Source organism: Prosopis cineraria, unplaced genomic scaffold, assembly GCF_029017545.1.
Source record: "Prosopis cineraria cultivar Desert tree isolate PC_DT_omini unplaced genomic scaffold, ASM2901754v1 PC9, whole genome shotgun sequence".
Classification (NCBI taxonomy): domain Eukaryota; kingdom Viridiplantae; phylum Streptophyta; class Magnoliopsida; order Fabales; family Fabaceae; genus Prosopis; species Prosopis cineraria.
The window spans coordinates 23,873,334-23,932,522 of NW_026555340.1; the positions used below are offsets into that span (position 1 = coordinate 23,873,334).

General features: G+C 30.3%; 5 protein-coding genes across 10 annotated transcripts in view; 2 read left to right on the plus strand and 3 right to left on the minus strand.

Moving 5' to 3' along the window:
• LOC129320515 (putative inactive cadmium/zinc-transporting ATPase HMA3) overlaps positions 1–4,312 on the minus strand; it is a 13,363-nt gene extending 9,051 nt beyond the window's left edge. For both annotated transcript variants that reach the window (XM_054966008.1, XM_054966007.1), the window contains exons 1-3: positions 4,209–4,312; positions 3,728–3,998; positions 2,011–2,271 (exon numbers count right to left, since the gene is read on the minus strand). In XM_054966008.1, the coding sequence (XP_054821983.1) occupies positions 2,011–2,271; positions 3,728–3,932 (466 nt within the window). In that variant the 5' untranslated portion in view covers positions 3,933–3,998; positions 4,209–4,312. The remainder of the gene's footprint in view (positions 1–2,010; positions 2,272–3,727; positions 3,999–4,208) is intronic.
• A 23,844-nt stretch (positions 4,313–28,156) lies between these two features.
• On the plus strand, positions 28,157–31,728 carry LOC129319989 (protein ALTERED PHOSPHATE STARVATION RESPONSE 1-like). Its single transcript, XM_054965112.1, has 4 exons — positions 28,157–29,132; positions 29,219–29,442; positions 29,919–30,142; positions 31,020–31,728. Exons 1-4 carry the CDS (start codon positions 28,157–28,159, stop codon positions 31,696–31,698), a joined length of 2,103 nt encoding a protein of 700 aa, XP_054821087.1. The 3' UTR covers positions 31,699–31,728.
• LOC129319990 (mitochondrial outer membrane import complex protein METAXIN) lies at positions 28,158–38,740 on the minus strand. 5 transcript variants are annotated; one of them, XR_008595588.1, is made up of 9 exons: positions 38,425–38,740; positions 37,896–38,080; positions 37,448–37,524; positions 37,240–37,300; positions 35,366–35,528; positions 33,779–34,021; positions 33,284–33,480; positions 30,974–31,717; positions 28,158–29,094 (listed from the first exon to the last, which is right to left on the minus strand). XR_008595588.1 is itself a non-coding variant. In XM_054965113.1 (6 exons), exons 1-6 carry the CDS (start codon positions 38,582–38,584, stop codon positions 33,831–33,833), a joined length of 984 nt encoding a protein of 327 aa, XP_054821088.1. In that variant the 5' UTR covers positions 38,585–38,740; the 3' UTR covers positions 33,733–33,830. The 5 variants fall into 5 exon arrangements, 2 of the variants coding, with proteins under 2 accessions (XP_054821088.1, XP_054821089.1); XR_008595586.1 differs by having other exon boundaries at positions 37,749–38,080; XR_008595587.1 differs by lacking the exons at positions 28,158–29,094; positions 30,974–31,717 and having other exon boundaries at positions 33,132–33,480; positions 37,749–38,080.
• A 1,520-nt stretch (positions 38,741–40,260) lies between these two features.
• On the plus strand, positions 40,261–49,268 carry LOC129320892 (pumilio homolog 6, chloroplastic-like). The gene is made up of 11 exons (XM_054966560.1): positions 40,261–40,461; positions 41,404–41,752; positions 41,917–42,104; positions 42,366–43,729; positions 43,821–43,962; positions 44,047–44,154; positions 45,437–45,649; positions 45,745–45,855; positions 46,960–47,154; positions 48,041–48,212; positions 48,872–49,268. The coding sequence occupies exons 2-11, from the start codon at positions 41,464–41,466 to the stop codon at positions 48,892–48,894; spliced, it is 2,805 nt and encodes a 934-aa protein (XP_054822535.1). The 5' UTR covers positions 40,261–40,461; positions 41,404–41,463; the 3' UTR covers positions 48,895–49,268.
• Positions 49,269–49,994: 726 nt separating this feature from the next.
• On the minus strand, positions 49,995–54,434 carry LOC129320893 (18S rRNA (guanine-N(7))-methyltransferase RID2). The gene is made up of 9 exons (XM_054966561.1): positions 54,145–54,434; positions 53,915–53,990; positions 53,242–53,325; positions 53,078–53,133; positions 52,764–52,820; positions 52,182–52,231; positions 51,841–51,993; positions 50,981–51,113; positions 49,995–50,505 (listed from the first exon to the last, which is right to left on the minus strand). Exons 1-9 carry the CDS (start codon positions 54,241–54,243, stop codon positions 50,341–50,343), a joined length of 873 nt encoding a protein of 290 aa, XP_054822536.1. The 5' UTR covers positions 54,244–54,434; the 3' UTR covers positions 49,995–50,340.
• Between the last annotated feature and the right edge of the window lie 4,755 nt (positions 54,435–59,189).

The window sequence follows — 59,189 nt, forward strand, 5'->3', positions numbered from 1 at the left end:
AACTTCTAATTGAATAGTCATTTTTGCCCCTCAATTCAAACATTCTATAATAAAAAATATTTAAAAATATAATTTTGGGCCTATTAACTATCAACTAATAGTGAGAAAATAACATGATAATAATGAAAGAAATATTTAAAGTTGAGGAATAGAATTGACCTATAATTGAATTTAAAGGTGTTTGTGACTTTTCGTATACTGTTTAGCGACAAAAATGACCCTTAATAATATAGCTTTAATTTTCCAAATTAAATCTGAACATATGGATTTTAAATTTAAAACTAAGTGAATTATATTATAAGAATTAGTTCTAGAATAAACAAATCGTCAAAAAATTTACTTGTTGTTAAAATAAAGTATTCTGAGGATTAGAACAATTTTTTAAGAAATAATAAATTTAATTTAACTACTTTCATTTTATATAATAAAAATAAAATTTTAAATTGAAAGTAACAAAAAAGTTATGATTTTTTTTTAAAAAAAACATCCATATAGCCACCCACAACATTTTTTTTAAAAATGAATTTTTTCCCACATTTTTATAATGATTTTTTTTGTTGGCAAAATTTTTATAATGAAATTTAAGTATTATAGAATAGCAAATAATTAAATGCCAAATGGAGCCTAAAAACGTAATATAAGAGATTAGTTAACGACATCACCTCTTGAAGAGCATGAATAATAAACATATATAGTCGATGACTTACGCGACCTGTTCATGTCATATAATGATATACTCTCTCGTTTAAAAATATAAAGTATTTTTAATCAAATTTTACACCTCAATAAATAGTTATCTACTTTCAAATTAATCCTATCTTTTCACATTCACTCTTATTAAATACTCTATAATAAATATAAAATCATTATCAATAGGGATATTTTTGAAAAAAAAATGATTACACCTCGAAAGATTAAAAATACCTTACATTTTTGAACATCAAACTTCTTAAAAAATACCTTATATTTTTTAACAGAGAGAGTATTATTAATTTATAATTATGTTATTTTTCCATGTATTATAGAAAGAGAGACCCAAAATTCACTTTAATCTTTTTACGGGTAAAATTGTAAATTTATCCAAAGACTCATTGAAGTGTGGAGGAAGCACCACTTATTGCCTCCCATATATTCGTCTTGTTTTTATTAAATTGGATAGGACAAAAGGGGGAAAGGATTTATATTTTATACCTATTTAGTTTTCAAAAAACTTCCTCCATTTTAAATTATAAAGCACTTTTGAGAGAGATCTAATGTCTCAAAATACAAAATACTTTAATAAAAATAAAGTTTTATTAATGGTATTTTTTTAATATTACATTTTTCATTATATTCTCTATTTAATATTCTTTCATAAATGGAGTATTAAAATAAGAAAATTTTTAAAGGTTTATATTTTTATTTTAAAAAAATAAAATTATAAAGTGTATCTAATACATTTTATTAGTATGTATAATTTTATCTAAAAATATCATATAATTTGAAAAAAGGGGTAGTAATGACTTTTTCACCACACATAGCATTCTCTAAGTGCCAACTTTTAAAAAGACTGAAAGAAGGAAAAATCACAGACATACTATACAAGAATTTTAATTACAAAAAATCCCTCAAAATGCATAAATAACCATGAAGTTCTAGCCAGGCTTAAATTGTGAAAAAGCTTTGGAGTGCATTTACCAAAACGCGCTTATTTATTTATTTATTTTTAAAATAAACTCTTCCCATGGTTACTGCACTAGTTGGCCAGCAACTGAAGGCAGCGTTGGCTGACTTGCAGTGGTGGCACTGCCAGTGAGTGGCATCGCCATCTGTGGGAAGAGTTTTTGATTTTTAAAATGAGGACAATTTGGTAAATACACACTAAAACATATTTACAATTAAAACTTACGAGATTTTAGAGTTGTTTTTACATCTTATGGATTTGGTTGTGGAATAGAATTCTTCTATGGGACCTCTATGCGTTTTTTTTTTTCATGAAAGAATGCGTAAGTAAATAAATAAATAAATTACCTGCAATGAGCATGAGAATATTTATGTCAAGCCTAAGGTTGCGAATGGAGGCCAGGGCTTTCAAAATAATACGGTAAGCACCAGCAGCTACAGCACCGAGGGCGAGGTATTCCAAAGGACGGTACACAAACTTTAACAAGGCAAGCAAAAGCAACACCCCACAAACCATTGCATTTGGGCTTGGCATTCTCCTTCGCAGCTTCTCTGTCCCATTAGCTGTTCTCACATTTGCTTCAAATCTTGCTTGATTCAGTGCCTTAACTGTCACCCCCAACAAATTCCTCATCATTAGCCACCAAGTTAAGCAAATCTCTCTCTCTCTCTCTCTCTCTCTCTCTAGAAAAAGTTTAAGGAATCCAATCCAAATGTGCTCAATGGGTCTTAAAGCAAACAGAAAGATAGTCAAACCTCCATCCTTATTGGTACTTTTCAGAAATGAAATAACAAAATGGGGGCACTTTAATTAAGTTTCATTTAATTAAAGTTGTGGAGAAGGCTGGGAAACCACTAAACGAGAACGCCAAAAGGTTGACTCCTTACTTCTCTTTCTTTCTTTTCCTTTTCTTTTTGGGCACCATACTATATATTAGTGTTTCTCTTTCTTTTCATAGCATTAAGTTTTCAAGTTTCTAAGGAGCTATCCCCATGCATTTAATTTGCATGGAATTTAAGATGAAGCGGCCTCCCTCCTTAAGACTTGCATGTGTCCTACGGCATGACTCTTTACACTTTTATAATTTATGTTGACATCAAAATTATTAAAAGAAAATTTAGCTTCCAATAGTGGCAATATTCTAAATGATCATACAATTAAGGGAAAGTTAATATGCAATCCCTACAGTTATTTTTTTTTAATCAAAATCTAATAGTTTGATTAATGAAATATGTTAATCCCTAAGGGTTAAAGTCTCTAATTTTTATTTTAAAAATGATATTTTTATTAAAAGATTATATAACTTTAAAATTAATTACATAATTTGTATAACTCAAGATTTATCTAATTAAGTTATGTTTTCTAAATAATTTTTATATATATATATAATTTTCATTCAAAAATTAATAAAAATATGAACAGTGTATTAAATCAAATTTTGTTTTGACCTTTTCAGTTAAAAGTATTAAATCAATTTTCTATAAATTTTAAAATTTTTTTTTGAAAAGCTAATCATTTATTAATAATTTTAACTTTTAAGAACTAACATATTTAATTAATTAAAGTATAAGAATTTGATATTATAAAAAAAGTATAAAAGTTTGATTAAAAAAATAAATTATACAAACATAATTTAAAATCGATGAAAGCTAAAAGGATGTGGTCGAAGATTAATTTTCCCTACAACTAATAATAACAACAAGGACGGCAACAATAACCGATCACCTATTATCTAAATCTTGAAAAATATTAAACGTTGTCAATTTAAATTTTAAAAATAAAGCAATATAATTATTTAACAATGCTAAAAAAATTAATACAATTCTATTGTGAATTCCTCTAGTCATAAATTCCTTTGGACCTTATCCTAAGCTAGATATTATATGTATATGATAAAAATGTTTAATAATAAAACAATAAAAGCAATGGAGTATTGAATTGCGTTTCTCACCCAATTTGTTTAGTTTGAGAGATACACGGAAGATGTAATTAACATACAATCCAGTATTGAAGAATAACTTATTGTTAATTAAAAAAGCTCCATGGAGAATTTGGAAATCTTACCGATCTGAGCTTGTGAGATTACAAGACTATCATGGACGACAATGACGGTTCTGGAAGGCACGATGACGGAAAACTCCTTGATTCCGTCGAGAGCTTTCAGGATGCTCTGGATAAGAGGCACCTCCGACGAGCAGCACAATCCAAGCACGTCGAAGTAGGTCTTCTGCAACTTCTTGACCATCTTCTCCTTTCTCTCGGCAGCCATTATTAGAACCTGCAGCTTCGCGAATCTCAAAATCGAAATGATCTCCGATTCCGATCGATCGACAACCTGCTATAGCAGAACACAAATATATATAACCACATACCAGACGCAAAACTAAATTTCATTTCGAATCCGAAATACAACGACTTTAAAAAAATATTAAGATGAGAAGATATTAAGAGAGACTGTAAGAAGAGGAGAGGAAGAAAGAGAGGAGACGAGTGTGGAAAGTTTGAAGCAATAAAGAAGAAAAGATGTGAAAGAGAGGAACAACACCTTTGTGGTGAGTATAACGAGATAAGAAAAGCGGGAAGAGCTGTTGGTGAAGCAGCTTCAAGAGCGTTGATGGCTTTAAGTAGGGAATGAGAGGGAGCTTGGCTAGCGAGGCGGTTGAGAGATTGATTTGTCAGATTGACAGAGATTTTAAATTAGAAAAAAGGAAAAAGGAAAATGGCACCTGTGGCCTCCGAATGAGAAAAAATTACACTTGAGATGATGATCTTTTTAGCAAATATGTTCTAAGGAAAAAGAAATAATTAAATCTATCATCAATGAATAATTACTTATTAATATATAAATATAAAATTATAAATTTATCAACATTTAATTGTAAAAAATATGAGTTTACTATCGTAATGAACTACAATTATGAGTATACAGAGTCATAAATTCTGAATTTTGACTATGTTTATAAATATTTAAATTTTAAGTTGTAAATTTATGAAATTGTTCAAGATGAACGAATTTCACTACCAACAAACAATTAATTGTTAACATGTAAATCTTAAATTGTAAATTTATGAAAATATATTTATAAAAATCTAAACTTGCTGTCACAATTAATCTTAGTTATGAATATGTAAGGTCATAAATTTTGGATCTTGACTTATGAAGAAATGAACTTATATTTATAAATATTCAAATTTTAAGTTATAAATTTGTAAACTTAGCCAATACGAACTCATCAACTCTAAACAAAAAATTTATTATTAATTAATAAATATTTATTAATATATGTCCTAAATTTATAAATATGTGAACGTCTTGTCATGAAACTTTTATTTGCCATAATATTTTTTTCTAAGAATAATTGTATTTTTTACTCATAAAACATACTTCCTTCATTCAAAAATGTAAGGGTTTTTTGAGAAATTAGATGTTAAAAAATATAAAATATTTTTAATTTTTTGAGGTATAATTATTATCTTTTTTTAAAAGTGCCCGTATTAATAATAATTTTATATTTATTATGAGGTGTTTAATAGGAGTAAATATAAAAAAATAGAGTTAGTTTAAAAGTAGGTAACTATTTTATTGAGAGGTGAGATTTAATTAAAAATATCTTATATTTTTTAAAATATTTGTTAAAAAAGATCCTAAAACATGCAAAATAATTTTAGAATGTGTTAGATCCTGAATGCAATTTTTTCTCTTGGGGAGCCCCTGTTGCGATTTCCAAAAAAATAATACTCCATGTTTAATTGAAAAGCATAATTGGACAATGCAAGTTCCGCTCATCATTTTCCCCCCGGGGGGGGGGGGGGGGGGAACAGTTCCTTTGTCCATTCGTGCGAACAAGGGAACAACACGTCACTTTTTTTATTACGTCAAATTAATTCCACTTAGCACATATTGGATTTTGTAATTTTGATTCAATTAAAACTTAATGCTATCAATCCTTCTTTTTTTTTTTGTAATAATGCTTTCAATTAAACGTTGATAAAAAAATCTTTTAATTGAATCATTTTAAATGTTAGTCTTTAAATTTTCAAAAATAAAATTATAAGATTAAAGTTATATCTTGAATATTAAGAACTAACTTTTTTAAATGGTTCAAAATGCAAAGAATGAGTTGCATTAAATTAAAATTTAGGCCCGAGTTAAAATTATAGAGATTAAGGGTTTGTTTGATTTTATTTTTATTTTTTATTTTTAAAAACTATTTTGAAAATAATTTTAAAAAATTATTTAAAAAAAATAAAATGAAAATTAATTTATATGTTAATTTAGAAAAAATTTTGAATTTAAAAAACTGTCAACAATGGTAGTCAAATAGTCATCAGTGATCAATGACAACAGCTTACGGTAGTAGTTAACCACAATTAAAAATAATTTATAATAGTCAAATGTTTTATGCTTTAAAAATAAAAAAATAAAGAAAACAAAAACATATCTAAGTTGTTTCTATTTTAAACAAAATAAAAAATGAGAATAATTTTGAAAATATTTAAATTCAAAATATTTACCCCCAACACACACATATTTAAAAACAGAAATTAAATAGATCCTAAATTACAACAAATCAAAGTTTAAAAATAGAGTTTTAAATAAGTTTAAATTATATACAAATCAAATAATTAATTTTTTCTTTTTGTTATTTATAAATTATGTAATTAAAAATCATAAAAAGTAATTTATTTTTATTATTTTTTTGATCACGCACCAGTGTTGGGGCAATCCTGTTCAATATAGGGTTAGTTACTAAATATGATCACCATTTTTATAGAAATTTAAACTTTAATTCACTATGTTGTAAGGAATTAGCTTCTATTCTACTTAACCCAACCCCTGTTAGTAAAATAATTTATTTTTATTAATAGTTGATGGGTCAATTAGAAGGGATATATTCGCCTTAAGTATGCTCGAATATTTAAATGTTGTGAATGAAACAAATGGATTTCCTAAAGTCCTAACCAATATTCAGGGACATGAAATAATATTTGAGCATCAATGAATTTAATTTAGGTATTCTTTTCCTGTTTAATAGTTTCCATATGCAATATTTGAGCTCTTAATTGACAAAGATAATAGAATTTCTTCTGCTTAATCTTATTTTTAAGGTAGAAAATATTTATTAATAATTAAAACAACAATTACGTAAAAAATAAAAATAAAAATAAAAGAGATCCCATAGGTAATCCCAGATTGTACTGCAGAAAAGATAGATGGAAAGAGAATAAACAAGAAAATGAAACAAGAGAGAAATTGCGACCAGCCTCAATAATGTCACTGAACAGGATGTCATAAGCTGAAGGAGTGTTTGTCCGGTCGGAAAAATCTATTGTTATATAACTATCTAACAACGTATATTTTTATCAAATTTAATAATTTTCTTATTCATTTTTAATCTTTCATTTTTTTAATTTTAAAATAATTTAATAACAACAATTTAAAAAATTCATTTTTTTACTTTTATATTATTTTTATTTACTTCACAGCAGTTGCTAAAAAGTTGTATTAAAAAAAGTTCATATTGTCTTTTTAAATTTAGAAGTAGTTTATAATGTTTTTATTATACGATTGTTTATTAATAAAATTTATCACCATCGTACGTGTACCTTGTCAAACAATATAATTACATTATTATGCTAAGCATTAAATTTTATATATTATGTACTTGTTATACTATTATTTAAAAAATATAATTATTATATTTTCCTTTTTGTTCAAGAAAGTTTTGGTGAGTTACGTCCTGAAAATTTATCAGGACCAAGGAATATAATTATTATGTTTTGATTACAGTACATGGTTCTAAAAATGTGGATCAATTTTTGGAGTCATATTATTAAAAGATTCAAACAATACAAAATTGAAGCTAAATAAAAGGATTTTTAATAATTAGGTGTTTGGATCAACGGATTAGAAATTGATCCCTCTTAAGTAAAGTTTTGGAGTTCAAGTCCTGAGCATAATTATATTTATAATTAATTTTAAAAATTAAATTTATTATCAAATTATAAAGAAGAATTAAAAAACGAGTTTTAAGAAAATGGTGTAAAACTATTTGTTTATTATCGTAGTTTTCAGAAAATTTGGCAATCTATGTTTTAAAACTTAGAAATTAACTTTGAAAAATTGTTACAATAATTTTTTATATGAAAATATTATTTTAGTATTTGGGTCTTCAAATATATATTTTAAATAATAAAATTTTACTATAGGAAAAAAAGAAAGAAAGAAAGAGGCACCCATATACACTGGAGGGAGATTAAGGGTCTGTTTGTTTTTTATTTTTAAAAATAGTTTTTATTTTTAAAAATAAAAAATTTTAAAAATTTGTTTGAATAAGTGTTTTTCATTTAGTTGTTTTTAAAAACTGTTTTCATTTTTTATTTTTAAAAAATCAAAAAATAGAAACAACTTTAAATTTTTTTATTTTTTTATTTTTAATATACACTAGATTTAATTATTAAAAATTATAATTATCTTACCAATTTCTATTATCAATTATCATTATTAACTGTCTATAATTATTACTATCAGTCCATTTTTTAATTCTAAAATTATTTTTAAATTGGTATAATTAAAAAAATTTTATTTTATTTTCTTTTAAAAACAATTAACCGTTTTATAAAACAATTTTAAAAAATAAAAATGTGAACAAAAATCAAACAAATCCTAAATTTCTTCTTCACGTAGATAATTCTTTTGATCCCACAAGGCCCAAAAAAAAAAAAAAAAACCCCACAGGGATCTGGAATCATCGCGTGGTCTTTTTTTTTTAAAAAAATGTCAAATAATAAATGGTTTTGTAAATGGAAATCAAATCTTTGCTAATTTCTTTGTATTTTTGTACGCACTAGGGTTTCTAAAAGGCTGGGTTTTTTCCCCCCTCTGTGACATAAATATTAAAACTAATTTTTTTATGTATACAATAAATATAGTTTAGTTAGAATTAGTTTACATTTTGTTTTTTTTTTTTTGGTTAACCCTAAGAGATACTAGTCTTCTTGCAAGCGAGGAATACTTTTCGAAACAAAATTGAAAATTCATTTTAGCAAATGAAATTTTGCCAATTAAGCTCTTTATTAATCACACACACACAAGTAAAAGAAGTTTTTAGCCATTCAATAAGATAGTACTATGTAACAATGGATCGAAAACTTTTTAAGGTGAGACTTAAGTATTTAACATTACATGCTTATATTACTTTTATTCAATCAAATTAAGAATGGTTGACTTTGACATGTTAATTGTATTAATAATAATAAGTTATTATAGAATAAATAATAAATAAAAGATTCACACATTTTAATTTAATTAATTAGAAACAACAAGTTACGTATATAAGGCTAGATGCATACGTTTTTCCCAACTTTTTATTTTTAGACACATGCTTTTTAACATTTATGTTATTCAATTTTATTATTAAATTATACCATGTGAAAATTTGAAAAACATTTGATTTATGATACTAAATGTTAAAATATTTCTTATCTATCACTAAAAATAAAAATTATTGATTTATATTAATATTTGATTTGCTATTCTAAAACATGGAGATTCATGTGAAAAACTATCTAATTTATGTTGATATTCAAGCCAGCTAAGAATAGTGGGATTGAGTATGTGTAGAAGTCAAGAGAATGTATATATATTAAAAAAAAATCACAAATCAGAGGTAATTTAATTAGAATTCATGAATAAGAACGAGGGAGAACAATAGATGAACATTTGTTTCTCACATACATCCTTCTACTAGAGGTAATCATATTTGAGACACTGTCAGATACTAAATATGGACACATCTCTTAATAAGAATTTAAACATTTATTTGTCGTATTATAAAAAAATTAATTCATTCTGTTAGACCTAATTCTATTGGTGGAAGAATAGATGAACTCGATTGTTTCAATCAAGAATCAAAATGAACAAGTTGTGAAGAGAATTTTGACAGCTGATCTGAAATTTTACTTTCAAAAATGTCAAATAAAAATATGCTTATTAATCAGAATATATTGTTAGGCAAGAATTGTCGTTTCATGTTATTCTTTAGGTTTTAGGTTCTTGCCCCTGTGAGCATCAACGTGAGACTGAGAATGTATATATCCCCAACCTATAGAATTAAGAATAAAACAAGGACATTGTTAGGAATATGTTTATTCATCAAATCTTGCTTGTATTTCAAAATTCTGCCTTAGAGAACTTTTAGGTAATTTATTTTATTTAATTCCAAAAAGAAGATTATAATGAATTAATTCAAAAAGACTCACAGATTAAAGAATTGATGGTGTTGATAATTGACAACATGCGAGTTTCACATGCATCATATTTTGATTATATTAGTTATTAAATATTTCTACTCTCATATATATGAACTTTTATAAATAAATTTTGTCAGAACCAGAAGATCAAGGATGGCATGATCGCTTGCTTGAAGAATAATTCCACTGTAAAGCACTGAATTACATTAATAAGGCACTTTTGTTTGAGTTTTTAATAAAAAATAAAAAATTAGGATGTTTAAAAATATATTTTTGATCATTTTGAGAAACTATAATTTTTACATAGATTTTAATTATTTCGAGAAATAGTTTCAAGCAGTAAAAAGTTTTTCTAAAAAATAATTTTAACTATCTTACCCAAAAAAATTTATAAATATAATATTTTTCTTAAAATCTTTAAGTAATGAATATTTTTCAGACAATCTAAAAATAAATTATTGTCAAAATTCACATAAATAAACCAAAGACATTTTTAGCTTTCAAAATAATAAAAAAATATTTTCACCATATTTATTTAACATGAATGTATATTACAAGACCCAAACTTCAAACTCTAAGATAAATTAATTTAACTTTTCAATTAGTTAACTAAATACCTCTTAGCATTTTGAATTTTACTAACAATTTGATAATTCATAAGCTCACACTTAAAGTCAGTAATTTGGACAAACTTGACTTATTCGAATCAGGCTTAACTTGGGCTAGATTTATTGGAATTGGGCTTAAAATGTTCCACCATTATAAAAAACCTTTATAGCTAAACCTGACCCTAATATTGTTGAACTTCAAGCTTATTCGGGTTAGATTGAATACTTGAAACTTTTAAAAAATATTTTTTTCTTTATTTTTTGAATTAATTTTAATTTTTAAATAATTTTATTAAGTATAAAATATTATTTTAACTTTAAAAGAATAAAATAAAAAAAAGAACTTATCGATTTTATACTTAAGTAGCTCTGTTACTGTTTTATTATATTATGTATAATTTATTTCATGAATGTTTTCTTTACTTGTAAATTATTGTCTTAGTTGTTTGAATGTTGCTCTTATCATGGTCATATATAAATATTTTATATATTTTAATTAAATTATATTATTTAAGTATGATTAAGTTATATAGACCACTAAATTAAAATCATTATCTCAATTAGTTCAAAATTTTTAATAATTTTTGGATAAACTGTTCTTTTTATTTTTAAAAATATGAAAAAAAAATACTCATCATTATATTGTATAAAACAAAATCATTTAATTATGACTAAAATATTATTTTTTATTTTTTTAACTTTTTATATTATTTAACCTTTATATATAATGAGTATTTACTCTAGTTTATTTTTAATTTTTAAGTAAGTTTAATATGAACGATAACCAAATAATTTTTTAAGAATATTATTTTATATATTATATTTATCTAATAGTAGAGTCAAGAATTCGTATATGCCCGAATTTTATTTTTAAAATTATTTTTAATTTATTTTTACTTTAAAATTAATTATCTTATTTTATAAAAAATATAAATATATTTTTTGAATATGCAAACGATGTAGAGGAATCAACTTTTAAAAAAATTTCTTAAAATATAAAAATTAATATTAGAATATATTTTAAATATTATTTCAGATATTTTATTGATTAAAAATAATACAAGTATGAAAATATAAAATATTTTAATTTTTTTAAAAAATAACTATAGTAATGTATTCAAATATATGATATTGTAGTATAAAATAACATAAAATTTAAAAATTAGTTAATATTTATTATATTTTATATATTATAAAAAATTTATTTTTTTATTCAAGTATTCGGGTGAAGTTCAATCAAGTTTGGGCTTGGCCCAAATTTTCTCAAGCTTATTCTAGCCGGCATTAAAAAATTATATTTTTTAAGTTTGATCTTAAATTTTGAATAGGTTCGACTAGCTCATTTAGTTTGACTCAAATTATAATTTCTACTCACAATTTTTTTTTTTTTTGACCGACGGTCCTACTCACACTTCACCAAAGCAAAATGTGCGCGCGTGTCTGTGAGATGGAAAATTTTTTTAATCACCGCAAATATGTCGTAATTTTTTTTAAATGAAATTTTTGCAGATGTCACATAAAGTATATCACAGAAATTTTCGTGACTCCTTATTTAATATTGAATATTCCGTTGTAAAATTAATTTGTGACTATTTTGTAATTTTCATTGGGTTTTTTTATTTGGTAATAAGCTGCCTTGCCAAATTCAACAGCGATCGATTTTAAGCACCACCTTATAAATAATGCAATAGGCAAGTGTAGACATATATAATAATTGATGATTTATGATTTAAAAAAGAATTTAATTTATAATTTTATGTGCCGGCCCTCGCCATCGAAAGTAGCATCTCATAATTGAAGGAGCATTAGTGGTTCATAGGTTAATTTCAAACTCTTATCATCTAAAATCAACGATAATAAGTAAGGATAAAATAATCCACATCGTTGGTTTAAAAAAAAGGAAAGGATAAAATAATTCATATCATTTTATCAAAAATAAATAATGCATATCAATTATCAAGTTCAGTTCTAATTTGGATTGGAGCTTTTTAGTTTTCTTGTTTCGAATACTTAACAATAGTTAAGGAGATTTTATTACGATATGTGCGTAATTTTTGCCCAAGACATATTTATTTCATGTGGTTAAAATATTGTGTTAAATGATAATTTTACTCTTAAATGATAAATTCAAGAGTGTTTAAGATTATAAGCTCATTTTTTATGTAATGTTATCTTTCAACATTTTAAAAAGATATAAAGTCATTCGTTAATAAAAGTTAACTTTTAATGTTAGTTGACTAAAAAATTATAAAAAGAAACCTCAAAAATAATAAAAAAAATTTACAAATAAGTACCATATAAAAAATATAATTTTTATTTTTTGTATAATTTTTGAATTCTTTTTTTAAATTTTCTAATTAACCAACTATTAATGTTAACATTTGTTAACTTTAATGATGATAGAGTATTCTTTTTAAATATTGAAGGAGAATATTACATTAAAAATAAGTTTAAAATTTTAGATATTGAGCAAAATTGCTATTTAATCCTAAAATATTTGTCAAGAAATTAGCTAGTTAATCATCATGTAGCATTAAAACTTGAAAGTAATTTTAACAAGTCTTATACTACTATAAATGTTAAAATAATATATAGATCTGATTGAAAGTATATATTCATTCATATATATTTTGAACTTCTTTACAATATTAGACTGCTATTGTAAAATTCAGTTAATTTTTATTATTAAATTTATCAATGCACTAACTTAGATGGGTTTAAATGGTAGGGCCCGTTGTGGGAAAAGGAAAAGAAAAAAGTGGCAGAGGCTTTTGTTATCCACGAAAGTGATTGGAGCCCGATTCTTAATCTTTTATATGTAATAAATTTGATTGGTTGAAGCCAACATTTACTTTCAATGCCGGGAAGAGATTAGTTTCTTTTATTAATGACATATACTCCTTACTTCTCATCAAAAAATTCTCAATAACTATTCTACTATGTATTAGTAGTATGACTCATTCTCTCCTCCAATATTTTAAAAATTGGATTGGGCAAGTAAAAAATTGACCAGAGCTACTAACGATTTGGTTTGGATTTAAAAAATTACCTCCTTTATTTCAAATTATATGACACTTTTAGAGAGGATTTAATGTCCCAAAATATAAGACATTTTAATAAAAATAAGGTTTCATTAATGATATATTTTTAATATTATCCTTTTTATATATTCTTTCTTTTTAATATTCTTTCATTAATGGATTATTAAATGAAGAGTATTTTTAAAAGTTTATATTTTTATCTTGAAAAAGTAAAGTTGTAAAGTGTATTTAATAAATTTTATTGATATGCGAGATTTTACTTAAAAGTGTCATATAATTTAAGATAAAAGAGTTATTTTCATAATTGATCATGTAAGATTGAAGTTGAGCCATTGTTGAGTAGGAACTTGAAGTTGAGTTAGAAACCATAATGATTTTAAAAAAATCGGATGGATTTGAACCTAATATGTAAAAGGCTTAAAAACTTAAAAAAACCATAAAAATCCAAAAATTAGACTTTCTAAAAGGCAACTAAATTTGTAAACCCTTCACATATATCTAATATTATTTGAGACCATTTTTCTAGAAGGATATTGACCACTATCAATATAAATGTATATATTATTAAGTCTATACTCATACTTGATTTAATTAAGATTCATCATGTTGGACAAGTTATAAAATTATAATTTATAATATATTATTGATTTATGATCATATTGTGTTATTTTATTAATAATAATTAGACATATTGTGGATTATTATATATATATATGCATGAAATATTATTTTTATTTAATTATTATGTCACTAATTCAATCACCAATCTAATCAATTAGACCATAAATTGAGACCCGCCAATTTCTTTTTCAGTTTGACCTTTGGTCAGACTTTCAAGACATTGTTATGCACTCTTTGAAGCACAGCTAGCATGTAATTCTGATTTTTTTTTTAAATCTTCCTAATAATACGAAACTTGGCAATTAATGGGACCAAACAGCTTTTGGGATATAGCATTGGACAGATATAGAAATCACTAATATTTTGTCCTCTTGTTTTACATGTATGTGATATTGGGCTTTCGTAAGCAATCCACTATTATATGCTTGGAATCTATGGTTGAAGGGTGTGATAGGGTAGATTCATATATATTAAATTATTGTTTACAAATCATGTTCCCATTAATTTTTCCATCATTGATGGCCACAAATAAGAATAATTAAAATAGATAGGTTTTAGTGATCATCATGTTAAAGCGAATCATATACTACTATCTTTCAATTATTTGTGTGAGAATCAGTGTCCAACGTTTCTCCTTGCCCGGTGTCACTTAATTTGCTTCATGACTCACACCACATTATTGCTCAATTTGGCCACATTAATTAAGCTAACCAAAAACAGTTATATGTATAAACAATAGTATGACTAAGGCCGTGTGTGGAATCTCCATTTTAAACTCTTGATTAAAGACTTGTTTAGTATTCATAAGAGAAAAGGAATCCTCCCAAACAAGGATAACTATCTCAAAGACGTATAATATATTTACACGAACTTAAACTTAACCTAAATGATTATAGTTCTTTTCATTAGAATCAACACTTTATATTGACAATATTTAAATTAAACTCAATAACCAGATCATTATTTATAAAGCTAAAACTTTTCAAACATCTTAGTAAAAATTGTTTTATTCAATAATATTTTTAATTAATTTTTTTATTTACTCAAACTCATAGTTTACATGTCTATGACAAAAAATTACTTTTCGTTATAAATACTCATAAGGAAATGAGATCATCAATTTTTGAACAGTATCTGAAAGGTGACATCACGTATAAAACTTAGATAAGTTATCACAAAAATTAAAAAAAAAAAAGATAAGCAAAGTCCCATATAAATATATTGTCTGTTAAGATGCAACATAGAAGAGCTTATGTAGTGCAAAATGTTTACCTTATATGAATTCTTATTTGCTTTCCTGCCTGCACGATTGCAACAAATCAACATTAGGTGTGAACTTTTGCCAAACGCATAATCATATATATAAGAATCAATATATTCCAATGTAATTGCCTATGATATCTTTCTTAATAAGATCACTTTATAAAAGTTAGTGGTGCCACACTGACACTTTATTTAATTAATGGAATAAGGGGCACGTGTGCATGCTTGTGAATAAAGCAAGAAAGAGAAAAGATAAGAGCACATATTTATTTTATAACTATCCATAGGACATGATATATTAAAAAATATGCATATACTTACAATGAACTTTGATTTAAACTAACTATTCTTGTTGTATTGATTCTTTACCTAACTTCTTATTGGATTAATTAAACCGAGATTATGGGGATAAGTTTTGTCCTGTTCTCGTTTATGTCGTCGCCATTGAATCCGATAAATAGTATTTGTTTAGATGGAACATATAAAAGGGAGCTTAATTAATTAATTAGAAATTAGTGGAAGAAGGCTTGATTATTATAAATTTATCCATATGAGTAGTGTTAGAATTCTAAACAGTTTTAGATACCGTATGATTATATATATTGGAACTCCTTCTTTATTGAATCTCGAGGGGGAAAATATGTAAATAGTCTGATCTTTAATACTGTTAAAAATATTCTATTGAAAATTTTAAAATATTTTTATATTATATTTGAAAATTTAAATTATTACATTAAAAATTAATAAAACGTGTCATAATATAAAAATATGTTAATTGAAAGTTGGAAATTTGAAAAAAAAATATTGAAGACATTGATTTTTTTTTTGGTCAGAGGAGAAGACATTGATCAATAAATATTTATGTGACGGGTGGAAATATTTAACTTTCAATTTTAAATAAATTTAAAGGGACCCTGTAAGTTTCCCAAATAGAAAAAAGATATCTATAATTTAAGATTAAAAAGGCGAAGGAGTTTAGGGTATTTATGTAATTCATTTAAAAATTTAACATAATATTATCTTCCGCGAATAATTAATTTTAAACATATATATATATATTTTCTCATTTAATTATATCTAACATAATTCTTTAATTCAGTATTTATACCTTAAACTAATAAATAAAAAATTCATTTTATGTTATATTAATTAACTATCATCATAAATATGTGGCAAAATTTAACTATTATCATAAATATAAGTAAAATTATTTCACCTCTTATATAAATATAAGAAAATCTATATATAATATACTATAATTAAATTAAATTAAATTTTATTAAAATATTAAAATAGATAAATAGGCCTGCAAGCTATGAGGGCCTATCGGCTAACTTGACCAAAATTTTTCTTTTGTGAATTACAGAGGCAAGCAGAAGCTTAAAAGGAAAAGAAAAGGACTAATTAAAATTTTTCTTATCCAATAATAAAATATCAAAATAGCCTAGCAGATAGTTCCATACTAGTATAGTGTCTTCACCCATACCATGAGCATTTTTTACTAAGTAGTTGGCACCTATCAAAACATCTCTTGAAGTTTGGTATATATTAAGATCTCAATCACTATATATCAACTCTGGAGTTTGAGTCACTATATTTTTGAAGGCAAGATTATTGCAGTAATCTTTAAATAGTATGCTCATCGCTTCTAATGAATTAGAGAACATCTTGATCTTTTGAAAATACCTCTAAACCAATTTGTGCAGCCAACATCTCAACAACTATGATAAATATGCTCCCTAGCTCACGCTTGAACCTAAGTATCTAATCCCTATGTTTGTTCCTAAGAACTCCCCTCCCAATGCAACATATCCTTGTTGATTGACAGAGGCATCCACATCCATGCATATGTAGCCATTTAATGGAGGTTTTCATCTAGTAGCAAAATTAGATAGACCTTGAAAAATCATATGTTTAAAGCTATGACTACTAGAGTCTTCCATGAGAAGGTAGAGGCCTTGATGAATCACTTCTTGAGCTGTGCTATAAATACCTTTAAAAAGTCTTTTATATCAATTTTTCCATAAGAGCCAATGTATGGTTCAAAAGATCTTGATCCAAGATCATTTGTGATAATGATTTATTCCCGATTTATGAATGCTATTCCATCTTATCCAGACTTGCAAATCAACAAAGAAAAATACAAAATAATAGTTAAGATTAATAATTCATTTCTATGTTGTTTTGGCAATCTCACAATCTTGCAGTGTGTATATAATGGTCTCCTCATGGGCACACTTAAAAGGACACTCATTGTTTATGAATAAGCCATATTGTGTTATGAGTGAATTAGTAAGTAATCTCTCATGAGTGATTTGCTAAAGGAAAAACTTGATTCTTCCAAAAACAAGCCATTTCCAAATCTTCTTCCATAAAGATTCCGGGGAGATATGACTTTAGGACTGTATAAACTTTTAAGTAGCATTGACACTAAAGACCCCATCATTTGTAAGCCTCCAATAAAATTGATCAATCTCGTATCTACTTGGAGGTTTTATATATTTACATAAAGGAAAAAGCTTATGTACTTAATTTTATATATTTATGCTGCTTGTTTTTAGTTGAATTAAGATATGAGGATCTTTTAGAAATTATTTCTCATATAATAAACTCTTGATATTAATATTATTAATACATTAAAACTCACTTATTTTGATTTGATTGAATAAATCTATTAATTAATAAAGGGGTAAGACTATATAAGGTAAGATTTACTCCCTTCGTCCCCATATATAAGGTATTTTTTGAAAGCTTATTTTGTGTAATGTCCCAAATTTTAATCCCCTAATTAACTGAGCTTAATTAGGATACTTAAGTAAATTATAGTGGTGTGTGGCTATGAAAGTATAATGTTCATACTAGTTTGTGTTTCAGCCTTAATTGTGGGTCCGATATAAAGTTAGGCTACCTGAGCATCGAAAGGAGAAAAAAAATAAAGATTTACTGTTGTTGTGCCACATGCCATAGTGTGAATCATGTCTACCGCGACGCACATACACAATTGATGAGAAAAGGGGACCTCTTTATGTTATGCGCCACTTCACATGCAGCATCCGCCACGATGCATGATCATTTTTTTACAGTTTATTAGTCACAAACTGAGGCAGAAAAATAGAAAGAAGGAAAGAGGAAATGAAGAACTAGTGGGAAACTTGGCTAGGGTTCATCTTTGGAGAATATTTAGGACATTTTGAAGCTACTAAACACTTAAAATAAGCACCTTAAACCCTATTCCTCTCTATCTCTTCCATATTTATGAGTTTATGGTTAGGGTTTGATAGTAAAAGATGATTTTTGATCCATATAACTTATGAGTTTGAATCTATTAACTCAAATAGAGTTAATAGGAATAGATTTGAATGTCTAGAGCTAGAGCTAATGAATTTTGGCATCTTTGATTGTTAGGTTTCATAAATATCCAAAAATCATATTTTAAGAGTTGTTGGAAGAGGTAAAATACCATTAATGGGAGTTTAATGGCTCATTAATATTAATGGAGACTAGAGAGTGTTAATAAATTCAATGGGTAAGCCCAAACTCATACAAAGTGGGCATCAAGTAATTTAGAAGTGAAAAAATGAGATTTGAATGTGTGTGTTTGGGAATACTAATGAAGATTAACTTGGTTAACTATAGATTAAGCTTTTGAACACTAATTTAGCTTAGAAATTCAAGCTTTAAAGCTATAATATTGAGGGATAAACATTTGACCTCTCAAAAGTTTGAGGTAACCAAGGGAACCTTATTCTGAGAGGTTATATGTTAATTAATTTTAATTGTGAATAATGTGGATTGTCACATGCATAAGTTGATTTTAATGTGAAAGCATGTTGATACTTTTGATCTATGTTATGAAAATTGATGTATATGATGTTATATTTTGGCTTGTATTGCAAATGCAAAATCAAGATAATTTTCAAACTTTGAACATGCATATACTTTTGGGAAGATGAATGTAATATTGATTGAGGTAATTGTAGGTTAATAAAGAAATGAAATGTTGTGATAATGAGAATAAAATAATAATTGTATGTGAAAATGAGTGATATAATGTTGTGTTAGGCTATAGCATCAATAGACTCGCGAGGTAGTAGTGAGCCTAAGTAGGGCAAAAGACCCTGGAGGGTGTGGTGAGATGTTATGCTTGAAAGTGAAAATAATATTGAGAAAATGAGATTTGTGAAAATAAGTAGACATTATATATGGCATGATCAATTAGCAGGAGTTCACTTAGGGATTAGGAGTAGAGAAAAATTTATATGATATTTAGGTTTTCCTTCGGTGCACGAGAGTATAGCCTTGTCCCACAGTTTGTTGAGGGACTATCCCATAGTTTATTAAGGGAATAGAACCTAACTTTCTCTACCAATTTATCAAAGACAATAGCTTAGGGAATACGGCACCTAAAAAATTCAAGATTAGGGGAAGCCGTGGTACAAGAGTGAGTCATGTAATCTTTTGCCAGGTCACACCTCACGATTGGTGGGCTTGGATCGTCCAGTCACACGGATGAAGCCTTAGTTAGAGTTATAGTCCACAGTTTCAGTCGGAGAAAATAAAAAGGGTATAAGGTTAGTTGATCATAGTCTATGTAAGTGTATGATGTGTCACATGTTTTGACTTATGGCAAGTCGTGTGGTATCGGGTCATGGTTACATGTTTAAGTGTCTTGTGATTATATACCTAGCATGTGTGAGATGAAAATGTGTAAACTAGATTAGTAATGTATGATATATGCTCAAGCATGTTTTAAGAACTTGATTTCATATGCATGTGTCTGATTTCAATTAATATATAACTGTATAGGGTAGGTTTTACCTTGATTACTGAATGACTAGACTTGCCCCTTTTATTTAATACTTTACATGTTTTAGTTTTGGTGCAGAGAGGAAGAAGGCTTAAGAGGCTAGGAATTAGTTCATTCATACTGTATGCCTTTAAATTATGTTTATTTTGTGTAATAAGATATTATTGCTAATTCTAGGTTGCATATTATTGCACTTGCACTATTTTATTGTTGCAAATATTTGAATTATATTTTAAGCCCTGAGTAATTGTGTATAATGAGATAGATATGTTGATAGAGTCAAAATACTAGTGCAAGTGTAGAAATGATATTTCAAACATGTTATGATTGGTTTTGATGCAATGCAAAGTAAATTACCTCCCCTTTTTGTTTTTGATGAAAAAGGAGTTAAAGAGTAATTTTGTGTTATATTGTTAATTGAGTATGAATGATGTGTTGTATTGATAATCTTAGGTTCAATGGACATAGTCCAGGTGTTAGAAAAGACTTTAGCACTTATTTTATATTTTGGACACCCTTTGTTATGAAAAGTTGTAAAAAGTGATAAAAATGTGTTTGGGTGTCCAACTCTCTAGTATGACTTGTTTAAAATTTAAAACTCATGCCATTAACTAGTTTATAAAAAGAGCTTTCTATAGACACTTAGATCATGTTATTTGGATGTCAGATAGAAAATCGAAACGCATTAGAAGTTCCCAATTCTGCTATCATTAACATGCAACATGCCGCGGCCCATTGATGCTTGAGCTATGGTGCGTAGGACAGAGAGTAATAATCCACAGCGCAGCATGCACATGTTGTGGCACATTGCTTTATTTTGTAGCAAATGAGTTGTTCTTCAATTGTTTTTATTCTTTTTCACTCCTCCAAGATATCTCATACTTTTATAACTTATATTTTTACTCTAATGTAAGAGTTTATGATTAATTTAAACTCATTTTAATTATGAAAACTGGGGATCCCTTGATTTTGAAATTCAAATTTGTAATTCTTCATGAGTTTAACTCTTGATTATCATGATATTGAAAGGTTAAATATGTTTAGTAGTTAAGGTTATTACATTTTGTCCTTAAATATCAGAAATGTTGTGATATTTTTTTAGTTAATTAGACAATTTTGCTATTGTTTTGGAAAAAGAAAAGGGATATTAACATATGTGCTTTACTCACCACCACCTTAATATTAGTTGATATTATTAGGGATAAAATTAAAAACTTACTGTGATTTAATATGATTTCAATTAAATAACAAACTTTAATTGATATGTGAGATTTGAAAAATTATTGTGATTTAATATAATTTTAATTAAATAATAAATTTTTATTAATATACAATATTCAATTAAAAATATTTTATATATAAAAACAAAGGGAGTAGATAATTAGCCTTATATATTTAACAAGTTAGGTTTTTTCAATAAAAATTAATTTGACCTACTTTTACTTCTATTTTCACGCTATGTAAACATAAGTTTCTGTGAAAATGGTTCGCCCCTTTTTTTCTTTTTCCTAGGTAACCCATCCAACAAAATATATATCCACAGATACACTTTAAAGCTAAACATCAACTCCAAATGGGCACAAATGCAAGCTTTGGCATCCACTCAGTCCACTTAGCATAATTTTGATGAATGATCATTATCTAAAGAAAGAACATGAGAAGAGAAGCAAGAGTCCATGTGATTCCATTTTGAACAAGAGGTGGGACTCAGGCACTTTTAGAAAGGAATATTTCCGAGAATATGCGCCTTCACAAATAAGTGTGCATTAAATTGCAGATGCACACGGACATCAATAATGATTAAAGATAATATTTCTGAATGTGTGTGTGTGAGAGAGAGAATTAAAATTTAATTATTTGTATTAAATGAAATGATACTTATTTTAAATATTTTAAATTAAGAATTGAAATAAAATTAATGCTTTATAACCTAGCGCAATATTAGCAATATATTTTTTATTTTTGGTAAGAAGCACCTTTTCTTATGTGAAGAGGTGTACTTCTTTTGTATTCCCTTTCATTCATATTATAAGTCACTTGTAATTATTCTATCAGAATCAAGAGTGATGGTTAAGTCATTAATTTTATTTAAAAAAAACAATAAACTTTTAATTTTATTTATATTTAAATAAAAATAATTTAAATTTACATTACATTTTCTCTTATAATTAATGAGTTTAAATAGAGATAATATTAAAAAATTTAATTAATATCTCACCAAATATTTTATATTAAAGACCATAAATTTTTTTTAAAAGGTGCTTTATAATAAGGACCAAAGAGAGTACAAGGGAAGCACAGTTGTTTTTGGTAACTTAAATATATGTACTGAATATTTCATGTAAGGAATTGTTTTTTAATCTTCCTTCCTTAAAACCTCTTTCTTTAATTCATACTAAACATTACACAAGTAGGTGTGAAAGTGTGATTTGTGAATGCATATAGATAACATTAGAAACATTACTAATGATTAAAGATAATATTTATGAATAGTAAAATATATCTATATATTCGTGCAACTAAATTTCTTTGATTATGATATGAAATAATAATTTTATATGCATGCCCGAGATTGCGATGATTTGATCCCTAATTGGTCGCTGTTTTTTTTTTTTAAAAAAGATCACTCATTGGCCAGAGATAATTTCAAAAGCATTAATTATGGAATGGGGCATTGATAAGTGTCAAACAATGGGTAGTGCACATCTGTCATCAATCCACTTACAAAGATTCATTTTGAAAAAGTTACACCGAAGCCCAGAGAAAATATCTTATTAGTAAAAGGCTTTATAAAATTTATAAAATACACTTAAATTTTAAATTTTATAGATTTACAATTTATTTGTAAGTTTTAAATGCCTATTGTCTAACTAGAAATGCTTTTTGTCAAGTGTGTATGTATAGGATTTAAAATTTAAAAATATTTTATTAATTTTATAAAATTTTTTTGTAATTAAATCTTTTCTATAGGACCTACGTGTAAGTTTTCCATTCATTTTTAAGACCTTTTGAAATTTATAAATCATGCGTGACCTTTAAATTTTTTTTTATGAGAAAACAAATATACTTCATTTGGTTTTTTTTTTAAATTATAAGGCCACGGTAAAACCGTGCAAAAGATTAAGGTCTAGTCATATTTAAAATTATGAGGTTTCTACAATCATGCGGTGGCTTATCAAAAATCATAATATTAAAGGTATCATACGGAGGCTGGTGAACTAAGAGATCAGCATATTGATTAGCTTCTCTATGAACATAGTCAAAGAACTATCCAATCTCTCATAACAAGATATCTGATCTTCCTGATAATGTTATAGTACGGGTGACTCTCAGAGTAAGTACGGTTAATGAGTAACAATACTTCTATCTAATTAGAGTAAATATTGATTCTTGATAGATTCATATTCCAACAAAGTTTACACCGTTTGGTTTTACCCTCTATTATCACATGTCATTACCCTACTCTCAAAAAACTATCGCAAGGGATAATGTAGCACACTTACTTACATGCTTAGGACTCTTTCTAAATTCTTTTGATGTGAAATGTGACAACTTTCTTGGCAAATCATGGTGCTTTTGTGACGAGTGGCCTACTAAAAGGGCCCACCGATTGGACAAACCCAATTTTCATTTCACTTTGTTGTAATATCATTACTCTCTCTCTAAAAAGCTCTGAAATTTAAACTCAATTATAAATAAATTTCTTAACTTTGCCTCTTATAACTAAGTCTCTGATGTTTCAACTTCTTAAATATTAATCCCTATATTTTAAAAAATAAAATTAAAAATATTAAAAATATTTTAAAATTTATTAGTAATATTTTAAATTATTAAAACCTTTTAATCTTTATAAATATCAAAAGTTTAAAATATTTTTAATCTTTATAATTTTATTTTTTAAAATATAGGGATTAATATTTAAGAGATTGAAGCTTTAGAAACTAAATTACAAGAAATAAAATTCAAGGATTAATTTATTATCAAGTTAAAACTTTAAATATTAAGTTATAATGAGTCAAAATTGAGCGATTGAGTTATAACTGAGTCAAAACTATAAGGATTAAATAATTAATTTTTTCATAATTATATTTAAATGTGTCTCATGAATTGAGATGGACAGAATATTTATAAAGTAAAGTTAATTAACTTCATGATTTTTAAAGAATGATAGTTACTGTTCTTAAACCTGAAAAAACATTTGACTTTCTAACGTTCCCTCCCACTGAAATCAATGATTACAATAAAATGCTTCTTAGAATAAAAAATTTACCAACAACTTGGTGAAATTAAGGAGAGATAATATTGCAAAATAATAATAATAATAACTACAATATCTTTACTCTATATTTAGCATCAAATAAAACTTCAAAACTTTGCTCTTTAATTAAAACCAAAAAGAGTATTATAGTAAAGAAAAAAAGATTACAGTAAAATAGCATTGTGAAAGTACCAAGGTGAAAACTAAAATTAGAAAAGAAATAATCCCCGTTTAAAACTCTGATGTCAAAATGAAAAAAGAAACAAGCAAGGAAGAAATGTAATGCCACGTGATGATTTTTGTTATTATGAAATTGATCTTTATAAGATCAGGTGAGATTTGGTGCGGAGGAAAAAGATTTATCGATTTGGTTTCCTTAAATTTAATTTATATCATTTTGGTTCTTAAAATAAACTTTAAAATGGATCAAACTATAAAAATTTAATTCAAATTATAAAATAATCAATAAGGTTGAGTGTAATGAAAAGGATCAGTATCTCACAATGTGACAAACAAATGTTTGTATCTTTGTTGAGAATGCTAATATTAAATATCTATAAATTTCACCTCAAATAAGATTGTCTTTAATAAAAAATATTTATAAATAATAAAAAAATTTAAATAAAGTAAACTATAAAAACTTAATCTAAAATTAAAAAAAATTATAAAGACTTAAAAATTAATTTTTACATATATAACATTAAAGAAAAACCAATCACAACAAATAAGAACACAAAATAACATAATTCTGGGTTATTAAGTTTTTGTAAAAAAATGAAAAGCCCGTTCTTGACTACTTTTCATCTATTTTGACCTGTTCTATCCTGTTCACTTTTTGATTGTGTTGACCTGGACCCTGCATTGGCTAGTTTCTATTGGATCCTGACAACCATGCTATATATAATTATATTAATACCTTATCATGAATAGAATATTTTATAAATTATATATATATATATATATATATATGGATGAGAATGATGGATACATTGAGGAGGGGACCTTGCATTGAAAGTCAAAGTGTGGAAATTGATGTATGGGATGATTTGCACCGCTGAATGACATATCTCACTTGGAAAGAGTTCAAGTTGGAGAGTATGTTGCAGTTTTGGCGTCTTAGGCAACAAGAATAATTTGAAGGACGTCTTTCACAGCGTTCCAATTACACAATGTGGTGGGAGAGAGATCCCACTTCTGAATTGCTCTTCCTTCATCATTATCTTCATCCTTTTCAACTTTCAAGCAATCCACTTCCAATTCAGCAGTCCCTCGAATCATTACACGCAGCACGCCAACATGTTTGAGGACATTCGCCGGTAGAGTTTTTCTTTTCTTTTCCTTTCTTTTTAGTATTGAAAATATGGTTTTAGCAAAGTAATATTCTCACTAAATCGATCTAGCTATTTTTAAGTATAAGATGCATAGTATGAATCATAAAAATTCGGGTTAACCTGTCCGAATGAACTGATAAACTGTTAAACCAGTATTTTGATTGGTTTAATAAAATTTTATTTATGATTGATTTGATCATAGTTCGATTACGATTTTGATCAACTCTTGAATTAATATTTTGATCGATTCAATAATAGATTTAATTTTCAATATCTTAATAATATTTAATTCAATCAAGGATATATGTGCGCTAGCGTGCATTTTTTCCAACTCTAATTTTTATTTGTAATCATTTAACTGCTCCCACCAACCTTAAATAATTGTCATTTGGAGGTTTGTCTTAGTTTCAAAATAATTGCTATTTTACTCTTGAATGCTTAGATCAATTGAGAGATGGATTCTTTTCAACAAGAGATTTTAAGTTCAAATTCTAAATATGCAGCAGCTATTAAATTTTTGGTAGGAAGTTTATCCTCAAAGAGGTGCCACAAGCTACCAACAGGATTAATCTAGATGAAAAACTTGGGAAATAGGAGCAAAAGGAAAAAAAAAATTGTGATTTTAGGTTTTCAAAAAAGTATTAATAATGTTTTCCAATTGTTTATTCTGAGAGGTTCTAATAAATAAGGATATTTTAATAAAATACCATTTTGGTTTGTTGAAATTTTGGTTATTTATCAGTTTTCTTTTTTCTTTTGATACATATTTATTAGTTGTCTTAATAAAATTGAGACAATTTTGCAATGCAAATTTACCTCATTTTTTTGTGACGGAATTTGTAAGAGAAATCCTGCTAATTCCTTGCAAAAAGTTTTATGATGTCATTATTTGTGATGAAATAATTTGTCGCAAAATCATAAATCAATTTTCAACGGATATATATATTTTGTAATTTTATTCGTCGGTCGTAGATATATCTTACTATTCATGCATAATTATATTCACACACTCAGTTTTCTAGCAACAATTCCATTAACTGCTCTTCCGTCCGATGAAGCTGCAACTGATGCTCACATGAGCAAAGGAGAGGATTTTTTGCTTTGGACTTGTAAAGGACTGAAGGAGGCTCCTATTACTGTTATTTTGAATAATTGTAATAAGTTGGCAAATGTTTTACCGGTTTTATTATGAACAACTAACCAACATATGCAACTTTTTTAGCATGATTATTTATTTATTTATTTTATCAACAAAGTTGAGCCTAATGAAAACATGACCAACCAATATTTGAATTTACCAAAAACAATGTTCACACCTTGTCCTCTGTCCGATGAAGCTGAAACTGATGCTCACGAATAAAGGAGAGAATAAGGCTCTTATTATTGTGATTCTGAACAATGGTAATAAGTTAGAAAAAAGTTTTACCTGTTTTATCATGAACAGCTAATGTCAATCTTATGTCTAATTAATGTTTTTTTTAATATATAAATATACATTTGTTTATATAACCTGTAACTTATTTGTTACAATTTTTCTTTATTGGCAGCCTCCTCCCATTGTCTCTACAAGGCATATGTCAAATAATACGTCGAGCATTTTCAACACAATAGTCGCAGTGCTCTGGACATGATTTGCTTAACTTCCTAAACCGAATATCAATTTCTCAAACTTCTAATCAAATGGAAGTTCTTGGCTTTCTATATAATTCGTTTGCATTAAATTCATTATTTTTCCAAATCCCAAAACTTCTCTTTTGTTAGAGAATATAACTTCATATTTGTGAACATAATAAATTGATGCAGCTTATAAATAATGTTAAATTTTCCAGTCCAGCCAGCTTTCCAACTGGATTTTGTGCAATAAATAATCACATTTCGAGATGATTTTTCTAAGAAAATACCTGATTCATTTTGACCTACGCAAGACCCAAAAAAAAAAAAAATCCCAGATCAAAAGTTACTTGCTTTCTTAACATACATTCTGATACTAGAAAATATATAGCGAGAAGACCTTCAAGAATCTCCATTACTTGCTTATAATGTTCAAGTCTGAAATTAGAATTTCCCTTCTAACTTCAAAACAAAGAAAAGCATCCTGCCTATCAACGACCACAAGTTTCTTTAATTCAAACTTCAAATACAATACTAAATCTCTTTCTTTTATCATGTTTGATGGCGTTTCAGAATATATTCAACTTCTATCAGACAACAGGTCGATAAGTTCCTTGATGAATCTAGAGTTTTACTTAAATGAAAGCTTGGACACTCAGACTCATTGTTCATAGAACCAAAGGGAAATATAGAGTAAGATATGGGATGTTCTCAATCAAGGCTAGATGATGAAGAAGCAGTTCAGCTTTGCAAACAAAGAAAGGAATTCATTAAACAAGCTGTAGAGCAAAGAACTCGCTTTGCTTCTGGACACATAGCCTACACCCACTCTCTGCAAAAAGTTTCAGCTGCTCTTCGTGATTACATTGAAGAAGATCATGAACCTCATGAGTTCTTAGATTCATTCAAGAAAACCTTCATGCCCAACATGACTGTAGGGTTTGTACCCAGTTCAGTGGCAATGAAGGTGAACTACCTAAGGGCAAGTGGCAACCCAGTAATTTCAGTTCAGGAAAGGATTCAATCTCCTGAGATAGTTCAAGTGGAAGCATATTCTCCAATAAACAGGTTTGGTATTGATGGTTTTCTTGCCATGAATTCTTCATTCTTTCCTTATCATTCTCCCAATAACAGACCCAATCTTCCTTCCCTATCACCTCAAGCTTCCCAATGGGATTTCTACTGGAACCCATTTTCATCACTGGACTACCATGGCTACCCCACTAGAAGTAACCTTGACCAAGTAGCTATAAATAATGAGGCAAGAGGAGAAGAGGAAATACCTGACTTGGAAGAGGATGAAACTGAACCGGATAAGTTTACTGGGAAGAGATATTTAGCAGAAGAAAGAACAAATTTTGGAATAAATTCCTCCATGGGAGCCACAGTTGTAGAAGAAGATTATGACAACAATGACGATAATGATGAAATGGAATGCCCAGAAGAAGGCTGCGGCAGTGGAAATTTAGATGCGCCAAAAGCTCTAACTACAGGTCATGTTAAGCCTAGGCACAAGATTATGGCAATTGATGATCAAGATGGTGATGAAGAAACTCCAGGTTTTCCCGTCTATGTAGATAGGAGGCCCACAAGCATGGCAGAAGTGATCAGGGATCTTGAATCCCAATTCCATTCAGCCTGCAATGCCGCAAATGATGCATCAGAATTGTTACAGGGTGAGAAAGCTCAATATTTATTGACATCTAGTGATCTGCCTATGTACGATATTTTAGTATCAGAACAAAATATATTTATTTTGCAGGAAATTTTTTAAACCCAGTAGCTATATTCCGCTCAGCTTCATCACCCTCACCCTCACCCTTAGCAAGGGTTTTATTAAACTCTTCAAGCACTAGAGATAGAGACAAAGGTTATGATAGCAGTGACAATCTCCCAGAAGATCCCTCCATGCTTTCTGACAGTAGTCATCAATCGACATTGGAGAGATTATATGAATGGGAAAAGAAACTATACAAGGAAGTCAGGGTATGTTACTGAACTTTCACCCCTTCACTGTTGAACATTACTCAGATTTTCGTCAGCTTCTCTCAGTAAGTTATCAATACCATATAAACATTTTAATGTTCCTAAGCCCTGATACTAAGTGGGCGAAATTCATAAAATAAATAATTTGTAAAAATGAAAAAGATATACAAGTTTGTTCAAAATTATTATGAGCAGTAAAAGTTTTAAAAATTTAAATTTTTAAACATAAATATTTTTCAACTCAGATGTTGAACCAAAATATTTCCTAAAAAGTTTCCATCCTTGCATTTGAATGAACTCAATCATTAACTTGATGATATTATTGAATACTTACGACTATTTCTTGAGGTTATTACTTACAAACATTCTAATGTTCCTAAGTCCTGATAAGATCAGGCAACAACTCCAGCTTCAAGATAATATTAAGAATCATAATGCACATGTAACAAATAAGCATTAACTTTTTTCTTCAACAGTCTGGAGAACGGGTTCGGATTGTGTACGAGAAGAATTGTACGCTATTCAGGGATCAGGATGTAAAAGGAGAGGATCCCTCTGCTGTGGATAGAACAAGGGTGACCATTAGAGATCTACATGCCCAGATGATGGTTTCAATGCGCTCAATTGATGTAATTTCCCAGAGAATCGAGACTCTAAGGGATGAGGAGTTGCATCCTCAACTTCTTCAGTTGGTGAAAGGGTACGTGTAATGGTTACTGTTACTCCCATACAATTTTTTTCCCCAGATGAACTGTATACCTGTCCCCCCCCCCCCCAAAAAAAATTATTCTTTAAAGCACACAGCTATTATTCTCTTGTCACTCTTTATACTTAATTAGGAAAACCTTAGTAGGAATGATGGAAACATAAAATAAAAAGTGTATTGATAGACTCAACTTACGGAAGATATTTATAAGAAATTAATATGAAGAGACATGAAGTTACTATTTATCTGTAAAACACTCTATTTTATTGTGCATATCTCGCTTATAAAAGCTCCCCATATAATTACATAGTCATATAAGTAAGGCTTCAACTTGCTACTTTTTATAATTGAATTAAATTCTTTTTATGCATGTTAGTGACCCAGTTTCTTTTTATTAGATAAAATTACCTAATTTACACATATCAATAAAACAGTTTCAACTAATTTATATCTTAAAATTGTTTCCATTTTTCCACTTCTACCTTTACTTAATGTTCATTATTTTCTCAAATTTACTAAGTCGTTTCATCTATTCATTAGGGACATTTTAGTAAAAAAAAAAAAATATAAATTACTCCTCAACATTTGTAGATAGTCAGCCACCCTCCAAAATATTGTCATACAATTAGGAAGCCCTGGAGTTGGAGTATTAAATAATCTAACCAAAAAAGAAAGCACAAGATTTTCATTTGAAAAATCCAATCATTAAAACTGATGCACACAATAAGGAGTTGGTTTCACCTAAATCTTGTCCTTTTAAGGCTACTTGATTAATATCTTGCAGCTTCTCAAAGAAATGCTATGCAATCGCATTAATGTCCATACCTGCATAACACATCGTGCTGATTCTGCAATTGAACAACTTCCACAGCCTTGCAAGGATGTGGAAAGTGATGGCAGAGTGTCATTGGACACAGAAGAGAATCCTAGAGGAAGCCATGATCCTCCTACCCAGAATGCAGCTCTCAATTTCATCACCCGGTCCCCACAGACCAGCCCGCTCAACCTCCAGCCTCGAATCCGAACTGAAGAACTGGCGAGCCAGATTCGAGTCATGGATCGCTGCTCAGAGATCCTACGTCCACGCGCTTACCGGCTGGCTACAATGGTGCGTCAGATCCAACGCTCCCGTCGATGCTTCTCCTCGTCGATCCTGCAGCGGGACCCATCCATTAATTGGACTGTGCGCGGAATGGTCAAGGCGGTTAGATGAGATCCACGAAGCTTCAGTTCTTGAAGGCATAGATTATTTCACAGCTGGTGTGAGGTCGCTGAGCGCCCAAGAGGTTCGAGAAAATTCTCTTAGGAATGGAGGAGGATGGAAGAAATCAGATGGAAATATTGGGGAGGTAGAAGCAGAAGGAGAAGTTGTGATTGCAGAGAAAATGCGAGAAGATGAGATTATGATGATTTGTGGAGGAATAGCAGTAGCTATGAGCTCACTCGCTGAGTTTGCTGTTGATTCTTCAAAAGTTTATGATCAGCTTGTTGAGCTGTGGGGGCATGCGAAGTGCAAGGATGCTTCCCCTGTGGATTTGGCTGCAACATGAAGTTTTTTCCCAACTCTCCCTTTTTGGGAATTTGAGAATAATATTAAAAAAATAATAATAAAAAAATTCTGTATTATTATTAAAATTTAAATAAATACTTATCAATTTTATTATTTTTTATCAATAATATCCATTAAAATTTTAATAATTTATTTTAAATCAACAATAATTCATTTAAATTTTAATAATAATTAATTTTAAATTGATATAACTTTTCAATAATATATACAATTAAGATTTCCAATCAACGACCACAATATTGTAGGAATATGCTTACAAATTACAATTAAAGACCAATCCTCTTGGTGTTGTTTGAGGTTCAATCAAGAAAGAAAAATAAAATAAAATTCAATAAGGTTGATTCATTCAAAATTCTTGATTGGACTGCTTAGAAGACTGGTTTGCCAATTTATTCGGCTGACCAGCCAAGTGATAGAGAAACTCAACTTTAAAAATTCATCAATAGAATTCAACACCCAATACAATAATGTAGAGGATGATTGTCTCCAAAAAAGAATAAACCAATTGACAAAGAAAGAGATGTGCCTTCAATTGACTGTAAGGAGTGTTTTCGCATTAAAAAGAGTGGAGAAATCAGCTTTGATATTCTTAGAAATTGTATTCAATGGTGAAAAGGGACACATGCTAGAAGTTCAATTCGTTCATACACATGGAAGTTTAGCTTGATCTAAAAGGAGGGTTTTCTTTCAAATGTTCTTTCTTCGTTTCAAATTGAAGATAATTTAGCCTATAAAAAAGCATTTGACTATTGACATGTTATCATAGATGATTAACAAGTGGATATTTGTTTAATAGTAAGTTACAAAAATTAATAGACCTAATCTAATTTTATAAATCTTGCTCCAATAAAAAATAATAAGTTATTTGACTATTAACAAATTACCATTTGACTATAAATAATGAACAAGGCCTATAAGTTATTTAAACTTTTTCATGAACAAATGCCCTCTTCTTAATCATGTATGATAACTTGCTAATAGCCAAATACTATTGTTATAACAGAAGAAAACTTGTAAAATGCTATAGAGATGATTATATAATTTTCTCTAAAACCTTATTTTCAAATATAATCCAGGGAAATGCAGTGACGTTTCATATTTTTAGAGTCCTTTAATATTAAAAAGCTACAGGAATCTTTAAATGATGTTTTCCCCTAAAAATTCTTATCCAAAATCATTTTTATTAATTTAAATATACATTAACTGAAATAACCTTGTATATCTATAAAGGATATTTTAATTGAAAAATTTAAATAAATTAACATCTACAACATTGTAAGGAACATCTTCACAATTGCAGCCTTGCAGGAAAAATCAAAAACTAATAGTTTTTTTTTTTGGATAAATGAAACGAATATATTTGTATACCATCTAATTTTTTAAAATAGTGATAAATTAAACTCAATCCAGAGGCAAGATGATGGTTCTCTTTCTTCTGATCCCAGAATATACCTTTAAAGACACTATTTGGCTATTTGCACAACTTATTGCACAAGAAAAGTGAAGATAGCAACACTCCAGAGATTGAACTTACAGCATTAAAACCTTTAATTCTCAAAAATTACCACTGAAAGAAGGATGATTTACTCAGGTCCCAAATATGAAAGGATCACTGTCCTCACTGCATCAGCTTTGATCTTGTGACCTTTAAATTCCTAGGATTTGAATATTCACAAAGCTACCTCAAACCCGCCTTCTGATTTTTGACGCTAACATTACCCCAGATCCTCTGTAGTCTCCATTCCTTCAACTCTACATAAAACTGCAGCATCCAATCGTGAAAAACTATAGAGACTGCTTTCAGAAGGCAATAAGCTTTAAATCACCGAACATGTGTCCTAAATAATTGTCTCAATTAATAAAATGGTACAGTATTTATTTTAGACAACTTATTTTGAAGAACACTGAGAAAAACATTAAAAGCACCAAGTTAATATTTATAAGATACACCCTTAAAATGACTTGACTCAGACAAAATCTGAAGATATGCTAATTATAATTAATAAAAAATGACTGAAGGGGGAAAATTGATCCTATTATTGGTATGGATGGTCAATTACCAAAATTTTCAATTTGCATGATAACAAGGGAAAGAAGTGATCAGAACAAAATTCATTCATCATTGCCATAGCTTTCATAGTCATCGTCTAGCTCTGCTTCTGCTTCATATCTTCCAGAAATGTGCGTGAGGAAAAGAATAACTGCAACCGCCTGAGCTGCCAAGAAGAATTTGGCCCTTCTTCTGAAGGTTTTCTCTTCCTTTGTTTTCTCCATCTTTGGTTTCCTGTTCCTAGGCTTTGAACCTGAAAAATAAACATGAAAATGATAAATGAATCTAAATGAAGATGGACAGCCACATGGGAAATAAACTATTTTCACCTAATTATTTAAACTAAATTAGTAGCATGGCAAATGCAGGACAGACGGGGTCAATCATATAAATATATTGTCTTTGTTGTGATTATTTTTATAGATTTCCAGTTTTTTCTTTCATAATTATAGATAATTACAGAAGAGGCAGTCAAGTAATAACCAGCTCAAATCATTTTCTACTCCCCTCTTAAACTAATCCACCTCCTAGCCTCCGTTTTTTCCACATTAAAAAAAAAAAAAAAAAGGTTTGGACATTTACTATGTCGCCCCATTAAGAGTACTTCATTATAATGTTTTTGTAGAATTCTAAGCGAGTGAGTGTGTGTAATGCGTCAGCAACTCAGCATGAGGCATACTTTTCCCTTCTGCTCTACTTTTCTCTTCCTGAATTTCACAAAAACTTTATAGTCAAGAACATTAAGAGATCCAGACTAGTGATGTGAGGTGACCCAAAGAAATTTAGATGCCAGACCACATATTACATGTTTCTATCGCCATCTCAACCCCTGGGATTATTTGTTAGCAGGTCTACTGCGCCTATAAAGCCTAATGAGAGTGAATGGAGGCACCATCCATACTTTCAGTTATAAATAATCCCCGTGTCCCAAATTATAAAACAATTTTAAAGGAATTTTTTGTTCCAAAATATAAGACAATTTGAGAAAAATAAATTTCATTAATGATACTTTTTCAAAATTACTCTTCAAGTGAAGAAAGAATTGAAATGATATTGTAACACAATGATTAAGTGAGTAGGGATATTTTTAAAATTTTATTATGAAAAAGGAAATTTATAACGTGTCATTATTGTGTTTTATTAACATGCATAATCTTGTTTGGGACAGAGGGCATATTATTTAGAGGATTTTCCTAGTGTACCAGTAAATTTCAGACATCCTATTTCTACCCAATGACTTTTAAATAATCTCCTTTGAGATTAGAACAAATAACTAGCCCTCATTCATGTCCGTTTTCTCACTTCTGTCTGCAACTCCATTTTGAAGGAATCTAACCAAAAACCTTACATGCTGTTCTGTGAAGCCAGAAGCCAGGTTGTAACATGTTTAGGACAGTTTACAAGAAAAGTAAACTCCAGAAGATAATTACTACTAGGCAGTCCAGCCTAACTTCTAGATTCATGATGCTCTGTATATGATCTAGTGACAAGATCAAGATCCTTTGCTCAGAAATCATAAATCAAGCACATGATCCAATCGTTCCTCCAATAAAACAAAACGAAAGTAAGCATTACCAAGGTCCGGAAAAGATCTTACTCCAATTTGAATGGCCTCTTGAAGCTGATGACGATGCATCACCGTGCGAAGGTTGGCCGGAGGATTGAAATGTATTAGCATCTATGAGTTCTGTCTTACATTTTTGCACATATCTCACTAAATTAGCATGTTCCAAAAGCTTGGTCCTTAGCACTGATGTTTCCTGGTAGAACACACAAGCCAAAAAAAAAAAAAAAAGTTAAAAAAATGGAAGTCATAAAACTTTTATAAACATAAATCCCATCCCCTAAACTATAGCCCACCACACAAGCATAACGCTCCAACACTGGAGCTAAGAAAAAGTATTTTAAAAATAATTTCTAAAATTTAAAAAGAAAGTAATATATGATTTTTGTCAAGAAAAGTTGAGAAGACAAGTATCACGGGTAGAACGCAAAAAAACTACTGATATTGATAAGAACAATAATTTTATGCCAAAAACAACTTCACGAATTCCCTGGCCAAAATTATTTTCCTACATCAGATTGAGCTTCTAGTACAACATAATTGGTAATTCTCCATAAGAAGAGCATTCGGAGCCAAAAATCAAACACCCCCAATTTGCTAAGTCAGCTCGGGGGTAGAAGTAAATGTTGCAGGTTTCCTATCAAGTGCCCTTCCATTTAACATTTACTTTCAAATTACTAGAGACAGGTCAATACATCCACCTACTTACTCAAATCAAAAGTATGTGCATATAATGTCTAAATGGAACAGATGAAGGACCAGAGTGTCATATCTCCATTCTCCAGTTTCGCATCTTATCATAGCATTATTAAAGAAGTCTAAATCACTAGGAGTAGCCTAGCGATGACATGAATGGATACTGGATAGTTAGCAAGAGGTACATAGGTCAAAACCTCTATTTTGCCATGTGATCAAAGAAGGGTGAATTTGAGGTTTGAAGGAAGCTTAATGATTAAAGGCTCCAATCCTTTTCTAAAACTTCAGGGAAAGGAATCAAAGTTTGTGGAAGCATTACTGCTTCAAAGCTTTAGACAGTGAAGTTACATTATTGTCTTTTGACCGTATCTAGTCAATTCAAAATTTCTGTTCAGAAACGCTACTGCAAATAGTCTTAGACATGAAATCTAGGAAATGCTAATTTTATAAAGTAAAAGCTATCAAACAGATCAAATATTTGGTGGCAAAAAAGATTGGTTACCGCGTTTCTCTCACGAATCCTATCTATACTGCTCTCAGAAGCACTCCTCTTTATTTGGTGCATGAAAAGGAACCATCAGCCTTTCATGGCTAGTGCATGGTGTTTATGATCCAATCCTTCAAATGATTGCTCAAGTTACTTAGACAACCATGTTCATCTTCGTGTTGTGGATCACATTGGTATTTATTCTCTTAAAAGAAGCAAGATAACAGTGATAAATTATCATAATTCATTCTAGATTGTGTCATCTTTCAAGCAAAAACTCCACAACACAAGGAAACAAAGATGCAGGATATGGGGATATGAGCTTTCAACAACTGATGATGATCAAGGAATTGTTAAAGTTGCCAATCTTTCCCACGATTAACCATGTTAAAGAGAGTATATTTTATGCCTATGAAGGAAGTAACAAAAACGGAGGAGAGGGGAATGAATTTTGTAGTGGAAAAGGGCCATAGATATGGTGTTCCATGTTTGTCAGGAGGGGCTTAGAAAATAGCAAGTATTAGCACATATGATATCATAAATTTTGAAACATAATACCATGATACATCTCTTTTCTTAGCAATTATAGGACACACAGGCCATGTCCTACAATTTTTAGGCTTTGGTAAGTCTCCATGGCTGTGTAAAATACTTTTTAGAATATCCAATATTATTTTAAAGAGTAACATATCAAAATCACAGCACATTTGATAATATAACTTACAGGCAAAGCTTGTAAAATGATAAGAGCATGTGCAAGAAAAATAGCATCCAAGCTTGATGGCCTGCATAAATAGAACATAGCATGAGAATACATAATCAGGAGGCCCAAATTGATACTTACTCCCTAGTAGAAATATAAGCTATGATATTCCAAGATAATGGTGCAACTAAGTAGACGTTACATCAAGGAAAAAAGCTAGAAGTGTCACCTATTCTCAAAGAAATAGTTTTGCTCCCCTAAAAATGTTGACAGCGCATCATATGCAGAATTAGCTCTCGAGTAAATCTGTCATTCAGTAATAGCTACATATAAAAAACCAAATTCAAGAGAAAATGATATTTATCATGAAAAGGAAATAAACCAAAAGAAATAGAGTATTGGACATAAGAGGGGAAAGAAGGACCCAAAAATGCACAATTTAGCAAATGTAGCACTGATAAGATCTTTGAGAACTCTCCATCTCCTCAGGTATCCCCAAATAAAGCATCAAACACATTAGAGAAACAGACCTCTTCCTCCTTTACTTCAGCGTTGTCTTTAGTTACTCCATGTTGCAGCTTTAGCAGGTGAGTTTGCTTCCAAAACAGAAGCTTTCCTATAGGCCATGGAAGACCAGAATAATAAATGTTATAAGCAGAAGAACTGTCACCTCCTACCCAGAGTTCATATGCAAGTGCATCAGCAAGCCATGTGGTGAGCATCACTTTCGTTGGTATCCAGTCCGCAACCAAGGAAAGCCCATCATCTATATCAACAACATCTTTTTTCAAGCACTCAATGAGCCCACCCTTCTCATTATTATATGCCACATAATCACCAGCCTCAAAGTAAGGGATTTTATCTAAACACCAGAATCCACAGAAACCACAGTAAGTATTGAACATATAAATGCATAGAAACATATTTCAACATTCAGTAATCAAACAACTACACACACAATAACAAATGTGCATGAAAGCGCACAAGCCACAGACAGAAGATACAAGTTGAAAGACCATAACCAGGGAATAATTATGGAGAAATTGGAGGGGTTAATACAAACGCGGGTAATTTAGCATTACTCTAATTGTGCAAGTAGAATGGCAGTATAATCTACTATGAAGATATTTAGTGAGTACAAAAAAAGCCAGAAATAAAAAGCAAAAGAATCGAGCATGAAACAGGTGAAGAATGGGCAATTTATACCAGAATCAGGGTAGTTCAAGTGGAAGTCCACGTCAAAGGGAACTTGAGCCAGCTTGAGATAGATGTAAGCAGACAAGCACTGAGGACATCCAGTTGGGAGGCCATAACAGGGCTTTCTCACGACCAAGGTGTTTCTTTCCCTCTCACTCGATTCCGCCATGCACAAAAATATGCAGAAGAATTGAACTGAACTTTCCAAGATAGAGAAATAGTATAATGGATGAAAGAAGAACTCTTGGACAATAGGGTTTAAAGGCTTTAGGTGTCTCGCGAAAGCAGTGAGGAAGAAAACGAGGGAGGGTTGTCTTGCGTTCTGTCTTTCTTTTCTGGTTCGGTTTTCTTCTTCTGAGAGGCATTTGGGTAAATTCACCCATCCCTGGGCCTGAACGAGCCCACTGGACCGTCTCTGTTTTCTAGAGTTTAATTCTTTCTTGTTTCTCACTTGCAAGAGTATATTTTTTCATAACTATGTAATATTTAATATTTAATAATGACAGGTAATTAATTTAAATTCGAGTGTCACAAATACCATCAAAATTAATCCAACAGGTTGATATGAGTAAAAAAAATTAAGTTCAATTTATATATATTAAATAAAAGTTAAGAAATGAGTTAGTATTATTTAAACCTAATATTTTCTAATTATTTAAGCATAATATTTTCTAATTCTCGCCTGCATTTTGACTAAGAATTGAATTCTAAATGTAGCAATTTCATATAATTTAAACTAGGTTTCAATCAATTTCCTTGCCAATTATAAATGTTTGATTTGTTAAAAAAACTAATATAAGTTTTAAAATTTCAAATGAATCATTAATCATTATATTATTGCAGTAAGCATAAATTCCATGTTTCCTTCCAAAATTTCTAAAAGGGGGGAAAATTATATTCCTTGTGTGTATTTCTCATAATATATTAAGGTTATAGATTTTTCTGATCTCAAGCGAGATTTTTTTTTCCCCTATGCATACTTTAAAACAAAATCTATCACTGAAGAGAATTTATAAATAAGTATCCAATAACTATATAAAAAATTAAAATGTGTTTTTGAGCAATAAAATTTATTTATGACAATTATTCATGTGAAATCATATATATTTTTTTATTTTTAACCTCCAGCCTGTGCGTAAGTAGGCTAAATTCTACCATTTATGTCAACTTAAATTTATAATGTATTACTCTAGTCTTTAATATAATATAAAGTTTAATTTTTTTCGATCCTAAATATATGAAAAAGTTAGAATAATTAATTTTTTTAATTTTATACTTGTTTATTTATTATCATTTGAATTTTTAAGTAACAATTAATTATCATAATTCATTATAAAGAAAGATAAAATTAAAAAGATATAATTTATTTTACACTTTCAATATTACAATCAGTATTTCTTAAATATAAGCAAAGTTTGTTAACTTTATCTTTATACTAAAGAGGGGAATATCTCATTATATAAGCTAAGTACAATACATTACATGAATAAAAGCTAGAAACTTTAAACAAAACTTACACTGCGCTGCGCTAACGTCAATCACAGATTTTTGTGTTACATGTGTTCTTATGATAAAATAATTTGGTGATAAAACTTATAAAGTTAAGATTCTTAATTCTGATTTTCTCGTTGGCCAAAAAAAAAAATTCTGATGTTCTCTAAACAAAGTTGGAAACGTATAAGATTAAACAAAACCAAATAATGAGGACATATTCTAATCTCCCAACGTGTGAACCGTGTCGTGCACCAGTGCACACACGTGTCAAGCGAAGGGGTGCTTTGAACTAATTTCTATTTATCAGAGGGCATATTTATTTTGGCCACTTTCCACTTTTGTCCCGTTGTGCCTCTTGTGGCCGGGACTCAGCAAAAACCCTGCCTGGAATTTGCCCTTTTTGTACCCCTCTCCAATACATTTCATTGTCGTCGTCATCGTCGTTATCGTCGTCATCTCCTTCTCTCTCTTAAGATTTATCCTTTCGAAAGAATCTAGGGTTTTGGACTTGTTGCTCTGCTTTTGCTGTGGTGAAAGCTCACCTAGCTCTATGTGAGTCTCTGTCATTCTCTTCAAGCTTTCAGCTGCTTTTATTTTTTAATTAGTATGTGCATGTGTGAACTTTTTGTTGGTGTTTTCTTTCACCCTTCTGTGACCTCGCGTTGATTGTTTCACTCTTCAGTGTTCGCATACTGTGAATTCTACTGCTTGTCTTGTGTACTTGAATTGGTCGATGATATGGGGTTGCTTGGTCGGCTGGCTTGTCTTTGGTGACGAGCTGGTTATCTTTTGTTTTGATCGTGTTCCACTAAGGATCAATCAGTCCAAATTCACCTGAATTACATCCTCCCTCTCTGGTTTCTGCGTAGGACGAACGGGGGAAATCGGTTTGACTAGTTAGGGTTTGTTTAATCTCCTCTCACTGCTGGTGCTTGTACTTAATTATATTACAGGGTTTGACCGCCTTGGTACTTTCACTTGCGCGTGAAGCTATAATATTTTGTGTCTAGTATGAATTATGAGTTACTTTGTTAAATTAATTTCCTCATCTATTTGGCTTTTAATGATGCTTTATCTTCATAGATTCACTTTGTCACGTCTATCTCTTTAATTTGAATTTGGGTCAAATTGCGTTGATATCTTAGAGCATATTTGAGTCACTTAACTAACTGCAACGACCTGACATAATTGTTGTGCATGAAAGATGGGTATGAATGTATAACATCACGATCAAAGCTCTAATTCAGTGTGGTTTAAATGCCAAAAAATTGTCTTTGGATAGGCAGGTATTGAAGAAGCATAATAATGACTTACACTGCGTAAACTGGTATGTGACTATCAAAATTGCAGTGATGCTGCAAGTTCATGTAAAGTGTTCGTGTTCTTATTTTGTCAGCATTTTAGTGCAAGTTTTCTTGTTTTCCGTACTGATGTAATAAGGTTATTTCTCATTAGACATTAATGCCAATTGAACATTTTATGGCTCCACTTTAGGAGACGATGTGGCATTTCTCAATTTAATTGCAAAAGAAGGCACAAACCAATTTGAGTGATATGGCAACTGAGAGTCCACTTAGAATCTCAGGAGCTGGGAGCAAATGGCCATCCCTTAAGGAAGCTTCACCTTTTGGCCCGCCATCTCATAACACGGCAGCAGAGGATTTGGGCATGCTTTTGAAGGGCCATAGGTTCCATAGTGGTGGAAAGGATGTGATACCCAACCGAAGTGGCAGTGCACCTCCCAACATGGAAGGTTCATTTCTAGCCATAGAAAACCTATTATCTCGGCAGAACTTTACCCAGAGTGCAAGTTTGGAAACTCCAAACAGACCCATGCAAAAATGTAAGTCCAGAAATGATTTATATTGGTCCAGTTTATTTGGCATATTACTACTGATCCATGTCAAGCTGAACCTTAGACATGCTCTCCAATTATCTCATGGAAGATTGCTATTTTGTTATATCTTATGAGCAGTATTAGCATTAATTGGAGATTTTCTTCTGCAGATGTTAACGGTAAAGCCTCTTTGCATTTGCCACGAGGCACTCTTGCAACACACAAGGAGGAGTCTGAGGATGATCAATCACCACAACAGCCAGATGATAATGAGTTTGACAAGACGAGTGGAGTCTGGCAAAGACTGGATGCAGCTTCAGTGGGAGCTCAACACAAAAATATGGTTGATATGATTCAGGTGATTGTTCAGATGCTTACTTATATTCATTTACATTTTTTGATCATATTTTGATACTTCCACCTTCACTGCTTTAGTTTCCCTTATCTTTTACCTGCTGCAGTGGGCAGTAACCATGACATTTTTAGGTTTATTTTTCATTTTTGCTTGTGATTGGGTTTGAAAATTGACTGTTACCAATCAATATAGTTTTTCTTGCCTCCATCAGTGTAATATGAGATTATGCATGTGTAATTCTTGGTTCAAAATTCAATCTTTCAGGAAGATTTTCCCCGTACTGCATCACCTGTATATAGTAAGTCTATGCCAGTAAATCATGGAATCGTGGAGGAAGCGATTGACTTGGATGCTGGTTCAAGTTCTTCTCATGATCCCCTTGTCACCATACTAGATGGTTCTAAATTCACTGCGAATGCAGAGGATATGAGGTTGTCATCAACTGTTGATACCTCTGCCCCTGTTGCAAGCTCATCATCTCTTGTTTCCACTGGTAGCATGGGTTCTAATGATCTGGATGTTTCCGTTGTTGAGTCTCAACTTAAGGCTCTTAATATATCTAATCTACCAAATTCAGAAAACCAGAGTTATGAAGAAAAATTGAAGCACATTTGCCAAAATAATTTTGTTCAACCCCAGATAAACCAGCATCGAAACAATCCATTTGAAGTTCCCGGTGCCAATTCTCAAGGAGTAAATGGTGCATATGCTGGTATGGAACAGTCTCCTCTCAATCCCGGCAAGTTTTCCTCTGATGTCCAGCCACTACTGCAGTCATCTGGGTTTACACCCCCACTATATGCCACAGCAGCAGCATATATGACATCAGCAAATCCATATTATTCAAATTTGCAGGCTTCAGGCATGTATGCTCCTCAATATGTAGGTGGATATGCTTATAATCCCTCTCCTATTCCTCCTTATGTTGCTGCATACCCTCCCCATGGTGCTGTACCGGTTGTTGTTGATGGAGCTACTGGTTCCAGTTTCACTCCACAATCACCAGGGGTTTCAGCTGGGGGAAGCATTTCACAGGGAGCTGAAATGGTCCATGCAAACAAGTTTCTTGGACAATTTGGATTTCCCCTGCAATCCTCTCTTGGTGATCCTATTTACATGCAATATCATCAACAACCCTTTGTTGAGGGATATGGTTTTTCTGGTAATTATGATCAATTGGCTTCTAGGTCTGGTGCTGGTGTTGCCCAAATTGGTCCTTTTGATTCCCAGAAGAGGGCTAGTAGTGCCACATATTTGGATGATAAAAAGTTACAGCAGCAGCGAAGTGGTATTAATGTGGACTCAAGAAGAGGTGGGCTCATGATACCTAGCTATTTTGGACATCCACCAAACATGGGTTTTGTGATGCAATATCCAAGTTCTCCACTTCCTAGTCCAGTATTGCCAGGATACCCGGAAGGTGGGACCGGCCATCCAGGAAGAAGAAACGAAATGAAATTTTCTCCAACTTCTGGTAGAAATGGAGGTGTGTTTTCTGGATGGCAAGGTCAGAGAGCATTTGACAGCAGTCATGACCCCAAAATTGATAATTTTCTTGAGGAGTTAAAGTCTGGAAAAGGTCGTAGATTTGAGCTGTCTGATATTATTGGACATATCGTTGAATTTAGGCAAGTGATCTTTTCAATCACCTTTCAACCTATCTTAACTTATCAATTTCTTGTCTTTGAAAATTAAGATTACTATGATTTCCTATTCCAGCTCTGATCAACATGGGAGCCGATTTATTCAGCAGAAGTTGGAAAGTTGTGGTGTTGAAGAGAAGGCATTGGTGTTCAAAGAAATTCTTCCACATGCTTCCAAATTGATGACTGATGTATTTGGTAACTACGTTATCCAAAAGGTATGTAGAGAAGGTGATGGAAATTGCTCCTCACATCTTTCCAAATCCTGTTCTACTCTAAATTTTCCTGTTTTACTCTGTTAGTTTTTTGAGCATGGAAGTCCTGAGCAGAGGAAAGAACTTGCAAATCAACTGACTGGTCAGATATTGCCTTTAAGTCTGCAGATGTATGGCTGTCGAGTAATACAGAAGGTATATAGTTCATACCATTTAAGTTTATGAATAGTGTGGCTCATTTTTTAAATTTTGCACAATCCACTGGAAAACATGTCTGGTTCTTGTACATTTATCTCCCATTGCATGTCCCGACACTATTGCAATTTGTGCTGAATTTTCTCTCACTCTTCTTTGTGATCATAGAGAAAGCCTAGCAGGAATTATGAAAGATCTAAGGTCTCATATGGCTGTTAGAATGGAACGGAATGTAAGGGGTTAAAAAATAAAGGTAAAAATAAAATGATCAAGATGTGGAAAGGGATAGGTGAACGATTTTCATAATGGAGAAGAGTAATTTAATTCATGGGGTTAGGAGTTATGATCCATGATAGAGCACAATGGTGTTATATAATTCATGTAGCCGACTCCTCCTAGTGGGATAAGGCTTGTTGTTGTTGTGATGATTTTCATATTTGTAGTATATAGTACTGAGTTTTATCATTCTTACCATGAGTGGTAAGAGAGAATTAGCTCATTTTTGTTTTGATTTTTTTCAATCTATTCTATTCTCATTCTTTCTAACAACCAAACGGGACCTAATTCTTTAGATGTGTATGAATCTGACATAGGTACTGACTAAAACTTATGGCAAATGTATATTGCTTATTGTCAGTTATTATAAGAATCTTATCTTGGTGGCTGTGATATGGGTCTTTTTGCTTTCTAACATGTCAAATATATCAGTTTCATGCTCTTCCACCCCCAGCAGTTTGCTCTCTTATTTTCTGTTGCGTTCCAACCTTTTTGTTTGGTGTTAATTAAGGCTTATTTGTTTTTTGTAGTTGTTTTTCTGGACAACGGTTCTATGCATTTAGGATAGCTTTAGTGTTCTATTTTAATCAGGATAAAGTTATCCTATTTTGATTAGGATAAACTTGTGTTACTTTCTAGATATACATGGTTAAGTTGGAGTATGACCTCCGTTTAATTCCTCATAAAAGTAACGTTCTTCCTTGTGATAAAATAAGTTTAGACTCTGGAGGAACATTGAACATTGAATTTCTACACTTACTTTATTTAGAGGCATTTGAGCCCTGTTAAGAGGAATATAGGAAGGCCAAAGAGAACACTTATAGAAGTTGACTGATACCTTTTAATTGGCAATATTTATAAAAGTTTGATAAATGATAGAGCACAATGGCAATTGTGCAATGCATGTAGCCAACCCCATCTAGTGGGATAAGGCTGCTTGTTGTTGTATTGTATTTAGAGACAGTATTATAATATTTATGTTAATTTTAATTTTGTACTTGTGTAGGCACTTGAGGTTATTGATCTCGGACAAAAGGCCCAGCTTGTCCGTGAGCTGGATGGACATGTTATGAGATGTGTTCGTGACCAAAATGGGAATCATGTAATACAGAAGTGCATTGAATGTATTCCAACAAAAAAAATTAACTTCATAATATCTGCTTTTCGGGGACAAGTCCCCAATCTTTCTACGCATCCTTATGGTTGTCGAGTCATACAGGTAAGATTATTTCATCCCCACCTCCCTCTCCTCCAAGCATGTAAATTGAATTTTGTTCAGTAGCGCATTTATTTCTATAATGATGTTTCTTGTAGAGAGTTCTAGAGCATTGTACAGATGAGGTTCAGTGTCAGTTTATTGTGGATGAAATCTTGGAGTCTGTTTGCGCTCTTGCTCAAGATCAATATGGCAATTACGTCACCCAGGTTGGTGTTTCTCTCTCTTAGTACTGATAACTAATCTTTTGGCTGTGTGCATGGTCGAAACAGAATCAAAGGTGGAAGTAGTCATATGCGTGTCTCTTCTTCCATGTATGCAGTCACTATGCGAATAATTGCATTGAAGATGTTAGAATGTGGTCTTAGCATGTCTTCTTTGCTTCGTTAGATGATGGAAGTGCTATGTTGGTTGCTTCTCAATCTATACATCGTTTTCTCCACTACATATATATGTAACACATGCCTCCGTAATACCAAGGCTTTCCAAATTATTCTGTCCCCCCTTTTTCCCCAATTAATAGCATCAAAGCTTTGGGAAAATAAGAGTAAGCCTTGAGAGTTTTCTAGGCTTGAGCTTTTCCCACATGTCTATCAAAGTGCTGGTCTCCTATCTTTCATGGTTTCATGGCTACCATCTACTGAGCAAGATAGTCAAAGTTGAAAGCTGTCATAGGGGGCCAAACCCTGGAATGGCCTTAAGTCAGAAGTGTTAAAAAGTACACATGAGTGAAGCAAGGCGCTAAAATTTAGGAGGGGGAATGCTAAGATATGCTATATAAATAAAAGTAGATGATAGCAGGTTTGTAACAACGCTTAATGTATGAATTAACTATTCAATTATAATAATCATTAAATGCACCAATGAAGTCCCTAATATTTTTGTTCAAGCTTAATAATCATTTAGTCGCAACTCAAAATACTTGTGCTGGGCTTTTAATGTCATCTCTTCCCTCTCCACCTCACTTTTTTCCCTGTTTCCTGAGGTGCAAGCCTTGTAAGAATTACAAAAGCACCAAAGGTGTTAACATGCGAGTGCCTGGCTAAAGGCTAATTCACTTTTATAGGGCAAGAGTTGAGCTCAGCACCTTTGACAGGGCCAATTTTTTTTTTCCCTATTTTTCTCGTGCTGTATTCAGGCTGCACCTCAACTGTATTTAGCTCCAATTGCTCTTCCTGCTTTTCTTAACTCCTGTAATCCTTTTTTATGATTTATATGTTGCGCACAATGTATTTGTATGCTTTATTGGCTTTTTTTCATGTAAATTTTTATTCCATTTGCTTGGCTGCAATTTGTTTCCTATGTTGTTGCAGCATGTGTTGGAGAGAGGAAGGCCTCAGGAAAGGAGCCAAATTATAAGCAAGCTGTCAGGACATATTGTGCAGTTGAGCCAACATAAGTTTGCATCAAATGTTGTGGAGAAATGTTTGAAGCATGGTGATGCAGCTGAACGGGAGTTGTTGATTACTGAGATTCTTGGGCATGATGATGAAAGTGACAATTTGTTGGTAAGTTTAAATGTACAAGGCTAATTGCACAGTATTAGTCCTTCAGAATATTCAACTATTCCTTAGAAGAAAAGAAATCTGTGCTGATTTGCTCCCTAGGCATTGATAGAGATGCTAATTTTTGCAATTCTTGTAATATTTTTTGATTACTTTTTTCATAACATTTAATTACTTAATGAAGAGTATGATGGTGATATACTGTTGTGGGGGATTTTTGTTTCCTGGAATACTTTTTCTTCCCTTTATATGAGAATATTGACATGTGATTGCTGAAAATTAATACCTACTTGCTTCTTGATCTGGTAAAATGTTTTTGGTTCTCATTAACAAGTCAAGTTATTACATGTTTCTATTGATGTGGAAGTTTTTTATTCATACATCCAGTAGGAAATATAGCTAATATTTCTACAGCCCTCTAAGATATACAACTGCTTTATGATCCTTGAATAGAATTGGATTTAGCACTGGTAATTTTAATAAACTGGTGGGCTGTAATGATGGTCATTTTAGCTGATGCAGCCAGCCACCATTTCATAGTTGTATATACTGATTAAGTGCTGTTGAAGCTGGGCCTAGGGACTATTTACCTGATGGAATATGGTGGCCGGAGTTTTATGAACTGAAATGTAAGGATTGAAGTGGCTGGGGTCTAATTCGGGGAAGCTTTGATCAGTACCATTTTGTTGTTGTTGTCAAGTCCTGTTGTTCATTCGAAAAATTATACTTTGGTCCAGTTTTTGCACTGATCATGCTTTGCAGCAATGCTTATAATAATGGTTAGAAATTTCAGTATTACATGTGACATGAATTATGCTAGCTAATTGGATTAATTTATATGTGGTATTTTACATGTAACTTGCTTACTGAATCTTTATTTTTGTTTCAGATCATGATGAAAGACCAATTTGGAAACTATGTGGTCCAGAAGATAATAGAGATATGTTCTGAAAATCAAAGATCAGTTTTAGTGTCACGTATAAAAGCTCATGCTCATGCTTTGAAGAAATACACTTACGGAAAGCACATTGTGGCTCGAATGGAACAATTGTTTGGAGAAGGTAAGCTTTTGTTGAAAGTACATTCTGGTTCTTTTATATAAAGAAAATGAAATTCTTGTAATTATGTGTAATGAACAAGGGAGGGTCTTGTTTGTGTGTGTTGAAAAACGAAACTGTGTTAAAACAGCTGTACTTCTCATTATAAATTAACTATGCTGAAGGCCATGTATTTGTAATTGGTGCTTTGGGCAAGAGTCATGGATGGCACCAAGACTGACGGCCTTTTTTTAACCCCCATGCTTCAAGTTTGTGAAACTACCATTTTTACTGATTTATTTGATTATGCATGGATTGATTTATTGGCTGAACTGAAGGAATCTTTTCACTTGTTTCAGAATCTTAAGATTCTCTTTACCATAATTACATACCGTTAAATTTCCCACCTGTTCTCTACTCTTCAGAATGACGAGTGTCAGTTGAATTTCTGTGTATTGTCTAGAAACTAGCATTTAAACCATTGTAGGAATAGCCACTTGGGAATTTCATTTAATTCACATCAACTAAAGATGTTAGTAAGATTAACAAGATATGCAGCAACCAAAACACCAAACTTCGAAATCTCTAAATATCGGATCTGTACAATCAGATTTTTAGTCATACACATCATCCTTGAAGTATTGTCTTGCGTGCTTCTTATCCTATACTACTGTTGCATGCAGAGAGTCAGACACTTGAATCATGAAGGCAATATAGGCATGTGATTCTCCTGCAGTGCTGCTGTGGCATGAAATGGCAACAGTTAACTTATATGTTGATCGACAGAGATAGATGAGAAGTATATCTTTGGGCCTGCAACTGAATAAATCATTGCTATTACCTCTGGGGCTTTGTATATGCTCCTCACAGCTTCCCAGTTGATGGCGTCAATTAACACTAGTACACGTAAAATATTGAGACTTCATGTAATTCCAAGTCATCCTGAAACATTGGTTCAAACTATTATTTGAGTATAATTATTTGGCAGGGAAAGCTTCCTGATGTAAAATATACCAGATCTGCTTTGTTAATTGTGTGGTTTTCTTTAAGATACAAGCAAAATATTTAGGATTCTTTGAAGCCCATCTGCTTCCAAATCCTTGCGAGTAGGGGATTCAATTGACTGCGGGAGATTAAGATCTGATGGGTTTGTTTTCGGACAAGGTCCAGAATCTTTTGGTCTGAAGAATTGTAAAATACTTGCTGTATGTATAATGTACGAGGTTTTTTTTTTTTAAAAAAAAAAAAGAAAATAAGAATTATATCCAAAAGGAAAATGAAATAAGTGTATTTTCATTCATTTTTAAGAAAGACACTGCATTAATTGTCATGCTATTCTTGAAAAACTGAACATCTGTCGAAAGGAATCCCTTGAATATTTGCAAGTTCGCATCGGAACGATGAGTCTTTCCGAGCGGCGAGTTTGTTTCCCTTGCTTACATTTGTATGAGTATGGGAACGGAGCTTCAAGGGTAGGAGTAGGACTGATAATTTAACCCCAAATTCTGCTCGCCAGAAAATGTTACCACCTGATAATTTGTTGTGGAAGTTAAAAGCAATTTTTTCTTGTGAACTATACCGTCATGGACAAAATCTATATATCTCAAATATTTTATTTAACATAAAACCTACAGAATTAAGAATAATAAATTGTGTTTATGTGACTCATCTACGTTTGGATAGTATAGCAAGATGATGGTTGAGATTTGAAATAATTATAATTGAAAATTTAAAATTTAGAATTGTAATAAATAAAAATTTGCTTTGGTTCCATACAATTGTATACATCCAAATAATAGACCTGGCTCAAATCCAAATTTCCACTAATCCAAACAGGAATTTCAATTTACATAAAAACAATTTGAGCTTTGATACAGCGGCTATCTAAGGCAACAATATATTTGAGCATTTCACTTCACGGATTACAAAGCATTAGAGGTAGATTAAGAAGACAAGACAATCTTTTACCTGACCCGAAACACACAAAATCTGTCTCCAGATTGGCTATGATGATATAAAAAAAAAAATTAATCCAAATTCACAAAATTGTTCGGAATCCTATGCTCCGATAAAATAATAGTGACGAAGACTTGGTCGGGACTAAATGGCTACATGATATAACCAAGTAAATTCGGAGGCAAAACAAACAGGATCAAAAGCGATCCTTGCGTTTCCGACCTGTGTATTTGGTGTCCGGAGGCACCAAATTTCCTCTTCTTCTCATCTGTTCCTTCTTCCTCAGTATCCATTCCCTTCCCTTCCCACTCTTGTTATGTTTCTGCTTCTTCTTAGGTCTATGCCTATCTGAGATACAGACCTGCCATTTTCACAATTCATTTAAAAAAAAAAAATCAATACTTCAGGTCACAACTAACTAGTCACATATAGCACGAATCAATATGATAAACTTCTCTTATCCTATTTATAGGACAAGCAAAAAATATTTATTTTGATCCTATTTGTAAGGACCCTCCATTATTATTGTATTTATCTTTATCCTTTTGCCCCTATTAACTGCTAGAAAAGTTATTAAATGCTAAAATGTTTTATTTTTAAAGTATATATATTTAATAAATGTAAAGTTGAAAACTCGTTGATTCTTTAGACAGCTAATGAGGTGGAGAGGTTTTCTTTAGTTTCAGTGAAACATGGTGAAGTAACTAATAAATAGGACTGGAGGAAGTAAAAGCTAGACTGCAAGATGCTCTTTTTCTAATTTCAAAGAGTTAAAAAAGAAAGATTTATAAATCTTCATGTGGCACTGGATAAAATTCTAATGGGACAAGTCAAACCGTTTGATTCTCTTCATCTTCACTTTCTTCGTCAGAGCAACTCCCCCCATCTTCACCCTTGCCCTTGGTGACTGACGTGTTTATCGATCGTTGACCACAAGTGAGTACAAGAAATTCTTTTCTCTTCTTTGAACTATCACAAGACAATTGTACACCAGTTAGTGCAACAATGAAAACATGCTCAAAAAGAATATTGGTTTATATGGTATTACAGAAGGGTGGGAAAAAAAAAAAGCCAAAAGAGGAAACAGCTTTACAGTATGTCCACAAAACAAGTATTATGCAATATTTTTCTAGTAGCCTGCTTATACATGATTTAATTTGCTGGTTAAAGACTATCCCAGTAAAAAAAAAAAAAAAAAGGACCAGATTAATGCGCTTGTCAACTCAGTCTTCAAGCTCAAGATGAACATCCAATTTATAATCTTTTTTTTCCACTGAATCTAACCTTGTGTTAAGAAAATATTCCACAGAAAACATCATCATGAACCACAGATAACTAACTAGCCTGTGTATTTCTTTTCTTTTCTTTTTCTTTTTAATTGTTCATAGGTATCTTTCATTAGAGACAATCCCATTCAAGACACAATTAGACGTTAAATATAGACACCTCTCCTAAGGCTGGCTTTGTTTCAGAAAATTAATTCCACATTTAAGAGGAGATAAAGAACAACTTATTGTTATCCTCCTATTGAGACAAATTCTCATTGACCATAAAATATGATTACTTCACAAGGCACAGAAAGATGGAACTATTACCCTAATTAGAGACCAAATGATATAAAACGCAGAAAACGTTTTACTAGAAAATTATTTGTATTAAACAAATACGCATATAATTGTAATGGAATCCTATGTACCTGTGAGGATAATCCACGACTATACCACCAGAAAAACCAGCATGCATTGCGGCATTTAGAATCAATTCACGCTGCTGTAGATTTTCAGGATATAACTGAAACACTGCTCTAGCTCCATTTGTCAAGCATTTGTATAAAGATGTAAAGAAAGCCCTACAAATTCAAAAGAAGATACATGGTTATGTACCATAGACGAACAGTGATAAATTTCACCATAGGCAAGTTTTAGTAGAGTAAAATGCAAAAGAGGAAAAATCAACACCACATGTTAGAATATACATGGAAGCGCTGGAGTATAAAGTTATAAAATTGAAGTACAGTAAATAAGAGCAGGAACATACTTCAATCTTAATTTTGGATTGTGAGAAGACTTATCAGCATTGCATAACCACTGCATCACCAAATAGAAGTATATTAGAGCAAATGAGAAAGTAAATGAGAAACAAGCCCAATCAAGCATGGTAGCAAAGCTTTAGCTTTATTAGTATATATAATTGAAATATAGAAGAGCCATCCACTGGACAGAAGAGCTGCTATCTTTCACTATTCATAACTCGCATCAATTATTTTTCCTCCATAGTCTAAAGAACTTTTTCTCATAATTCTATTTTATCAAGATTGATACAGTACACATCTTGTGGTAATTTAATATAATTTTCTCACCCGCTTCCTTCTGTTAGTTTAGGTATTTGTCATCAAGTTCTCCAAAACTTCTTTAATGGAATCAATCATGTAATATCATTCTATAAATTCAATTAAAATCATATTAAATGTTGTGATTGGAGAACCTAATAACAATCATGTAAAAAATTACACTAAGGTTTTGTTGGTTAGAAAATGCAATCTCATAAACATTAGGTTTACAAAATGAATGTCAGTAAGCAGGCTATCAAATTATTAATAACGTGATAATGGTAGCAAACCTGAACTGCAGAGATGCTAATGGCACCATCAATAACTCCAGGGCGAACCCCTAAACCCTGAAACCATTTCAAAAAGATAAAGAAAAACCAAAAAAGCAAACTTACAGAGCAAGCATCTTGTTTTCCTGGAGAAAGTTATTAGTTTCACATAACTATAGGTTGTCAGAAATCTATGATCACAAGAAGCAGAATACAAAAGAACAAATGAAACAGATGTAAGTTCCGCAGAACCATCCAGTAATAGATAGAAAAGAAATCAAATATCAATGCAGAATGCTCATAAAGTAATAGACAGTCTCCAATTTGGTAAATACCTGACCCATATCACCAAGTAAAAGGTCTCCCTCAGCTTCACGCTCCAATGCAATGTCTAGACTTAACCAAAAATCATAAATTAAAATTTAATAAATAAATAAACAATTGAAGGGATCTTTGGATGGCAAGTGTTATGGTTCCCAATATAAAATAATCGACTCACTAAGCATCGATGGTGAAATGTCCAGACCAATCCAGTGGTGTCCGTTCTCTGAAAGTGTCTCTCCACTAAGTCCTGATCCACAACCTACAGAAAGCCATGGCAATACAATCATACATTTGAGTTCAGCTATATTACAAATGAAAGGATTAAAAAAAAATGCTTGTAAAACCAGACTCTGTGGATTAAATATGAAATAGTGAAATGTCAGAGAAGTCCTAATCCCACAATCTAAGAAAGTAAACTCAAGTAATGCCTTGAAATCTTCCAATCATCCAAGCATACACAAGGTAATGAATAACACATCATATATGTAAGTAAGAATGTGGTATTCAACCCTCAAGGAACAATTTAACTGGTTAACCTATAAAAGAATTGGACAAAAGAATTGGTCATAATAAATCTACCACAATTATCAGCCATAGTGCCTGGAAACGTTGCAGTGCAACTTACAATCTCATGTAAAAAGGGTAATGCCATGGCAAGAGAACAACAATTCGATACCCAGGACTGCAAAGAGTTTCAAGCCTAGAACGTTATGAGTATTAGATTATGTTTAGATGAAATTATTATGAACTGTGAATACGCTAACATGTATAATAGGAAAGAAAAAAAAAACAAGAAGCTACATTTACCTAAGTATGGAAGTCGCAGAAGAGAAAATGAGAATTTTTACCAATGTCTAGGAGTAACTTGGGAATGCCGTCATCGGGCAAGGCAAGTAGCTCCAGAGCTCTTTCAGAAAGTATCGCCTTTAAACACGCGAAAGAGGATCATCAAGAATTTCGAAATGGAAAACATAACACTCAAATTATCGCTTACAAATTCAACAAATAGAGAAAGAGCATCAGGATTCTAAGAACAAAAAGGAGAAGCACGTATAACGTGATTTTCAAGGGAGAGCACCTGAATTTCAATGATGCGAGAAGAAGATGTGTACTTGCGAGCTTCAGTATCATCGTAGAAAATCTCAGGCGGAGCAAGCAGCTCTGGCCTGGACGCCATCACTGGAAATTCTCTTGCTCTTCACTTGCACTGAGACGATGGTGAAGACTGAACAGAGCGACGCCCAGGTAATGCTGGACTCAGACAACGTGGAGGACGAACCAGTAGAACGAAGAAGGCGCGAGTTAGAGTAAGAAAGGCAGTTAGGGTTTAGAGGGTATTGATTGTTGAGTGGGGTTCCGGCAAAGAACAAAACGAGACGTTTATTGGTTCAAGGAAGGATTTTAATAAAAGAAAGGGATGATATTTATTTGATTCAGGAAGGGAGATTAGAGAAAATAAATATATATAAATAATTTTATTTTTATATAAGTAAAATTGTTTTTTTTTCAATATAGTTATGAATTTTTTAATATATAATTATCTATAGTTCATATATATATATATATATATATTCAATAATAATTTATTCAAAGTTTATAAATCAAAAGTATATAAAGAAATAAGTTTATTAATACAAAATAGAAGAATAACAAAACATGACTAAAAAAATAAAAAAAATAAAAAAGAAGGAAAATAAAAATGACATTCCAAGTTAGGAGAAAAAACATAACTTAAATAGAGGAACATAGAGCAGCAAAGAAGGGGGAATATTTTTTAATTATCATATTATAATAGGGATTTATTAGTCTAATACAATAAAATTATGAAAGATTTTAAACAAAATTCCTCCCTTTTCTTCCATTTTTAAAAATTGAAAGGGAGCAAAATTTCTTTCCTCAAACCAAATATATCCTTAACACGTAATGTGAACGGACATTCATAATATATTCACGCGCATGACAATATACATACATGCATATAAAATTACAAAAAATAAAAATTACACCATACTTTTTTGAAATATGATAATGAGTCCTTCAATATTTTTTTAAATGTGATAATCAGTCCTTCAATACAAAACCACATGACACAACTCCCCTCAAAATTTACAAATGCCTCCTTCCAAAAAAAAGCCTCCATACCTTTTTGAAATATGATAATGAGTCCTTAAATACTTTTACAATTATATAAATAATATTTTATTGCTAATTTATATGATATTTAGTAATAAAATATAAATAAAAAGTTTATTTGCACAAAATTTAGAAATGTAATTTTCATGAAAAAAATTAAAGAATTACTCCATCCTATCCTATTTATAGGATGAAAAAAAATTTAATTTTATTTATAAGTCACATTATTAATTTTTAACATAATTTTCTCTTTCATCTTTCATTAAAGGTACGTTTGTTTCAGCTTATTTTATAAAAAAATTACTTATTTTATTTTTTTAAGAAAATTATTTTATGATTTTTATAATATTTGTTTAAACTTTAAAGAATAATCAAAATCTGTAAAAAAAAAACAGAGAGAGAGAAAGAGAATTTATAATTATTTTAAGAAGCTACTTTGAATAACTTCTAAAATAGATAAGAGAACATGTTTTCAAAATGTAACATCCCTATTTAAATTTTAATAGTTAATTTGAGTTAATAAAAATTTTAAAAAAATATTTAGAGATAAGCAAATTAGTAGAAAATAATTATTAAATCTAACTTAGAATATAATTTTAAATTAATTTTTTAAAAAAAATTAAATTAATTAATTAATAAAAATATATTATTAAATTATTATTATTATTATAAAAAAAAAAGAGAAAAGGTATGAGAAAGAGGAAGGAAAAAAGAAGAAAATGAGAACGGTGGCTTTCACTCATGATTACGTATAAAATAATAAAAAAAAAAGAAGAAGAGAGAGGAAAGAAGAAATAATAAAAAAAATGTGGGACCCACTGAATTTTTATAAAAACTCACCTGTTTCCTTTGTTTCTTCATTCTTTCCTTCGTGCGCGAGCTGAGGTAGAGTGAGCGTGAGTTGCCGGTGCGGGAGATCTGAGTTTTTAAGATAAGAGTTTTTAATAAGATATTAAGGGTGTGATTTTAAATTTTTTAAAACTAAGTAAGTGTTCTAAAAATTTTTTTCTTAGTCATCCTTCCTCTTTAGTTTCTGAATTTGTAGTGGTAGAAAATTTAAGATTTAAAAGAGGGATGAATTCATGTTGAATAAATATAATTTTTGAGGTTATTAGTAGTATAATAAATATTCTAGAGTATAAATTTATTGATGATCTTTGAATTTGTGGCTTATAGATCAAATTTTAGACTAGATTTTTATTAAATCTGAAAATATATATTGATTTATTGAGGTTTAGATGATTATTTGGAAAGAGAAATAAATTTTTATGGCTATAGGATTATGATTCTAAGCTAGAGACTTAATTTTTAATTTTTGGGTATTTTAGGTGCGAATTTATGAAATAAAAAGAAAATTTTGAAAATAGAAATTAGTTTAGAAGTTAATTTTTAGATTATTAATATTTATTGATAATTAAAAGAGGAGTTAAAAATTTTACTTAATAGTATTAACTCTAGATTTATATTAAGATTGAGATTAAGAATTATGTTACATTTTTAATTCTATTATTAGAATTATTTTATTAGTTTCAAAAATTGAAACTAATATTTATAAATAATATGTTATTTGTGATTGATTGGTGAAAATTGTTGTATTGTAAGGAATAATTTATTGCCATTGAAAAAGTCACGAGGTAACCGAGTGAGGGCTACGTCTCGAGGTTAATGGAGGGATATAAGGATGGTTGTTTCTGTGTATTGTAATATTTTTTATATTTTGTTAGAATTATATTATTTTTGATTCCCACTTAGTAAGCACACACTTAACTGTTTGTACACACTATCATAATTTGGTATTGGTTATTAGAACTTTTGAGTCTCATTATGTAGTTAACAATTTTTAGGAGAAGAGCCACGAGTGACACGTGAAGGAGTCCCAGAGGCTTAGTGGCATAGATCCATTGTCTCTTTTGGGTATTTGATTTATGATTTATAATGTGTTATATTGCCAATATTAGGGCTTTTTTTGTTTATTGATAATTATATGAATATATAAATGTAATTATGCCTTTCAAACTATTTATATTTTTGGTACACTTTGGATGACTGTAATTTTAATATTTGGTTTACTTTGAATTTGTTAAAATGGCATGATTATGAGGCCAAATAATTGGCTTGTTTGAAAATTAACTAAATTATTTATTTTACTTGTTGGGAGTATAAGGATGAACAAATGTGATTTAGTTTATTTGTTAGGAGTATAAGGATGGACAAATGTGATTTAGCCTAATGGCATGTGGGAGGTAAAATTTAACTGAAATGTTATATTGTGCAAGTTGAAGCCAATTATAAAATATTTTTATATTAAAATTATTGATATAAAAATGTGTTGAATGGCTGTAACCCAACTATGATTGAGTTAATTATTTAAAAAAAAAATTTGGTGTGTTAAACAAAAGGTGTAATACATGAAGATATTATAAAATTTAAAAATAATTAAATAATAAATTATTTTTATAAAATGAAAAAGGAGATATCATAACATTTAAAAATATCAACTAATATCACCTTTTTATTATTGTAACTAAATACAAAATAATATTTTCTTTTTATAAAATCTCTATAAAATAAATATTTTTATAAATTTTTTAAACTGTTTAAATAATTTATTTTAATGTTAAACCCATGCCCTAAATTGGTGAGAGAGAATTTATTATTAAAGAACTTGTATTTATTACAAGCCAAATGGTATTCACCCAAATAAGGTTGGGTGAAACTTGATGTTGATGGCTTGTTCAAAACAAATGTTATTGCTTGTTAAGGTTTATTGTGAAGACAAAGGAAATTGACTTAAAATTTTTCTAAAGACCTTAATTGCTATTCCAATACTCAGGGACAAATTCAAAATCATCATATGAGGGACCATCTTTGAAATTTTATCTACAAGTAGGGCTTAAAATTGATTTTAGCATTTCTCATAAATAAAAGCATACAATTATACAAAGAAAATTTTAAAAATTTTGAATTATTGGGGGCCCACTACCCCTTCATTTTGGTGCTTTAGAACTTTTGGTATCCTACTAGTTTCGAATGACCCAACTTCTACTACAAGAGACTAAACAATTGCTCTATATTGATTATATTGATTGCTGTAAAATGTTGAGACTCATCTTGATTCCACACAAAATCATCCCTATATAATACTATTAAAAAAATCAAGAATTTTATTATAAGAGACTAAACAATCACTTTTAACCATGCATTTAGATTAGTAAACAATTGTTCAAATTGACTTGCTTGTGCATGCTTCTAATGATTATTTTGATATTAGATTTTTTGATGATCTACCCCTTACAAGGTCTATTATAACTTGATTGTAACCACTTTTGCACGAATTTTTTAGCCTATTTTATTGAAAAAAGGAATTTATATTTTAAAATTTTAAAATATAAATTACAAATAAAATAAGAATGAATTACAAATAAATTCCGATTAACAATGTATTGTCAATTTTCTAGGCTCCATTGTCAATAGACTTTAGAATAATTAAATGTATTAAGTGAGATCTTAAATATTTTCCATAAAAACAATTTATAAAATAGCACTTGGTTAATTAAAAAAAACATGTTTCGCAGCTAAAACACCGCAGTAATTTATGAGTTATCTACAGAAATTTAAAAGTTCATGATTTAACATTTAAAGGAGTTCATTATGATTTTTTTTTAATAAAAGAAAAAAAAGCAGTCTCACGAAGAAAGCCATACTAACTGGAAGTACTGATGCAAAGAGAATTATCTAAATATTGATAGTCTACTAACCGGAACACAAGATGAATTGGACATAAATTTTACGTCTTTTTTTTTCTGCCAGCTTTATAAGGTCATTTGGCTAGAGCCTGGAGCAGACAAGGAAATGCATTCTTATTCAACACATATAATATAGTGATATCATGTTAGGTTATTGGGTGTTTTGCGCAAGTAGTCAATTTGATTCTGAGTAAGACCAACCGGATAGGAGACGGTTCATTTCAATTTTATTTTATACTCGTCA

Bases quoted from the DNA above. Each gene is read 5' to 3' on its own strand.
- LOC129320892 (XM_054966560.1), top strand. From the start codon at position 41,464: ATGGCAACTGAGAGTCCACTTAGAATCTCAGGAGCTGGGAGCAAATGG. The intron at 41,753-41,916 runs GTAAGTCCAGAA...TTTCTTCTGCAG, and splicing joins AAACAGACCCATGCAAAAAT to ATGTTAACGGTAAAGCCTCT. The intron at 48,213-48,871 runs GTAAGCTTTTGT...TGTTGCATGCAG, and splicing joins GGAACAATTGTTTGGAGAAG to AGAGTCAGACACTTGAATCA.
- LOC129320893 (XM_054966561.1), bottom strand. From the start codon at position 54,243: ATGGCGTCCAGGCCAGAGCTGCTTGCTCCGCCTGAGATTTTCTACGAT. The intron at 53,991-54,144 runs GTGCTCTCCCTT...GCGTGTTTAAAG, and splicing joins CTCGCATCATTGAAATTCAG to GCGATACTTTCTGAAAGAGC. The intron at 53,326-53,914 runs GTAAAAATTCTC...GGCTTTCTGTAG, and splicing joins CAAGTTACTCCTAGACATTG to GTTGTGGATCAGGACTTAGT.
- LOC129319990 (XM_054965113.1), bottom strand. From the start codon at position 38,584: ATGGCGGAATCGAGTGAGAGGGAAAGAAACACCTTGGTCGTGAGAAAG. The intron at 37,525-37,748 runs GTCTGTTTCTCT...ACTGAATGACAG, and splicing joins CTGAAGTAAAGGAGGAAGAG to ATTTACTCGAGAGCTAATTC. The intron at 37,301-37,447 runs GTGACACTTCTA...CTATTTATGCAG, and splicing joins AACTATTTCTTTGAGAATAG to GCCATCAAGCTTGGATGCTA.
- LOC129319989 (XM_054965112.1), top strand. From the start codon at position 28,157: ATGGGATGTTCTCAATCAAGGCTAGATGATGAAGAAGCAGTTCAGCTT. The intron at 29,133-29,218 runs GTGAGAAAGCTC...TTTATTTTGCAG, and splicing joins TGCATCAGAATTGTTACAGG to GAAATTTTTTAAACCCAGTA. The intron at 30,143-31,019 runs GTACGTGTAATG...CAACTTCCACAG, and splicing joins CTTCTTCAGTTGGTGAAAGG to CCTTGCAAGGATGTGGAAAG.